Source organism: Somniosus microcephalus, unplaced genomic scaffold (assembly GCF_052327205.1).
Source record: "Somniosus microcephalus isolate GS21.2 unplaced genomic scaffold, FLI_Smic_1.0 unresolved_chr9, whole genome shotgun sequence".
Taxonomy (NCBI): Eukaryota; Metazoa; Chordata; class Chondrichthyes; order Squaliformes; family Somniosidae; genus Somniosus; species Somniosus microcephalus.
The window spans coordinates 25,098,931-25,171,019 of record NW_028225187.1 but is presented as its reverse complement, the minus strand read 5'-3'; the positions used below and the strand labels follow the sequence as shown (position 1 = coordinate 25,171,019).

The 72,089-nt window shown below is 43.7% G+C and overlaps 2 protein-coding genes across 3 annotated transcripts in view; both read left to right on the top strand.

Annotated features, from left to right (window-relative positions):
• The window catches only part of LOC147084948 (immunoglobulin superfamily member 1-like), a 9,766-nt gene extending 7,028 nt beyond the window's left edge, over positions 1-2,738 (top strand). Inside the window, exons 4-6 of one of the 2 annotated variants that reach the window (XM_085979290.1) lie at positions 876-974; positions 1,722-1,820; positions 2,332-2,738. In XM_085979290.1, the coding sequence (XP_085835416.1) occupies positions 876-974; positions 1,722-1,820; positions 2,332-2,408 (275 nt within the window). In that variant the 3' untranslated portion in view covers positions 2,409-2,738. Of the gene's footprint in view, positions 1-875; positions 975-1,721; positions 2,309-2,331 lie in introns of those variants that run through there. The other variant, XM_085979289.1, reaches the window with a different exon arrangement.
• A 26,240-nt stretch (positions 2,739-28,978) lies between these two features.
• LOC147084947 (uncharacterized) lies at positions 28,979-46,089 on the top strand. The gene is made up of 5 exons (XM_085979382.1): positions 28,979-29,009; positions 30,012-30,047; positions 34,423-34,713; positions 45,213-45,518; positions 46,025-46,089. Exons 1-5 carry the CDS (start codon positions 28,979-28,981, stop codon positions 46,087-46,089), a joined length of 729 nt encoding a protein of 242 aa, XP_085835508.1.
• Positions 46,090-72,089: the final 26,000 nt, after the last annotated feature.

The following is a 72,089-nucleotide window of genomic DNA, read 5'->3' as shown; positions in this document are numbered from 1 at the left end:
GTCCTATATGCGTGTTAATATGTTGTTACCTACATTAGTAGAAGCACAGTAAGAGGCCGTGCCACTCCTCAACGATCTGCCATCTCTCTGCAAGAGCTACCAATTAGGCCCACTCCCATTCACTTTGCCTTAGCCCTGTCATTTTTATTTCCTTTTCAATTCTCTTTGGACAGCAACTATTGTACCTGCTTCCAACGCCCTTTCAGTTAATGCATTCCAGATCACAACAACTCGCTGAGGTAAAACAAAGTCCTCATCTGCAGCTTCTTTTCCCAATCATCTTTAAGCTGCTTCTGCTGGTTACTGACCCTGCTCCCAATGGAAACAGTTCCTCCCTATCTACTCTGTCAAAACCTTGATAATTTTAACACCTTTTTGAAAGCCCTCGGTAACTTTCTTTCTTTTTTTGTATCTTGTATTTGTGTTAGCATTTGGGATCCTACTTTCCTCGCTTAACACTAGCTGCTGTGTGCTTCCACACATTTTCTACATATTTCATATTTCAAGCATCTAAAATATTTCTTCTTTTCCTATTATAGAAACATAGAAACAAAGAAGATAGGAGCAGGAATAGGCCATTCGGCCCTTCGAGCCTGCTCCGCCATTCAATTTGATCATGGCTGATCATCCAAATTCAGTACTCTGTCCCTGCTGGACTCCCCGACCTAAGCGTTTGAGGAGCCAGCACATACCTAATATCGGTTGTATGTTCTTTAACAATATTTAAAGGACTGCACTGAGACATCATTGTAAATATTAATCTTATATTAAATCTTGTTTGTAATATCTTTTCAATGGAAAGATTGCTGGAATTACAATAGCTTATTGGGGGAATTATAATCATTTTCTGTTTATTTTTGTTTCTTCTGTAACAGACCTGACAAAAACAGAATCAATTCCATTCGACGGATATTTAAAAAACTCGTCGTGGGTTAACACGACTTGTGCTGTTGCATCTCCTTGTCATTATACAGGTACCAAATGTGTGAAATACATATAAACATTGACACATAGAAGATAGGAGCAGGAGTAGGCCATTCGGCCCCTGGAGCCTGTTTTGCCATTCAATGAGATCATGGCTGCTCATCCAAACTCAGTACCCTGTCCCTGCTTTCTCCCCATGCACCTTGATCCCTTTAGCCTTAAGAAATATATCCAACTCCTTCTTGAATATATTTAATGTATTGGCCTCCACTGCCTTCTGTGGTAGAGAATTCCACAGGATCACCACTCTCTGGGTGAAGAAATTCATCCACATCTGAGTCCTAAATGGCTTACCCCTTATCTTTAGACTGTGACCCCTGGCTCTGGACACCCCCGCCATCGGGAACATCCTTCCTGCATCTAGTCTGTCCAGTCCTGTTAGAATTTTATAAGTTTCAATGAGATCCACTCTCATTCTTCTAAATTCCAGCGAGTATAAGCCAAATCGACCAAATCTCGCCTCATTTATCATTCCTGCCATCCTAGGTATCAGCCTGGTGAATCTTCGCTGCACTCCCTCCATGGCAAGAACTTCCTTCCTCAGTTAAGGCGACCAAGACTGCACACAATACTCAAGGTTTGGTCTCACCAAGGCCCTGTACAACTGCAGCGACAGCACAACGAATAAAACAAATATTTACCTTCTCTCTGCCATTTAAAAGTTGACGTTTGTTAGTGTTGCATTTTATATAAACAGGGCACTCAATGGCATAACATGCTTCCTTCTTCTGACACAGTGCAATGTTACACAGAGACCATAATCCGGCTGTGTCTTAGTGCCTTGGTGCTTATAGTATTGGTGACGTTCATTGTTGAATATTTGGTGCATTCAGAAGGTAAATCATTTAAATTGAATTTCAGCTTAACTTTTCTTTTAGATGATGTAATTGAATTATTTGACTATATAAAGAAAGTAATAATCGTTATGAATATATGCTATAAGCAGTTATATAATACCTTACATTCCCGTATAGCGTAATTTAAATTAAATGCCGGCCCGATTTTAACTACGGCGGGTTCATAGGGGGGAAAGTCACTCACTCACTGCTCCAGAAATGAGGCACAAGCTAATTAAATTTCCACCATCATTTGAATCCTGCCGGACAGTGTTTACAGCTGCCAGAAACAGGCCTAAGGAGAGGCCTAAGCTATCTGCGTGGGCCGGAAGGAGCACAAGTAAACAGGCACATTTTGACGTTAACAGCTGAGCATTGCCGCCCTGTTATTCAGCCCAGTTGGCACTATCAATGTTGCCACTGGAAGTCTGTACCTTAATCATCAAACATGCATGAATATCCATGAATTATCATTGGAAATAATGACCTCATAACTTTGTCTTTCCTGCAGGTAAAAGGGTCTTGAGTGAATCTGGTGATGCATTTCTTCACGCCAAACTTAACAGATCGGAGAGGCGCTACCAATGAATCAATGCTTCAACAGTAACATGGAAAGATTCCCAAACACAAAGTCCTGCCTCAATCATGATCTCATTGATTGGTTTAACAGGCTGGTGGGGCTGAATGGCCAATCCTACTCCACTAATGCTCTGATCCTAAGACTGAGTAGATTATCTATGTCCGAATTTGGACATAAAACAACATGCGTCTCAGTTGATGCACATAATTTTATTTGTGAGTCTCAGAAAATATGCTAAAAATATATGATACTTGACTATATACAGATGACTTGTATTTTCCATTTTGAACAGTACATCAATAGCAACTTCTTTTTACAAATAAAATATATATATTTTGAACCAATTCCAAGAGCTACTCATTATCATTATAAACAAGACAACCAGGTGAAGTGCATTTACATACGATAGATGGACAGGCGGGCAGGCGGGCGGGCGGGCGGGCGGACATCAGAGAGAGACATAGATAGATAGATGGAGGGATAGATAGACAGACGGACAGGCAGACAGACGGGCGGGCGGGCGGGCGGACGGACATCAGAGAGAGACATAGATAGATAGATGGAGGGATAGATAGACAGACGGACAGACGGACGGGCGGGCGGGCGGGCGGACATCAGAGAGAGACATAGATAGATAGATGGAGGGATAGATAGACAGACGGACAGACGGACGGGCGGGCGGGCGGGCGGACGGACATCAGAGAGAGACATAGATAGATAGATGGAGGGATAGACAGACAGACGGACAGACGGACGGGCGGGCGGGCAGACGGACATCAGAGAGAGACATAGATAGATAGATGGAGGGATAGATAGACAGACGGACAGACGGACGGACGGACGGACGGATAAATTGATTGACAGATGGATAGACAGACAGACGGATAGACAGACAGGTAGACAGATGGATAGACAGATGAATAGACAGATAGATACGTTGATTGACAGATGGATAGACAGATAGATAGATTGATTGACAGATGGATAGACAGATAGATAGATTCATTGACAGATGGATAGACAGATAGATTCATTGACAGATGGATAGACAGATAGATAGATTCATTGACAGATGGATAGACAGATAGATAGATTGATTGACAGATGGATAGAAAGATAGATACATTGATTGACAGATGGATAGATAGAGGGATAGATAGCTAGAGGGATAGATAGAGGGATAGATAGATAGAGGGATAGATATCAGAGAGACACATAGATAGCTAGATAGATAGATGGAGAGATAGATAGATGGAGAGACACATAGATAGATAGATAGATAGATAGATAGATAGATAGATAGAAAGAAAGAAACATCGATGTAAGTTCATGTGTATATATGGATCTCTGGATATATGGATAAGTGGATATCTGGATTGCAACTCCTCGGGAAGAGATTCTTGAATGTTCACAATCTCTGTGCTTAATTTGCCTCCATTGTTATACATTATCATGTCTAAACATTACGGTGTATCGAACGGTTCAATGAGCCTGTAACCTATGTACACAAGTATTAGGACATAGAATTTACCGACAAGAAACAGGCCAATTGACTCAACTGGTTTATACCGGTGTTTGTGCTCCACACGAGCCTCCTTCTGCCCTAATTCATGTAAAATATCATCATTTCCTTCTATCCCGTTCTCTCGTATGTACTTATCTAGCTTCCCTCAATGAATCGATACTACTCACCTCAACTACTTCATGTGGTAGCAAGTTCCACATTCTCACCACTCTCTGGGTAATAAAGTTTCTCCTTAATTTCTTGTTGGATTTAAGTGCATCTATCTTATGTGAAAGGACACTAGATCTCATCTCGCTCGCAAGTGGAAACATCCTCCTAGGAATTTCTAACTGAAAAGTGACCTTCAAATAGATGTAGGTACCTTGTGGTGAGGAAGGTGAGAAAGTTAAACTTGTTCATGATAAATGGTATATTTCTATAATTTATGTTATTTTATTGCAGTGGACTCATTAATCATTGGGACAATACATATTTGGGTTTTCCTAACCCTTTCAATATTAATTGTAATAGATTTAGAAAAGAGAGGATGAGAAACGTCCTTACAACAACAACAACTTGCATTTATATGACGCCTTTAAAGTAGCAAAACGCCCCAAGGCGCTTCACAGGAGTGTCATAAAACTCAATTTGCCACCGAGCCACAAACGCAGATACTAAGGCAGATGACCAAACGCTTGGTCGAAGAGGTAGGTTTTAAGGAGCATCTTAAAGGAGGAAAGAGAGGCGGAGAGCATTAGGAAAGGAATTCTAGAGCTTAGGGCCTAGGCAGCTGAAGGAACGGCTACTAACAGTGGAGCTTACACAGAGAGTTGTGATGATCCAGAATTCACTCCCAGGATTAGACTTGGAGCAGCAAGCTATGTTAGAATTTAAGTATGGATTGGACAGGCGAATTATGGAATAGGGGTTGAAGGGATACAGGAACAGATCAATGTGATTTGGACAATTTGGTCAAGTGAATGGTAAGTGCCGGGCCAGGCTGGTCGGACTGAATGTCCTGTTTCCATGCTGTACCTTTTAAGAATTTTTGTTTACTATCTACTGTCGGCTGTGGTTCAGTGGGTAGCACTCTCGCTTAATCAGAAGGTTGTCCGTTCAAGACCCAAACCCGACATTTAAGCACATGAATCTAGGCTGACACACCAGTGCAGTGCTGAGCGAGTGCTGAACTGTCGGAGGTGCCGTCTGTCGTACGATGCTTTTAAAAGAGGCCATGTCTGCCCTTTCAGGTTGAGCTAAACTATCCCATGGCACTATGTGAAGAAGGGAAGGTGAGATCTTCCAGGTATCCTGGCCAATATGTATCCCTCAACTAAATTCATCGAAAACAAAACCGACTTATCTGACATTATCACAATGCTGTTTGTGGGAGCTTGCAGTGCGAAAATTAGCTGCTGTGATTCCTACATTATTCAATGTACTTGTAAAGTACTTATGTAAAGTGTTTTGGGGAGGTCCAGAACTGGTGAAAGGCGCCAAATCATTGCAAGTTCTTTCATTGTGTCTTTCTTTCTGTCACAAACAAGCCAGTGCTTTACTTATGATTATCAGGCGTTCAGATTTTATTGCTCCAATGTTCCTGTTTGATTCTTGAATCCAGAACATATATAAAGACGATTTGTTCTGCCGGAAATGGATAAGATGTTTGAAGTTTCTTGTGAGATGTAGGTTCCTTGTAGCGAGGAAGGCGAGAAACTTAAGCTTATTTGCTACAAGTGGGATTCCCCAGCTAAATTAGGAGGGAAGTTTAAATGCCTAAAACAAGCCATCTGCTCTTGGCTAACAATTACATCTGAACGTTATTATCACAATTCCGGTTCAGGCACAATTGCCACAAACTGACTGAGTGCATTTCAGTTGCCTCCCTGCCAGACAACTCCACTAACAGCCAGAAGTAAAACATAACCCTAATCAGACTGCATCTTGAAACAGGGAAGAGGCCGCATTCCAGAGGGAGAGGAAGAGACAGAGGGAGAAACTACATAACTGTGTGCTCTTTATATTTGGAAATGTAATGCTTATATTGTCCATTCCTTTTTTTTATTTTGGCCCGGAGTTTGTGGTGGGTATGATGGCGTACTTCATCACAGCGCTGAATCCTCAACTTCCAATCTGTCAAGGTACACTTTGATAGATCATCCACACTGCCAAGGAACTCACAATTGCAGTTGCAGAATTGGGCTATTTGCCCACTAACCGCCCAGCAATTATGAACGAAACTCTCATAGTCGTTGAAAGCCTGATTCACATAAGCTTGGGATGATAAATGGCAGGTATAATTGGTGCCACACATGTGCCACGCAATGACTATCACCAACATGAAGAAGTCCAACCACCGCCCCTTGACATTCAATGGCATTACCATCGCCGAAATCCCCACCATAAACACCCTAGGGGTCATCATTGATCAGAAATCTAACTGGACAAGCTACATAAAAAACTGTGGCTACAAGAGGTAGAGGCTGGGTATTCTGTAGCCAGCCTCTCACCTCCTCATTCCCCAAAGCCTTTCCACCATCTACAAGGCACTATTCAGGAGTGTGATGGAATATTGTCCACTTGACTGGATGAGTGCAGCTCCATCAACACTGAAGAAGCTCGACAGCATCCAGGACAAAGCAGCCCGCTTGATTGGCACAACATCCGCCACCTTAAACATTCACTCCCTCCACCACCGGCATACCGTGGATGCAGTGTGTACCATCTACAAGATGCACTGCAGCAACTCATCAAGGCTTCTTCGGCAGCACCTCCAAAACACGCAACCTCTTCCACTTAGAAGGATAAGGGCAGCAGTCGCATGGGAACATCTTCACCTGCAACTTCTCCTCCAATATGCACACTATCATGACTTGGAAATATTTCGCCATTCATTTATCATGAGCTGGGACAAAATCCTGGAACTCGCTCCCGAACAGAACTGTGGGAGCACTTTCACCACACAGACTGCAGCCGTTCACGAAGGCGGCTCACCACCACCTTCTCAAGGGGCAATTAGGGATGAGCAATAAATTCTGGCGTTGCCAGCAACGCCCACATCCGAGGAAGGAATAAAAAGAAACATCCTAAAAGCAGATTTGCAGTTGAAAAATTACCACTTTGCATTTCCCTGATACCAACTCAAACACAGAATAGGACCGTATACAATATTATTAATCAATTTTGATTGGAAATGCTTTGGAAAATGATTAGTCCGCCCTTATATGTTCTCCTAACAATGACTGAGAAAATATCTGTCACTTGAAATGAAAAAGATTCAAGAATATTGGTGGAGAAAATATGGCAATCAGACTACTCGTTTAACTGGAAGTGACTGCAGAGCTGTTTGAAATGTTGTTATGTAAATGCAGAGGAAAGTATTCTCCTTCATCCTGTGAGGTTCTTGTGTGACGAATATAGCTTTTTTGTGTTGATGTTTTATGTTAGAACAATGAATGCTGGACAGAGACTATTGATCTGTTTTAGGCTGATTTATTACTGGCAGATGTATATTGTGTACGTTTTGGTGGAAAGAGATCTTTTGTCGGTCGAGTTTAATTTTAATTGCTTGTGAAGTTGAATAAGAAAGTTAAATAAAGAGTTCATCCATCAGATTTCAGTGACCAATGCTGTCCTTTCAACTCAAAAATGAACAACATAATAAGCTATCGAATGCATCTATAACAAGAAAAATAGATTTATTCATTACCAGTCTAAATGAGGTCTGAACAAAACATTTAATCCTGAAAAGTGAATATATGGCTGGTATCTCTTTCTGAAGTTCAACAGCATTGCTTGTAGGAGTAATGGAAAGTTACTTATTATCTAAAGAAAAGTTGTATACATAGGGAGTAAGAAATTGTGAGTTTGGATGAAAAAATGAAATAAAATGTTGATCTAATAAATATGTCCAAAAGTAGTTTGAATAAAAGTTTTCAGAAGATTTTTTTTAAATTTTAAACTTTTAAAAATGTAATTTCAGTGGAAGAGACTGAGTGAAGTTTCAGTGGGCTTGGCTTAGTTTTGACAGGTTTTGTCAGCGTGTCTTCCCTTACGCATGGGCTGTACGCTGCGCTCCAGTCCTTAGTGACATCATACGCTGCTCAGAACTCGGCAGCGCTGAAGAGGCAGTCTCTGTTCCAAGCCTCGCTCATGGTAAGAACATATTTTTCCATAGGTTGGTGGCGTACTCCGGAGATGCGCAGCAGACCACAACTTTTGGCCCAATAATTCTGGTGATATGGGCGTCACTGGGATTGCCTGTGATTATGTCCATCCCCAGTTACCCTTGAGGAGGTGGTGAAATGCTGCTGTCGATGGGCCGCAGATGATCCCACGGTGCTATTAGGTAGGAAGTTCCAAGATTTTGACTCAGCGACGATGAAGGAATGGCAATATATTGCCAAGTCAGGATGGTGTGTGACTTGGAGGCGGGCCTTCTGCCCTTGTCCTTATAGATGGTCGAGATCGTGGGTTTGAAAGATACTGCCAAACATATCTAGACGAGCTGCTGCAGTGCAGCCTGGAGATGGCACACACTGCAGCCACGGTGGTCTGGTTGTGGAGTGACTGGAGGTTTATGTTGGTAGATGGGGTGCTAAGCAAATGGATAGCATTGTCCTAGATGGTGACAAGCCCCTTGAATAATAGGTGTTTATAAAATTGTGCTGAACTTTATTGCTAGGACCAGAGAAACAATTTGATATTTTGAAAGTAATACTTGAAAGTGATAAGACTGCATTGGAGGCTGGAGTGTTTTCATTTTATGAAGCAGGGGCCTAGAAATTCACTTTGGGCCCGCCAGCTGGCGTGCGCCCAAAAGTTAGCGCTGAGCGCGGAGCCAGTTGCGAATGTCAGATATTCAGTTTTTGCGCCCCAAGTTGGAATCGGGCGCTATTCCAGGGTGTGCCCGACCCCGCTTGGGGCGCTGAAACTGAATTTCAGCGCCCTAGGCACCGCTGCGCCACCCGCTGCGGAGCGGCAGGCTGCGGTACTGCAGGCCTCCTCCTTCTCTTAATGGGGAGGTGCCTGCAACGGGGAGATTGTCGCTGGATAGTGCCGGCAAATGAACCCGGCACCACGGAGATGTGCCGGGTTCGTGGAAAGCAGCTGGCAAAGCCGTGGGGGGGGGGTGGAGGAGGCCGGGGAAGGAGGTGCGGGCAGGCGGCCGCCAAAAAAGCGGCTGGCCGCACCTCCACCTTAAAGCACCCCACTAATGCTACAGTACGGCCCCGTTTTCTGATCGCTGTTTGCGGTCGCTGTGGAAGAGGTGGCCGCAACTCAATATGTGGGTCGGGCCGGTAGCGGGGCGGTAGCGGGGCACTGTGCACACCGATTACATCATCGGTGCCGGTGCAGCACTAACGGCTACTGCCCCGCTACCAGCCCGACCCACATATTGAGTTGCGGCCACCTCTTCCACCGCTGCGATGAATATCAGTGCAAACTCCTCTATTGGCGCAGAAGCCCTCTTTGGGCGGTAACTGGCTGCAAAGCTGGCAGCGCCTTACTGAATTTCTAGGCCTGGATGCCTTCAGCTTCGTTATACGAAGATATTCGAATCAAACTTTCCAATGTTTCTGCATTGGTTCAATTGAACATCAGTATTAGGTCAATTCAAAATAACATCTCTTAATTGAAGCATTGCATATTTTTTTTTAAAGCTTAGCTGGGATTGAATCATTCTTGCAAATGATTGACCGTTTATGCCTATCATGTGTGGTGCTTGATGCTTGGAGTCTGCTGCAGACACTTTTTAATGCTGTTCCCTTCACTGCACATAAATGATTTATACCTGGAGAGTAAAGGGATTGACACAATCCCACCTTCGATATTTGATTAAACATACATTGGCCCGGCTTTTACGAGGCCTATGTTGGCATATGCTCAGCGCATGCTGTGGTAAGTGCACTGCAAATTCTGTGTTTCTGCATGTGATGTGCACACGCAAAAATGCAGAAGTTGCAATCTGTACAAGTTCCAGCTCGACATATCCACCGCATCCACGGGAAATGGACATTCGCTGGCACAGAGTTAGGTTGTTTGCCCAACTACTGCCCAACGAAAATTTACCAACTCTTACGACTGGAAAAAGCAGGAATACTGCAGTCTTTTTTCAGTGTAAGGGTTTAAATATATACGAAAATATATATTTTAAATGTTGTAACCATACAAAGCCCTTTCAAATTAATTCAGGTTATTTCTGGCCCCTTGAAAAATGTTTACATTTATTTTTCAAAACATTACTTTTTTGTTTTAAACGTTTAATTAATTGTATTTTAATGAACTTTGATCATGTGCTGATTTATTTTAATTGATGTGCTGTGAAAATATATTTTTCGGGGATTCCCATTAAGGGGATGAGGATTCCATACTTAAATGGAATCCCCAAAAGCATTATGTGAATCCCCCTTTGAGATTGTTTGGCCAGGCCCACGAGATCCAAGGGACACTTGCAGACCGTTTGTTTCTGGGTTCGATTGCGATTTTGCGCAAATTTTGTATGGTGTGACGTAAAGGCAGAACTTGTTGCTGGGACTTCAAACTGGGTTAACGAGCGAACGTCCATTATATAAATTGCTCCAGTTTTTATTCCATTGAACCTAATACTGATTACTACAGCTGACTAGAATGGTTGTCGTTGGGCTCAAACATAAATTCTGATTCACACCTTTTGCGCTATTTAACCTGGCTCCTCCCCGATGCAGCGCGTACTTTTGTAACTTCCAACCTGATTGGCATTTGGTCGTGTATTACTAGTTTTTGATCCACCATCTCATACAATACCAGCTCTCGAAATCTACCTGAAATCCCATTATACTGTAGAATGAATGCTGGAGAGCAACGCGAATACTGAACTCCAATTCTCCATCTCTAAACACCTTCTCCCAGCTTCTTTAGCCGACCACAGCGTCCCTGGTGAAACATCAGGTTAAGATACACTGTGAACAATTGGTCAAATACCATCGACTATATTTCAGCAATATATAAGGCGAAGCATAAGAAGGAATATTACTGAGATCGTGTGACACAATTTCAGCACTGTGTTACGTTTTAACATGCCAAAACGCCTATTTAAGAGAAACGGGAATTAAAGTACTCCGTAATCATGTCTGTTACCCATTACACTACATATGTAGACACGCATGTTTATTAACACTATCCATGCGTTGAATGGGATACTATTTTAAAAACGGCTTTCCTAGCCTGAGTACATTGCTGATATTACTATTATTTCGTCAGTCCTTATGAATGTTGATGGTCCACTGCACATGGCCCGAATGGTGCTCTATTTCTCTTGAGGTAAGCGTTTGCGTGATCCATGCAGCAGAAAAGAAGGACATTTGTCCCATCATGGCTGTGCTGGCTCTTTGAAAGAGCTCTCCACTTAGTCCCATCACTCAGCTCATTCCCGGTAGCCTTGTGACTTTTTTCCTTTTCAAGTATATATCCACTACCCTTTAGATAGTTGCTGTTGAATTCGCTTCCAGTATCCTTTCAGGCAATGCATTCCAGATCATAACATCTCACGAAGTAAAAAGAAAATCTTGTCATCGCTCACCTGGATTTTTTCCCAATTATCCTAAATCTGTGTCATTTGGTTCCTGGTCGCCTGCTAGTGGAAACAATTTCTTCCCATCTGTTCTATCAAATTCCCTCAGAATGCTGAACACGTATATTAAATCCCAGCTCATCCTTCTTTGCTCTCAGGAGGACGTTGAATGAACTGCAATAAACTTCCAAGTCAGGAGGGTGCGTGACTTGGAGGGCAACTTGGAGTTGTTGGTGTTCCCATGTGCCTGCTGCTCTTGTCATATTAGGTGGAAGAGTTCGCGGGCTTGGGTGGTGCTGCCAAAGACGCATTGGCGGGTTGCTGCCCTGCATCTTGTAGATGGTAAACACAGCAGCCACTGTGCGCCCATGTTGGAGGGAGCAAAGGTTTAAGTTAATAACAACAGAAAATGCTGGAAAAACTCAGCAGGTCAGGCAACATCCGTGGAGTGAAATTTCAGTTGACACTTTGGGTCGGAACATTTCTTCAAAACTGGAAAGAAAAAAAAATAGATCGAAGGCAGGGTTGCAAACGAACAAAAGAAGTAAAAGAGACAATAAAAGGTATTCAAAACCAGACGAGATGGTAATGGGCCGGTGGAGACAAAAGACAGCTGAGATTAGATGTGAAGTGTACTGGCAGGATAAAGGACAGCTGCCAGGTGGGAGAGAGAAACAAAAGGAGAGGATGGGGGGGAGCGTAAGGAAGACCCAAATCAAAGAGGTGGATAAAATTATAAGTAAAAAAGTGATAGAGGCCGAGGTAATGATCTGAAATTGTTGAACTCGATATTGAGTCCAGAAGACTGCAAAGTGCCTAATCAGAAGATGAGGTGCTGTTCCTCGAGTTTATGTTGAGCTTCCATGGAACAATGCAAGAGGCCAAGGACAGTGAGGTCCGAGTGGGAATTTATTATCTCTTTTACTTCTTTTGTTCGATCGCAGCCCTGCCTTCCATCTATTTTCTTTTCTTTACAGTTTTGAAGAAGGGTTTCAACCCGAATGGTCAACTCAAATTTCTCTCCACGGATGTTGCCTGACCTGTTGAGTTTTTCCAGCATTTTCTGTTCTTATTTCGGATTTCCAGGATCTGCAGTATTATGCTATCGTAAAGGTTGAAGGTGTTGCATTGGATGCCAATCAGCTGGGTTGCTTTGTCCTGGATGGTTTCGAGCTTCTTGATTGTTGTTGGAGCGGCACTCACCCAGGCAAGTTGAGAGTATTCCATCACACCCCTGACCTGTGCTTGGAGATGGACGCGTAGATATTTAGATATATATCTACCTATCTTAGTGTCTATGTATCTGTCTGTCTGTCTGTCTGTCTGTCTGTCTATCTATTTATCAGTACTGGAGAAAGAGAGCATTGTTCTGTTGCGATGGACTACAACTGAAACAGTTCTAGCGAAACGAATATCTAGGGTGGTAGAAAGGGCTTCAAACTAAATAAGGGGGGAGGGTCCCGGTGGAAAGCAATCTAGAATTCTTATAGGAGAAGACAAGGAAGCAGTGCAGGAAAATGATTGGGGTAAGGATAACCAAATTGTGTCAGGAATGGACAGAGCATATAAACAAAAGAGTACACTAAGAAAGAGGGTCCGGGTAACAGAAAATGGTATGACAAATAGGGCCATAGTACAAAAAAATGTTAAGATGTCTAAAAATGTTAATAAGACAAATCTAACTGTACTCTATCTGAATGCATGAAGCATTCATAATAATGTAGACAAGTTAACAGTTCAAATGGATGAAAACAGATACGATATAATTGTGAATACGGACACATGGCTGCAGGTTGACTAAGGCTGGGAGCTGAATATCCAAGGATATTCGGTATCTAGGAAGGATTGGCAAAAAAGAAAAGCAGGTGGGATGATGTTGTTCGTAAAGGATGAAATCAGAGCAAAAGTGAGAAAGGATGTTGGCTCAGAACATCAAATGTAGAATCAGTCTGGGTTGAGCTAAGAAGCACCAAGAGGCAGAAAACATTGGTGCGAGTTGCCTATAGGCACCCAAACAGTTGTGGTAATGTAGGGGGCGGCATCAAACAGAAAATTAGAGATGCATGTAACAAGGGTACTACGGTAATCATAGGTGACTTTAATGTACATATAGACTGGCCAAACCAAATTCGCAATAATACTGTGGAGGATGAATTCCTGGAGTGTGTTTGAGATTGTTTTTTAGACCAGTACATTGAGGAGCCAACTAGGGAACAGTGTTTTCCTACAAATTGTATCTAGGCAAATCTACCCTAGATTTGGTATTGTGCAATGTGAAGGGGTTAACTAATAATCATGTTGTGCGGTGTCCTTTAGGGAAGAGTGACCATAACATGAAGGAAATCTTCATTAAGATGGAAAGTGAAGTAGTCCAATCCGAAACTAGGGTCCTAAATCCAAACAAAGGAAACTACGAAGGTATGAGGAGGGAGTTGGCTATGATGGATTTTGGAGCTTCATTAAAAGGCATGATGGTGGATATGCATAGGCTAACTTTTAAGAAATGAATGCATGAATTGCAACAGTTATACATTCCTTTCTGCCGCTAAAGTCATGAAAAGATAAGCGGCCCAACCATGGCTAACAAACGAAATTAAGGATAGTATTATGTGCAAAGAGAAGTCATAGAAATTTGCCAAAAGAAGTACCAAGCCTGAGGTATGGGAGCAGTTCCGTAAAAAAGGACCAAGAAATTGATTATGAGGACACAAATAGAGTAGGAGAGTAAACTTGCAAGGAACATAAAAGCGGACAGTAGAAGCTTCGACAAGTATGTAAAATGAAAAATATTAGTGAAGACAAATGTAAGGCCCTTACAGTCAGAAACGGGAGAATTTATAATGGGGAACAAGGAAACGGCTGAGCCATTAAACAAATACTTTGCTTCTGTCTTCACGGAAGATTAAACAAATAATTTCCCAGAAATACTAATGAACCAACGGTCTAATGAGAAGGAGTAATTAAAGGAAATTAGTAATAGTAAATAAACAGTGCTGGAGAAATTAATGGGACTGAAAGCCGATAAACCCTAGGGCCTGATAAACTGCATACCAGAGTACGAAAAGAGGTAGCCATGGAAATAGTGGATGCATTGGTTGTCATCTTCCAAAATTCTATAGATTATGGAACAGTTCCTGCAGTTTGGAGGTTGGCAAATGTAACCCCAATATTTAAAAAAGGAGGGAGAGGGAAAACAGGGAACTACAGACCGGTTAGCCTATTATCAGTAATAGGGAAAATGCTAGAGTCTATTATAAAGGATGTGATTACATGACACTTAGAAAATATCAACAGGATTGTAATGATCAGTAACCTGTCATTCTGGAATGGTACACCAGGTGGTGCTGTATATATATAAGAGTGGGCTACCCACGATGCACTAGGCTACCCACAAGGCAGCAGTCAAGATGGAGGCCTCTACAGCTACTGTACCTACTCCACATGTGCTCAATTAAGTGTCTAGCAAAAGCTAGCTGTTCTTAATAAAAACGACTAGATATTAATGAACATAACATGGCACTAGGATTGCTAAGATCTGCTGAATATTGTGCAACGCGACATGGAGAATTTGAAGCCTCCAGAGCATTTGAAACTTACAGGAAATGTCGACTACAATTGGCAGAATTTTAAACAACATTTCAAACTCTACATTGCTGCCATCGGGTACGGTACTAAGCCAGACGGAAGGAAAATAGCGTTGCTGCTCATGGTTGCAGGCCCACAGGCAATAGAGGTATTGAAAACATTTGTATTTAATCCAGAGGAGAACAGAGAAAAATTAGACGGTGTGCTAAAGAAGTTTGATACACATCGTTCTCCAAAAAGAATGAAACCTATGAGAGGTACATCTTCCGTTCTCGGACACAGCAGCAAAATGAGACTTTTGATTGTTTTTTGACTGATCTGAAACTGAAAGGACAGACATGTAATTTCTCTGTACTGAAAGCATCCATGATTCGTACCCAGATTGTGTTTGGTATTCATGATAAAAAAAAGTCAGAGAACGTCTGTTGAGAGAAACCGAACTAACATTGGAAATTGCTGTGAAAATATGCCAAGCTAGCGAGCTAGCTCAAAAGCATGCCAAGACTTTCAGTGAAATCAATGATGATGCGATTGCAGTAAGTGCTGCTGTCGGTGCTGTGTCCTACAAGGGGAAGAAACATGGGCAGAACAGAAGAAAATAGCAATCGGAGGAAGGAATTTTTAATTGTAAACGCTGTGGTTACAAATACCAGTTAAAACAATGTCCAGTGTTTGGAAAAATGTGAACAAAATGTAATGGAAAGAATCACTTTGCCAAGCAATGCTTTTCAAAAGTAAACATTAAGAAAGGGCAACGAGTTAATGTAATTGAGGACACTGATTTAAGTGAGACATGTTTTGTAGGAATGGTGTCATGTGACAATATCAAAAAGGATACAGAAAATGTGCAGCCCTCAGGAATTAACAATGCTGAACATAAAGTTAATGCACTAAAAGAGGACAAATGGATGATCCCACTGCAGGTAAATGGAGCATTAGTTACATTGAAACTAGACACTGGGGCAAAAGCAAACTTAATCAGTATGTGTGACATTAACAATATGAAAGAAAAGCCCAAAATACTGAAAAAGTCAGCACTACTGAAGGACTAAATGGACAGAAAATAGAAAGCTTAGGTGTATGCAGACTTAAAGTGACAGTCAAAAACAAAGTGCATCATCTCATGTTTTCTGTTGTGGCTGAAGGATTTGATTCACTACTGGGTGACAAAGCTTGTGAGGACTTAGAACTGGTCAAGAGAGTCTACCGTATAAACGGTGCCATAAGCAGACCAGATGACTCGGTGGATTCTACATAAGAACATAAGAACATATGAAATAGGAGCAGGAGTAGGCCAATCGGCCCCTCGAGCCTGCTCCGCCATTCAATAAGATCATGGCTGACCTGATCCTAACTGCCAATCCACTATCACAGAACCATCTCCTGAATCTAACAGAATTAGACACAAGAAATAGGAGCAGGATCAGGCTACACGGCCCCTGGGACCGCTCCGCTACTCACAGGGCCATGACCGATCCGAACCTAGATTCATGTCCAAATTCCTGCCCGCTCCCCGTAACCCTTAATTCCCTTTACCTCTAGGAAACTGTCTATTTCTGTTTTAAATTTATGTAATGATGTAGCTTCTACAGCTTTTTGGGGCAACATATTCCATGGACCTAGCTCCCTCTGAGTGAAGTAGTTTTGAAAGAGCAGCCCCTTATTCTAAGACTGTGCCCCCTAGTTCTAGTTTCACCCATCATCGGGAACATCCCCCCCGCACCCACCCGATCCAACCCCTTCACAATCTTATATGTTTCCATAAGATCGCCTCTCATTCTTCTGAACTCCAATGAGTAGATTCGCAATCTACTCAACCTCTCCTCATATGTCCATCCCCTCATCCCCAGGATTAACCGAGTGAAACTTCTTTGTACTGACTCGAGAGTAAGTATGTCCTTTCTTTAATATGGACACCAAAACTGTACGCAGTATTCCAGGTGCGGTCTCACCATCACCTTGTACAACTGAAGCAATACCTCCCTATTTTTATATTCTATCCTCCTAGCAATGAAAGCCAACATTCCATTGGCCTTCTTAATCACCTGCTGTACCTGCACACTAACCTTTTGAGTTTCGTGCACCAGGACCCCCTGATCCCTTTGTACTTCAGTACTTTCCAGTTTCTTGCCATTAAGATAATAACTTGCTCTACGATTTTTCCTGCCAAAGTGCATAACTTCACACTTTCCAGTATTGTATTCCATCTGCCAAATCTCTGCCCACTTACTTAGCCTGTCTATGTCCCCTTGCAGGTTTTTTATGTCCTCCTCACTCACTACTTTCCCTCCCATCTTAGTATCATCTGCAAACTTTGAAATGTTACACTTGGTCCCCTCCTTCAAATCGTTAATATAGATTGTAAAGAGTTGGGGACCCAGCACGGACCCTTGCGGAACACCACTAGTTACTGATTGCCAGTCTGAGAATGAACCATTTATCCCAACTCTCTGCCTTTTGTTAGATAGCCAATCTTCTATCCATGCCAGAATATTACCCCCAATCCCGTAATATTTTATCTTAAGCAATAATCTTTTGTGTGGCACCTTGTCAAATGCCTTTTGGAAGTCTAAATACACTACGTCCACTCGTTCCCCTTTATCCACCCAATATGTTACTTCCTCAAAGAACTCCAGCAAATTTGTCAAACATGACTTCCCCTTCATAAAACCATGCTGACTCCAAAATTTTACCTGCCACAGATGCTAGGCTAACCGGTCGATAGTTTCCAGCCTTCTGTCTACTGCCATTTTTAAATAAAGGTGTTACATTAGCAGTTTTCCAGTCTGCCGGGACCATTGCCGAGTCCAGGGTGTTTTGGAAAATTATTACCAATGCATCCAGAATCACTACCACCACTTCCCTCAAGACCCTAGGATGTAAGCCATCAGGTCCAGGTGATTTATCCGCCTTGAGTCCCATTATTTTACCGAGTATCACTTCCTTAGTGATTTTGATCGTGGTTAGCTCCTCCCCCCCTTTAGCCCCCTGTTCGTCCAGTGTTGGGATATTCTTAGTGTCTTCTACTGTAAAGACTGATATAAAATATTCATTCAGTGTTTTTGCCATCTACATATTTCCCTCCATTAATTTCCCGGTCTCATCCTCTAAGGGACCAACATTTACTTTAGCCACCCTTTTTCTTTTTATATAACTATAAAAACTCTTACTATCTGTTTTTATATTTTTTGCTAATTTACTTTCATAATCTACCTTCCCTTTCTTAATCAATCTTTTTGTTATTTTTTGCTCTCTTTTAAAGTTTTCCTAATCCTCTATCCTCCCACTAGATTTGGCTACCTTATATGTCCTTGTTTTTAGTCGAATATTATCGTTAATTTCTTTACTAAGCCACGGATGGCTGCCTTTTCTTTTACACCCTTTTCTTCTCAGTGGAATATTTTTTTTTGGAAGTTGTAAAATAACTCCTTAAATGTACACCACTGATCATGTATTGTCTTACTCTTTAATCTATTTTCCAAATCCACTCTACTCAATTCCGCTCTCATACCTTCTGTAGTGAATAACTTCCAGGATGTGTTCAAAGGATTTGGAGTTCTACTATTCACTTACAAGATCCAGCTAAAGGAGAATGCTTAATCAGTGGTACATGCTCCGCGAAGAGTTCCAGCACCCCTGCGTGACCGGATCAAGAATGAACTGAACAGAATGACCACACTAGGAGTCATCAGGAAATTCGAAGAGCCAACAGACTTGGTTAACTCCATGGTATGTTAAAAAAAAAAAGAACGATGCTCTAAGAATATGCATGGATCCAAAGGACTTAAATGCAAACATAAAACGTGAACACTACCAGATTCCCAAGCGAGAAGAAATCTCCAGTGAAATGTCAGGTGCCAGATACTTTACAAAGCTCGATGCCTCACAAGGATTTTGGCAACTAAAACTGGATGAAGAGAGCACCAAATACTATACCTTCAACACACCATTTGGCAGGTATTGTTTCCTCAGAATGCCTTTCGGGATAATATCTGCATCTGAAATATTTCATAGAGCGATGGAACACATTATTGAATGTCTGGAAGGAGTTCGGGTCTATGTTGATGACATCATCATCTGGGGCTCCACACTGAAAGAACACAATGAGAGACTGACTAAAGCGCTACAGAGCATAGGCCGGAATGGACTGAAGCTCAACAAAGCCAATTGTCAGTCTGGTGTCCAGGAAGTCACTTTCCTAGGAGATAATCTATCTGGTAAAGGAATAGAGCAAGATATGGAAAAGTAAACGCCATACACAAAATGCCCCGACCCACTGACAAAAATGGAGTGCTACGCATCATGGGGATGATAAACTTCACTGGAAAGTTCATTCCTAACTTGTCAGCCAAGGCAGCCTGTCTGCGAGACCTGCTACGTAAAACAAATGAGTTCGCATGGACAGAAAGACATGAACAAGTGTGGATGAACCTTAAAACAGTGATGATAACCAAACCTGTACTCACCTTCTTTGACCCAACAAAAAGAATCAAAGTGTCAATGGATGCATCAAAAGATGGCCTAGGTGAGGTCTTGCTACAAGCAGAGGGTGAAGATTGGAAGCCTGTTGCCTATGCCTCCAGGTGTATGTCTGATACTGAGCGTTGATACGCCCAGATTGAAAAGTAATGTCTAGGCTTGGTAGTTGGACTAGAAAAGTTTCATGGCTACATATATGGACTTCCAACCTTCACAGTTCAGACAGACCACAGCCCACTGGTTGCCATCATAAAAAAGAACCTGAATGAGTTGTCTCCAAGGATTCAATGACTCATGATGAAGCTGCAAAGATATGACTTTGAACTGATCTACACACCAGGCAAGTACATAGTGTTAGCAGATGCACTATCCCGAGCACCCACAATGAGTCATGTGAGCTCTACTGAAGAAGACGAGGATGTTCATGTGAGTATGGTCACTGCTGCGCTGCCCGTGTCAGGCACAAAATCAAAGCAAATAGCAGAAGAAACAGTAAAAGATACAGTATTACAAACAGTAATAGAGAATATTCATCATGGTTGGCCAAAAGGTTCCTGTCCAAAATATTTTCACATAAGTTCAGAATTGAGTGTCTCAAGTGGACTATTACTAAAACAGAACAGAATAGTCATTCCACAGGCTCTACGTCAAGACATGCTCAAGAGGATCCATGAGGGACACCTCGGAATTGATAAATGCAAAAGGCGAGCAAGAGACACTGTTTATTGGCCTGGCATAAATAAGGACATTGACAACATGATAGGCAAATGTGAGACTTGTCAGAAACACCAAAACAAACAAGCAAAGGAACCAATGATAATAGCTGACACACCAACAGCACCATGGCAAAAGGTTGGTATGGACCTTTTTCATTTAACTGGTAAAGACTATCTAATAGTGATTGACTACTATTCTAACTATCTTGAGATGGCGCTGCTCTCAAGCACCACAGCAAGCAGTGTCATAATGCATGTGAAAGCTATCTTCGCCAGGCATGGACTTCCCAGGATTGCCATTAGCGACAATGGTCCGTGCTTCAACTGTAAGGAGTGGCAACAATTTGCAGCACATTATGACTTTCAACACATCACATCCAGTCCTTTGTATGCTCAGTCGAATGGTAAGGCAGAGAAAGGTGTTCAAGTTCTCAAGCAGCTACTGAAGAAAGTGACAAAAAGCAAGTCTGATCCGAATCTCGCCCTGCTGAGCCACCGAGCCTCACCTTTAGACTCTGGTTCTTCACCTGCTCAACTCCTGATGGGTCACAAGTTGCGTACTACGCTACCCTGCTGTGCAAAAGAAAAGCAGAGTAAGGAACCGAGACAGAGACTTCAACTGTTAAAGCTGAAACAGAAATCATACGATGACAAGTCATCCAAAATTCTGAAACCATTTACAAGGGATGATGTTGCCAGGATTGAGGATCCAGATGCATGGAACAGGAAAGCTACAGTTTTTGAGGAAGTAGGATCAAGGTCATACACTGTTAGAATTGAGGAAGGACAGATTCTCAGGAGGAACGGCCGTTCCCTCCTAAAAACACAAGAGACTATCGAAGAGCAAATCGATGACAATGCCGCAACTGAATCTTGTCACTCACCACCAGAACAATCTAACACAAGTACACATACAGGCTCTCATGAAATCACATCAGACTTACCTGTGCTGAGAAGATCCACACGTGAAGTACAAAAGCCTGATAGACTTAATCTTTGCGTACAAAGTAAACTACATTGAAAATGTATTGACGGTTGAAGATGTTTATGTTGTTATTGATTGATATTGATTGATACTAATTTAGCTTAACCTCAAAGAAAGGGGGATATAATGATCAGTAACCTGTAATTCTGGAATGGTACACTAGGTGATGCTGTATGTATATAAGAGTGGGCTACCCATGATGCACTAGGCTACCCACAAGGCAGCAGTCAAGATGGAGGCCTCTACAGATATTGTACCTAGTCCACATGTGCTCAATAAAGTGTCTAGCAAAAGCTAGCTGTCCTTAATAAAAACGACTAGTTATTAATGAACATGACAAGGATTAGACAAAGTTAACATGGATTTATGAAAGGGAAATCGTGTTTGACAAAACGACTGGAGGATTTTGAGCATGTAACTGGCAGAATAGATAATAGAGATCCAGTGGATGTGGTGTATTTGGATTTTCAGAAGACCTTTGATAAAGTCCCATGTAGATGTTACTGTGTGAAATTAAAGCACATGGGTTTGGGGTGATTTACTGGCATAGATTGAAAATTCGTTTGCAGACGGGAAACAGAGAGTAGAAAAAAATGGGTCCTTTTCGGTGGTGATTAGCGGGTTACCGCACGGATCAGTTTTTGGGCCCAAGCTTTTCACAATATATATCAATGTATTGCATGAGGGAACCAAAAACAATATTTCCATGTATGCTGACGACACGAAACTAGGTGGGATTAAGGGTTCTGAGGAGGATGCATAGAGGCTTCAAGGTGATTTAGACAAGTTGAGTGAGTGGACAAATATTTGGCAGTTGCAGCATACCGTGGATAAATGTGAAGGTCTCCACTTCGGTAGGAAAAACAGAAAGGCAGAGTATTATGTAAATTTTGATAGATTGGGAAATGTTGATGTAAAAAGGGATCTGGGTGTCCTTGTACACCAGTCACTGAAAGCAAACATGCAGGTGCAGCAAGCAGTTCGGAAAGCAAATTATCTTTTGGCCTTCCTTGCAGGAGGATTGGAGTATAGGAGTAAGGATGTTTTAATACAGATATACAGGACATTGGTGAGACCACACCGGGAGTACTGTGTGCAGTTTTGGTCTCCTTACCTAAGAAAGGATATGGTTCCCATAGAGGGAGTGCAGCATAAGTCCACCAGACTGATTCCTGGTATGGCAGGACTGTCGTATGAAGAGAGATTGGGTCAACTATGCATGTATCACTAGAGTTTAGAAGAATGAGAGGGGACCACATTGAAACATTTAAAATTCTTACAGGCTAGAAAGACTGGATGCAGGGAGGATCTTTCCCTTGGCTGGGGTGTCTAGAGTGAGGGGTCACAGTCTCAGGATACGGTGTAGGATATTTAGGACGGAGATGAGGAGAAATTTCTTCACTATGAGAGTGGTGAACCTATGGAATTCTCTATCAAAGGATGCCATCGAGGCCAAGTCACTGAATATATTTAAGAAGAAGACAGGCAGATTTCTAGAAGCAAAAGACATCAAGGAATATGGGGAGAGAGCGGGAATATGGTATTGAGATAGAGGATCAGCCATGATCATATTGAAAGGTGGAGCAGGTTTGACGAGCAGAATGGCCGACTCCTTCTCCTATTTGTCTATGTTTTTCTATCTATCTATCTATCTATCTATCTATCTATCTATCTATCTATCTATCTATCTATCTATCTATCTATCTATCTATCTATACATCTATCTATCTATCTATCTATCTATCTATCTATCTATCTATCTATCTATCTATCTATCTATCTATCTATCTATCCATCTCTCTCTCGCTCTATCGCTCTCCATCTATCTATCTATCATAAGAACATAAGAACATAAGAAATAGGAGCAGGAGTAGGCCAATCGGCCCCTCGAGCCTGCTCCACCATTCAATAAGATCATGGCTGATCTGATCCTAACCTCAAATCTCCTATCACTCTGCATCCACCCGAACCCATGTGCTCTCCCAGGAGAGGCGAAAAACCAGATAAAGACCCAATGGCCAATTTGGGAGAAAAAAATCTGGGAAATTCCTCTCCGACCCATCTAGGTGATCGAAATTCTTCCAGGAGATCACTCTGTCTCTATATTTTCTACAGTACTTACCTTCTGTAAAGGCGATCTCCACCCCAGCCAGGAACAGGAATAAAACCATCTCCTGAAATCTAACACAGAATTAGAACACAGTAGGAGCAGAACCAGGCTACACGGCCCCTGGGCCCACTCCACTACCCACAGGGCAATGACCATTCCGAACCTAGACTCATGTCCAACTTCCTACCCGCTCCCCGTAACCCTTAATTCCCTTTACTTCTAGGAAACTATCTATTTCTGTTTTAAATTTATTTAATGATGTACCTTCCACAGCTTTCTGGGGCAGCAAACTCCACAAACCTACCACCCTCTGAGTGAAGAAGTTTCTCCTCATCTCAGTTTTGAAAGAGCAGCCCCTTATTTTAAGATTATGCCCCCTAGTTCTAGTTTCACCCATCATTGGGAACATCCTCACTGCATCCACCCTATCAAGCCCCTTCACAATCTTATATGTTTCAATAAGATTGCCTCTCATTCTTCTGAACTCCAATGAGTAGAGTCCCAATCTACTCAACCTCTCCTCATATGACCAACCCTCATCCCCGGGATTAACCGAGTGAACCTTCTTTGTACTGACTCGAGAGCAAGTATGTCCTTTCTTAAGTATGGACACCAAAACTGTATGCAGTATTCCAGGTGCGGTCTCACCAATACCTTGTACAACTGCATCAATACCTCCCTGTTTTTATATTCCATCCCCCTAGCAATAAAAGCCAACATTTCATTGGCCTTCTGATCACTTGCTGCACCTGCATACTAATTTTTGAGTTTCGTGCACCAGGACCCCCAGATCCCTTTGTACTACAGTACTTTCCAGTTTCTTGCCATTAAGATAATAACTTGCTTTATGATTTTTCCTGCCAAAGTGCATAACCTCACACTTTCCAGTATTGTATTCCATCTGCCAAATCTCTTCCCACTTACTTAGCCTCTCTATGTCCCTTTGCAGGTGTTTTATGTCCTCCTCACTCACTTCTTTCCGTCCCATCTTTGTATCATCTGCAAACTTTGATATGTTACACTCGGCCCCCTCCTCCAAATCGTTAATATAGATTGTAAATAGTTGGGGACCCAGCTCTGACCCCTGCGGAACACCACTAGTTACTGGTTGCCAATCTGAGAACGAGCCATTTATCCCAACTCTCTGCTTTCTTTTAGAGAGCCAATCCTCCACCCACGCCAGAATATTACCCCCAATCCCGTGACTTTTTAACTTGAGCAATAATCTTTTGTGTGGCACCTTGTCAAATGCCTTTTGGAAGTCTAAATACACTACGTCCACTGGTTCCCCTTTATCCACCCTTTATGTTACTTCCTCATAAAACTCAAGCAAATTTGTCAAACATGACTTACCCTTCATGAAACCATGCTGAGTTTGTCCTATTAAATTATGTTTATCCAAATGTCCCGTTACTGTCTCCTTAATAATGGACATTTTACCAACCACAGATGTTAGGCTAACAGGTCTATAGTTTCCAGCCTTCTGCCTGCTACCCTTTTTAAATAAGGGTGTTACATTAGCAGTTTTCCAATCTGCCGGGACCTTTGCTGAGTCCAGTGAGTTTTGGAAAATTATTACCAATGCATCCACAATCCCTACCGCTACTTCCCTCAAGACCCTAGGATGCAAGCCATCAGGTCCAGGGGACTTATCCGCCTTGAGTCCCATTATTTTACCAAGTACCACTTCCTTAGTGATTTTAATCGTATTTAGTTCCGCCCCCCCTAGAGCCCCCTTTTTGTCCAGTGTTGGGATATTCTTAGTGTTCTCTACTGTAAAGACTGATACAAAATAATTGTTCTGTGTTTTTGACATCTCCATGTTTCCCACCATTAATGTACCGGTCTCATCCTCTAAGGGACCAACATTTACTTTAGCCACCCTTTTCCTTTTCATATAACTACAGAAACTTTTGCTGTCTGTTTTTATATTTTTTGCTAATTTACTTTCATAATCTTCCCTTTCTTAATCAAACTTTTAGTTATTTTTTGCTGTCTTTTAAAGACTTCCCAATCTTCCATCCTCCCACTAGATTTGGCTACCTTATATGCCCTTGTTTTTAGTCGGATACTATCCTTAATTACTTTACTTAGCCACGGATGGCTATATTTTCTTTTACACCCTTTTTTCCTCAGTGGAATATATTTTTTTTGGAAGTTGTAAAATAACTCCTTAAATGTACACCACTGATCATGTACCATCTTACCCTTTAATCTATTTTCCCAGTCCACTCTAATCAATTCCGCTCTCATACCTTCATAGTCTCCTTAATTCAAGCTCAGCACGCTTGCTTGAGATCCAAACTTCTCACCCTGTAATTGAATATGGAACTCAACCATGTTATGGTCACTCATTCCAAGGGAATCCTTTACTAGGACATATTTAATTAATCCTGTCTCATTACACAGGACCAGATCTAAGGTTGCTTGCCCCCTGGTCGGCTCAGTTACATACTGCTCAAGAAACCCATCCCTAATACACTCAATGAACTCATCCTCAAGGCTGCTCTGCCCAATTTGATTTGTCCAGTTAATATAATAATTAAAATCCCCCATAATTATAGCTGTTCCCTTATTACAAGCCTCAACTATTTCTTGATTAATACTCCGTCCAACAGAGTTGCAACTGTTCGGAGGCCTATAGACTACACCCACTAGTGTTTTTTTCCCCTTATTATTCCTTATCTCCACCCAAACTGTTTCACTATCCTGCTCCTTTGACCCAATATCATTTCTCTGTATTATAGTGATTCCTTCCTTTATTAACATAGCCACCCCACCTCCTCTCCCTTCCTGCCTGTCCTTCCTGATTGTTAAATAACCTGGTATGTTTAATTCCCTGTCATGGTCACCCTGCAGCCATGTTTCTGTAATGGCCACAAGATCATACCCATATGTCGTTATTTGAGCCGTTAACTCAATCATTTTGTTACGAATGCTACGTGCATTCAGATAAAGAACTTTCAAATATGTTTTGCAACACTTAGTTCCTGTTTTTTCCATTTTTAGTACTTTAATTTTTACTCCATACCTTCTGTCCCTTCCTGACACGTTCTGTTTTTTAATTCCCCCACTGCTACCTAAGTCTATGACCTTCTCTGTTGTCATTTCTATTATTTGCTCTCTAGAAACCTCCCCCCCACTAATTAGTTTAAAGCCCTCTCTGCAGCCCTAGTTATATGATTCGCCAGGACTCTAGTCCCAGCACTGGCCAAGTGGAGTCCGCCCCAACGGAGCAGCTCCCTCCTGTCCCAATACTGGTGCCAGTGTCCCAAGAAGCAAAACCCATTTCTCCCACACCAGTCTTTGAGCCACGCATTTAACTCTTTAATTTTATTTATGCTAGCCAAATTCGCTCGTGACGCAGAGATTATTACCCTTGAGGTTCTGTTTTTTAATTTGACCCCTAGCTGCTCATACTCCTTTAACAGAACCGTCTTCCTTGTCCTATCTACTTCGTTTGTACCAACATGGACCACGACAACGGGATCCTCCCCCTCCCACTCCAAGTTTCTTTCCAGCCCAGAAGAGGTGTCCTTAACCCTGGCACCGGGCAGGCAACACAGCCTTCGGGACTCCCGCTCTTGACTGCAGAGAACCCTATCTATCCCCCTAATGATACTATGCCCTACCACTACAACATTTCTTTTCACTCCCTCCTCTTGAATGGCCCCCTGTACCACGGTGCTGTGGCCAGGTTGCTCATTCTCCCTGCAGTCCCCGCTCCCGCCCTCACAGGGTGTAAGAAACTCGATCCTGCTGGACAAAGCAAGGGCTGCGTCTCCTTCAACACTGCATCCTGGATCCCTGTACCTTCCTCACTCGTAGTCACACCATCCTGTCCCTGACCACGGACTACATCTGCAGTAATTAACTTCATAGGTGTGGCCATCTCCTGAAACATAGTGTCCAGGAACTTCTCCCCCTCCCTGATGTGTCGCAGTGTCTGAAGCTAAGTCTCAAGCTCCATAACATGGAACTTCAGTTCCTCTAGCAGCAAACACTTGTCGCAGATGTAATCACCGTGAGCCTCAATGGGGACCACTGGCTCCCACATCTTGCAACAGTAACACATCACCTGCTCCATTCTATATAATTAATTGCATTTCTTATTATTAGTTATGAAGACCCTGCCTGGATATAGATATAAATGTAACACCACTATTCAATAGGACATACCAACTTAAAGGTATAAAAGAGAAGAGAAGGAAGAAAACCAACCAACCAGCTGATCACCAACCTCCTCCTTGAATACTGTCTGTGGGGCCTGTTTGGTTGACTCATCTCGCTGCTCCGCCTCCACAGTGCTGTCTAAGCCTGGGAGTGGGGAACAAAACAGAGCAAAAAACACACCCTCACCTCCCACTTCTCCGAACTCTCCCACGTAGCAAATCTCCAGCAGCACTCAATGCACAAAGCACTCCGTGCACTGCACTAGCCCCTCCCCTTTTATACCCAGATTATACTTCCGGTTTAAACTACCCAAGAGTTTAAAAAACCCTTAAAAAAGTAAACTTACTTCAAATAATTGACTTCTTAACAAACTAATATTCACAAAATACACTTAAATGATTTTTCTCCCACTTAGCAAAACTCCAGCAGCACTCAATGCACAAAGCACTCCGTGCACTGCACTAGCCCCTCCCCTTTTATACCCGGATTCTACTTCCGGTTTAAACTGCCCAAGAGTTTAAAAAACCCTTAAAAAATTAAACTTACTTCAAATAATTGACTTCTTAATACACTAAAATTCAATTATTACACTTAAATGATTTTCTCCCACTTAGCAAAACTCCAGCAGCATTCTATCGCTCTATCTATCTATCTATCTATCTATCTATCTATCTATCTATCTATCTATCTATCTATCTATCTATCTATCTATCTATCTATCTATCTATCTATCTATCTATCTATCTATCTATCTACCTACCTATCTATCTATCTATATATATATCTATCTGTCTGTCGATCTACCTGTCTGGCTGTATGTCTGTCTGTCTATCTATATATATCAATTATTCTATGGAATCATCTGTTTATCAAGTTTATTGTTTTCTCAGTCACTTAGACAGATCAACATTGCTTAATATTATTTTAATTTTGATCTGTTATTATTGGCCTATTTCCATGTGCTGAAGACAGCCTAATGCCAGTTAGAGGAACCCTTGTACAAATTGAATGTCCCTGAGTGGAGAAGCTGTCGATGACCGCTACATGAATGGATAGTTTTTCTTTTGAATCACGTGGCTCCAGGAGGGGTAGGAATCCTCCTGCTGATTTTACAGTATTCCTGATGATAGCTTCCGGCTGGAATTGCAACCCACCCCTGCTGGCTTTTATCTCTTTCGGGAGGGCTTGATTTGCTCAAACGCCGAAGATGAGTTCAATCTTGCAGTGTACATTAACTTTATATACTGATAAGTTCGAACATTTATTTCATCCTTTATAAGATTTTCAGTAATTGTAACAAACCGCTCCAATGATTTGCTGAAATTTACTTGAAATCTCTGTTGCAACTTGAGTTCATGCAGCAATAGCTGCATCATATCCGTTATGTACAAACTAATCAGCAAGGCAATTAAGAAATATAAACTGACTAAGTCCTTACCAGAATCCAAACAGAGTGTTCGAATCTGATTGGAACATGTTTACTCTCTCAGTACTGATTGTGACCGGTGAGTATGTGTCTTTGGGTCTGGAGACCTTAACTCCCAGTTTTATAGCAGTTCGGTTGGAGAAATGGATGTACAAATCTTAGTTCGGAGTTATTTGAAATGAGCATTTTCGACATATGTCTGAAATTATATGAAACCAGGAGTATCGCCTAACAAGATACAAACATAATAGGTGATTTGGTATTTTAAATCAGAAAGCACTGATCTGACTCTAAATAGCTGACTAATAATATGATGCAGTTTTAAAATGGATTAAAGGAAGCCGGAAACAATATATAGTGAAGCTAAAAAATATTTTATATGTCTATCTATCTATCTATCCATCTATCTATCTATCTATCTATCTGTCCATCTATCTGTCTATCTATCTATCTATCTATCTATCTGTATATCTATCTATGTAACTATATATCTATCTATCTAACTATCTCTCTCTCTCTATCTACCTGTCTCTCTATCTATCTATCTGTCTGTCTATATCTATCTAACTATCTATCTAACTACCTCTCTCTCCCTATCTATCTGTCTCCCTCTCTATCTATCTCGCTATCTATCTATCTATCTATCTATCTGTCTGCCTATCTATCTATATCTCTGCCTGTTCATCCATCTTTCTGTTTATGTCACATTGCCTCTGTGCCTATGTAGCTATCTATGTGTTATATCGAAGCTTACCACTATACTTTCCTGCTATAATCAGGTTGAAATTGATTAACATGTTGTCACATAGAATGTGACTTTTTAAAAAAATAATACGATCTACAGAAATAGTGCGTCAGGTAGTTATGCATTCAATTGTCTGCGAACTGCTCTTCTAGTTGCTTGTTGCGCCTTTCTGTGCTGAATTACAAAGATGCAAGAGAATATGAGATGAGGAAAGCAGCTGACAATTGGTGAAGTGGCAAAATATATGTTCTGAGAATTGAGTGATTCATCTGCAGAACAGGAAATATTTGATGAATTAAATGTTGCATTTTCTCTGTTTGTTATTTTTCCGTTTAGTTCATCTGTCGTCAATGGTTGGACATGAAATAATATGTGAGTATAAGATAAAAAATAAATTATCTAACTTAATAACCTAAGTTTGATGTTTTCCATACATGATTACTTTAAAATGGGGAAGCTTAAGAGCTCTAGGAATGTAACAAATAGTTTCGTAAAATTGCACAAGAGTTTCCCAATAGCTATTGCAGGAAGACTTGTGCAACTTTACATAAATGCTTCTTAAATTTGTATTGGTCCAAACATTTTATTTTCCAACAGCGATCACGACTTGTCCTTATTTTCTTTTAATTACTGCTACCTATCTCTGCAACCTCCTTCAGTTCTACCTCCCTCCGAGATCGCTGCACTCCTCTAATTCTGGTCTCTCGGGCATCCCTGTTCTGGACTTATTACATGCAGATAGCACACTCTAGTGGTAGTTAGTGTATAGCAGTGTTAGTGTGTAGCATTAGGTCATTTGACCTTGTTCCTGTTTTAACCCGGAAGTAGTATTCCAGAAAGAACCTATTGAGTTATGGAGAATCTCCCATGAGGGATTCTTAATCCTGTGTAATTTCATGTTATATGCTGGGCAGGACGCAATGTCTCTGAATATCTTTGTTTGTTAACATGATAGCAACTTTGTCAGGTTAGTATTTGACAATACCTTGTTTATAAGAAGTTATTAGTTGGTAGTTCCCGAAGTTTAGCTCCAGTGCTAGTTAGTTATACAATTAGTCTATTTTATTGTAATAAATACGTTTCTTCTCTTCTGTAACATTTAATGTAGAGTACTCCATTCAATGTACAAAACATATTTTGTCTTTGTTTACAGTTTCACAAATTTGTTCAAGTAAAGCTTCAAAACAGCAAACTCGATTGTCGAGGAATTATTTGAATGAATGTTTAGCTGGCTGGATAACTAGATAGGAGCACGTCTAGTGAGACCAGTATAATCCTCGATTTAAATAGTTCCACATTAGTGGCCTTGACCTTCAGCTACCAAGGCCCTAAGCGTTGAATTTCCCTCCCTAAACCACTCCACCTCTCGACCGCTCGCTCATCATTTAAGAAGCCCCTTTAAACCTAAATCTTGATGAAACTTTGGTGACTTTTCCTAATATCTCCTTAGGTGGCTCAGTGTCAAATTTGGTTTGGTATATCTCCTGCGAAGCGCTTTGGGCGTTTTACTATGTTAACGGCTCTGTATAAGTACAAAATCCTGGTGTTGCTTAATAGCACTGTCATTTGCTGTCCAAAAAACATGGACTCCCATCCCGATGGAGCAATATGTAACAGTCTGCGTTTAGAATTAATGCAGTTGTCCCTCCTTTCTGTTGCTGGTTGAAACCTGCATATTGCTGTTATATCTGTGATGGTGTTGGAGTCGCTAGAAATCAACAGGGTCTGAGACTTCTGTTGCAGCAAAGGCAAAATGCATGTTACCTTATTCACTCTCCATGAGGACTGAGAGTCTCAGCCTCGTTGCAGGGCTATGACGTCATCACGCTACCGATGCATGACGTCAACATGCTACCGACGCTCTTAAAGGGACCCTGCCCCGATAACCCAACCCAGTATGTACATATAACAACATTGGCTTTACATAGAGAATTGGGTTTAGGTACGTATAACAACATTGGCTATACATTGTGAATTGTGTTATTGTCCCTATGTGGACACCACCACAGTGGTTATTAAACACTCCATATTAATTCCAACATTGTAGAACTATTTAAATGCAGATTGCGTGCTATCTTCTGATGCTTTATGCTATTTAAGCACGCATGCGTTTTCTGATTAAGGACACATCAGAACTGGCTATTAAGAACAAAACAACATATGAAATAGGAGCAGGAGTGGGCAATTTGGCCCTTCGAGTCTGCTACACCATTCAATTAGATCATGCTGATTTGCTACCTCATCTCCACTTTCCTGCACTATCCGCATATCCCTTGATTGCTTTAATATTCAAAAAATCTACCGATCTCTGTTTTGACAATTCTCAAGGAATATACTCCATAACCCTCTGGGGTAGAAAATTCCAAAGATTCAGCACCAACTGATTGAAGACATTGCTCCTCATCTCACTCTTAAATGGCCGACCCCTTATTCTGAGAACCTGACCCCTGTTTATGGACACCCTAGCCAGATGAAACATCCTACCTGCATCTACATAAGATCATGAGACATAGGAGCAGGAGTAGGCCATTTGGCCCTCTGAGCCGACCTCACCATTCAATAAGATCATGGCTGATACTCTACCTCATCTCCACTTTCCTGTATTATCCCAATATCCCTTGATTCCCTTAATATCCAAAAACCTATCGATATCTGTCTTGAATGTACTCAACAATTGTTCATCTACAGCCCTCTGCGGAAGATAATTACAAAGATTCTCCACCCTCTGGGTGAAGAAATTTCTCCTCATCTCAGTCCTAAATGGCCAACCCCTTATTCTGAGATTCTGACCCCTGGTTCTAGACTCCCCAGCCAGGGGAATCATGCCCCCTGCATCTATCCTGTCAAGATCTATAAGAAGTTTGTATGTTTCAAGGAGACCACCTCTCATTCTTCTAAACTCAAGGGAATATAGGCCTAGTCTACTCAATTTCTCTTCAGAGGAAAGTCCCCGCAACCCAGGAACCAGCCTGCTGAACCTACGTTGTACTCCCTCCATGGCAATTATATCCTTCCTTGATCAAGGAGACCAAAATTGCACACAATGCTCCAGATGAGGTCTCAGCACGGCCCTAAATAATTGCATTAAGTCGTCTTTGCTCTTATACTCAAATGCTCTAGTAATAAAGGCCAACATACCATTGGCTTTCTTAATTGCTTGTTAAACTTGCACGTTTAGTTTCAGTGATTCGTTTACAAGGACACCCAGGTCCATGTGAACACCAGCATTTCCCAATCTCTCGCCATTTGAGTGTCAGCTGCAGCTCAGTGCGTAGCACCCTCGCCTCTGATTCAGAAGGTTGTGGTTTCACAGTCCCAATCATGGGACTTGCACATATAAGACTAGACTGACACTCCACTGCAGTGCTGAGGGAGAGCTACACTGTCGGAGGTGCCGTCTTTGGTATGTGACATTAAACCACAGCCACGTCTGCTCTCACATCTGGATGTAAAGATCCCATGGCTATAATTTGAAGAAGAGTAGAGGTGTTATCCCCGGTGTCAAAAGGACATAGACAGGCTAAGTGATTGGGCAGAGATATGGCAGATGGAATATTATATTGGAAAGTGTGAGGTTATGCACTTTGGCAGAAAAAATCAAAGAGCAATTTTTTATCTAAATGGAGAGAAACTGCAAAGTGCTACAGTACAAAGGGATCTGGGGGTCCTGGTGCTAGAAACACAAAAAGTTAGTATGCAGGTGCAGCAGGTGATCAGGAAGGCCAATGGAATCTTGGCTTTTATTGCAAGGGGGATGGAGTATAAAAACAGGGAAATCTTGCTGCAGTTATACAGGGTATTGTTGAGCCCACACCTGGAATACTGCGTACAGTTTTGGTTTCCATATTTAAGAAAAGATATACTTGCTCTCGAGGCGGTTCAGAGAAGGTTCACTCGGTTGATTCCGGAGATGAGGGGTTTGATGTATGAGGAAAGGTTGAGTAGGTTTAGCCTCTACTCATTGGAGTTCAGAAGAATGAGAGGCGATCTTATTGAAACATATATGATTGTGAGGGGGCTTGATCGGGTGGATGCAGTAAGGATGTTTCCACTGATGGGTGAGACTAGAACTAGGGGGCACAATCTTAGATTAAGGGGCTGCCCTTTCAAAACTGAGATGAGGAGAAACTTCTTCACTCAGACGTTAGTAAATCTATCGAATTTGCTACCCCAGAGAGCTGTGGAAGCTGCAACATTAAATAAATTTAAAACAGAGATTGACAGTTTCCTAGCAGATAAGGGAATTAGGGGTTACGGGGAGAGGGCAGGGAAGTTGACGTGAGTCTAGATTCGGATCAGCCATGATCCTACTGAATGGGGGTGCAGGCCCGAAGGGCCATTTGGCCTACTCCTGCTCCTACTTCTTTTGTTCTTATGTTCTTATGTCCTGGCCAATGTTTCTCCCTCAACCAACATAACAAAATCATAATGTCTCGTCATTTTCACATTGCTATTTGTGGGAGCTTGCTGTGCGCAGATGGACAGCCGCGTTTCCCGCATTACAGCAGTGGTTCATTTGTTGTAAAGCGCTGTAAGGTCCGGTGGTCGTGAAAGGTGCTATATGATTGCAACTCTTTCTTATCTTTACCTTTCAATAATGCCCTGCTTTTCTATTTTTCCTACCAAAGGGGATAACTTCACATTTCTTCGCATTATATTCAATTTGCCATGTTCTTTACTACAATGATATGACTGTAGATTCATTAAAATGAATTCAGTTCATTTGTTCTCATTGTGTCTCACTCAGATAATTTACTGAAGCCAACCTTGTCTAAGAATCCACCCTATGGAGCCTTCCTAAATGGAAAGAGCGTTAAATTGACTTGTTGCTGTCAGTATCTCATCACAAAACACTGTTATTACAGATGTCACGCTGAATTCCAAAGTGTAAATCCTCTTGAAGGACATTGTGAGACCAATGTTCTTTTCAATGCATTGCTGTACTATGATGGGAATTACACATGCCAATGTTTCCGCAAGGGTCTTGTACCCTTGGAAGCTTCACCACTAATTGACCCTGTTAGGTTACTTACCAAAGGTAGGTTATCAATAGCGATTCGGGAAATGGGATTACGTAAAATTGTCGCGCTTGCTGGTAATCAGTCCTTTGAAATGACATAGAAGTCACGGGAAGACTCTTCATAGGATCATAGCATTCACCAGTCTGCTTATGTCTACCTGCAGTCTGCTACTTTCCTCTTCACTTCAACGACCTTTCCCAGTTCCGTGTCTTCTGTAAATCTTGAAATTATGCACTCTATACCCATCTCAAGGAAATTAATGTATTTTAATCGGAACATTGGCTCCAACACCGACCCCTGGGGTACCCCCACGTGCACTTCCCTCCAGACTGATAAACAACCATTCCCCACGAATCCTTTCTTTCTCTCCCTTAGCCAAGTTGGTATCCATGCTGTCACTGTCCCTTTAGTCACAAGGGCTTCAATTTTATTAACAGGTCGATTGTGTGTTAATTTATCCAAATACTGTTGATTGTCCAGATACACAGCATCAACTGCAGAACCCTCATCAGCCCTCTCTGATACTTCATCAAAACAGTGGCCCAAAATTTGAGATCGGAGGTTTCCCGGGGGCGGATGCATCCGACCTGTAAAACATTTCCGAATTTACCTGGTGGCCCGAGAGGTATGGAGACTTGTGATCCTGGGCCTCTTTGGGTATGCTCGGGCAGAGGCCCACATATCCCAGGGATGCATGCCATTTGCAAGCGCCCATGGGATCATGTGGCCTGGCCCAACCAATAAAAGTAGGGAATCCGCTTTCATACTTATCGGAGTTCCGTATGTACTGAATTCCCATAAGTAGGAATGTGGATGACTTACAAAATAAAGAAACACATGTAATTAAAAAAACAAGTACATGTTAAAATTATTTAAAATGCCATTTAATTCAATATTATAAACTACAATTTAATGTTTTGAAAATAAGTTGTATTTTAACGGGGCCAAAATTAAAATTACCTCATTGGACAATGTTTTTTTGTATAAATGAATGATAACATTTTATCTTTCTATTTTTTTAAACTGTTATGCTGGTGAAAGCAGGACTTGTGCCAGCTTTTGCTGGGCATCAGAATTTCACAGACATTCAGCTTGTGGAAGTAGGGCTAATAACGCAAGTCTCTTCCAGCAGAGGCCCTTCTCCCGTGGATGCAGAGGATCTGTCCAGAGAAATCTTGACAGAACGCAAGTTCCGAGTTTTCGCGCATACACTTCGCACATCACACTCACCCATGGATGTCACAAAATATGGCCTCTTCAATCAAGTTATTCAAACACGATTTGCCTTCAAATAATTCGTGCTTGTGGTCATTGACTAACCCATGTATTCCAACTGAGAAGTAATTTTGTTCCAGATAATTGCATCATAATAGTTTCCCCACCAACGTTAGGCTGACTGACTTGTAGTTCCATGGTTTATCCATCTCCTCTTTTTGGAACAAGGGTGTCTCATTTGGAATCAGCTCTCTGGTACCACTACTACTTCTAAGGAGGTCAGAAGGTTGTGGTCAGATGCTCCACTGTTTCCACCTTTACTGTTTCTGTTACCTAGGATGCATCCCAAAACTTTAAGTACATCCTTTTTATCTACTTCGGTCCTATCACATTTCTCTTCTACTTCTCCGTACCTGTAACATTGGCAGCATCATCGTTTTTTGTGAAGACAGAAGCAAGATACTCATTAAGTACCTCAGCCATGCCCTCTGCCTCCAAAAGAAGATTTCCTTTTTGGCCCCTAATCGCCACTCTTCATTTGATTATCCATACGCTAATTATACATTTATAAAATACCTTAGAATTGCGTTTTATGTTACTCGCTAATCTATTCTCATATACTCACTTTGCTCCTCATATATCCATTTTAGTTCTCCTCTGTACTGCTTATATCACCTTGGTTCTCTCTAACGAAACTATCATTCATCATAAGCTTTCTTTTTCTGTTTCAGTTCAGTCTCTATATCTTTAGTTATCCGGTGAGTTTTAACTTTGGCTGCCCTCGTGTGAATGTGTCTCACCTGCACCCAAACTATCTCGTCTTTGAAGGCCTACAATTTCTCATTTGCTGTTTTATCTTCCAATCTTTGATTGCAATTCACGAAGCCCAGATCGCTTTTCAACTCACTGAAATTTGTCCTGCATCAGTAGAGTACTTTTTTTAATGTCTGATTGTTTGCCTGTTCCTTGTCCTTTTTCATAACAACACTGAAACTATTGAAATTCGCAACACTGTTTACCAAATGCTCTGCCACTGGATCGTGCTCCTGGATCAGTGTTGGGGCCTCAACTATTTACAAATTATATTAATGATATAGATGAAGGAACAGCGTATAATGTATCAAAGTTTGCTGATGACACAAAGCTAGGTGGGACAGTAAGCTGTGAGGATAACACAAAGAGTCTGCAAAGGGATATCGATCGACTCGATGAGTGGGCAGTAAGATGGCAGATGGAGTACAATGTAGGGAAATGTGAGGTTATTCACTTTGGTAGAAAGAATAGAAAAACAGAGTAATTTTTAAATGGTGAGAAACTTTCAAATATTGGCGTTCAGAGAGATTTGAGTGTCCTCGTGCAAGGAACACAGAAAGCTCGCATGCAGGTTCTGCAAGCACTAAGGAAGGCAAATTGCATTGGTAAGGGGGTTGGAGTATAAGAGTAAGGAAGCCTTGCTACAATTGTACAGGGCCTTGGTGAGACCACACCTGGAGTAGAGTGCACAGTTTTGGCCTCCTTATCAAAGGAAGGATATACTTGCATTGGAGGTGGTGCAATGAATGTTCATTTAATTGATCCCTGGGATGAGAGGGCTGTCCTATGAAGAGAGATTGTGTAGAATGGGTCTATACTCTCTGGAGTTTAGAAGAATGAGAGGTGATCTCATTGTAACATGCAAAATTCTGAAGGGGTTTAACATGATAGATGTCCTAGTGCGAACAGGCACTGAGTGCGAGTCATCAAAGAGTGCTGAGAGTTTGGGAAAGTGTGAGAGTTCTTGAATTGTTATTTCTCTTTAAATCATTCTTGATAAGATTACTTAAACAGTTTAAGTAAAGGGGGAAAGTTAAATATTTGGGATTCTGTTGGTTTAAGAAGAGTAAAACAAGGTTACACTGCAGTAGGAGTAAATTGGCACAGCAGGCAGTGGAAACCAGTTTTCTAACCAGTCAGCAGGGGTGACTAATTTGGCTGTAAACAAACAAACAGTATAAAAAGACCAGTCCGAGTGCGAGCAAGCACTGAGTGCGAGTCATCAAAGAGTGCTGTGAGTTTGGGTAAGTGTGAGTTAGGGTAAGTGGGGTGTTAGGTGCTCTTTTTAAACTTTAACACTGTGGGTTGTAGTTAATAAGGCCTTTCTGGTGTAGAGTGACTGTTGGTAAACCATTTAACTCGTGTAACTAGAGGGATTGATTTAATTTAAATCCAATTAATTAAAAGGGATACTAGCATCTAAAATCGGGCAGAGGGTGTCCATAACTAACAATAAAATATTTAATTAATTACATGGAATGGAGCAGGTGATGTGTTAAGGATGCGAGATGTGGGAGCTGGTGAACCCCATTGAGACTCACGGTGATTACGTCTGTGACAAGTGTCTGCTGCTACAGGAACTCCAGCTCCATGTTGATGAGCTGGAGTCTGAGCTTCAGACACTGCGACACATCAGGGAGGGGGAGAAGTACCTGGACTCTGTGTATCAGGAGGTCGTCACACCTATGAAGTTAATTAATTCAGATGTAGCCCATGGTCAGGGACAGGAGGGTGTGACTACGAGTGAGGCAGGTACGGGGATCCAGGAGGTAGAGCTGGAGGAGCCGCAGCCCTTGCTCTTGTCCAACAGGTTCGAGGTTCTTACTCCCTGTGGGGACAGGAGCATAGACTGCAGGGAGGATGAGCAACCTGGCCACAGCACCGTGGAACGGGGGGCCATTCAAGAGGGGGGAGTAAATAGAAATGTTGCAGTGGCAGGGGATAGTTTTATTAGGGGGATAGATAGAGTTCTCTGCAGCCGAGAGCGAGAGTCCCGAAGGCTGTGTTGCCAGGGTTAAGGACATCTCCTCTGGGCTGGAAAGTAACTTGCAGTGGGAGGGGGCGGATCCAGTTGTCGTGGTCCATGTTGGTACAAACAACGTAGATAGGACTAGGAAGCCGGTTCTCTTAAAGAAATATGAGCAGCTAGGGGTCAAGTTAAAAAACAGAACCTCAAGGGTAATAATCTCTGGATTATTCCCTGAGCCACGAGCGAATTTGGCTAGGACAATTAAAATTAGTAAGTTAAATGCGTGGCTCAAAGACTGGTGTGGGGGAAATGGGTTTTGCTTCCTGGGACACTGGCACCAGTACTGGCCAGGAGGGAGCTGTTCCATTGGGACGGGCTTCACTTGGCCAGTGCTGGGACTAGAGTCTGGCGGATCATATAACTAGGGCTGTAGAGAGGGCTTTAAACTAACTAGTGCGGGGGAGGTTCCGAGAGAGCAAATATTAAAAATGACAACAGAGAAGGTCATAGACTTAGGTAGCAGTGGGGAAATTAAAAACCAGAGCGTGTCAGGAAGGGGCAGAAGGTATGGAATAAAAGGTAAAGTAATAAAAAGGGCAAATGCAGGAACTAAGTCTCACAAAACATATTTGAAAGTTCTCTATCTGAATGCACGTAGCATTCGTAACATCATAGATGAGTTAATGGCACAAATAACAACATATGGGTATGATTTTGTGGCCATCACAGAAACATGGCTGCAGGGTGAATATGCCTGGGAATTAAACATACCAGGTTATTTAACGATCAGGAAGGACAGGCAGGACGGAAGGGGAGGTGGGGTGGCTATGTTAATAAAGGAAGTAATCACTATAATACAGAGAAATGATATTGGGTCAAAAGATCAGGATAATGAAACAGTTTGGGTGGAGGTAAGAAATAATAAGGGGGACAAAACACTAGTGGGCGTAGTCTATAGACCTCCGAATAGTGTCAACTCTGTTGGACGGAGTATCAATCAGGAAATAGTAGATGCTTGTAATAAGGGAACATCTATAATTATGGGGGATTTTAACTATCATATTAATTGGACAAATCAAATTGGGCAGGGCTGCCTTGAGGATGAGTTCATTGAGCGTATTAGGGATGGGTTTCTTGAGCAGTATGTAACTGAACCGAGCTGGAAACAAGCAACCTTAGACCTGGTCCTGTGTAACGAGACAGGATTAATTAAAAATGTCCTAGTAAAGGATCCCCTTGGAATGAGAGACCATAACATGGTTGAATTCCATATTCAATTAGAGGGTGAGAGGTTGGATCTCAAACAAGCGCGCTAAGCTTGAAAAAATGAGATTATGAAGGTATGAGAGCGGAATTGATTAGAGTGGATTGGGACAATAGATTAAAGGGTAAGACGATACATGATCAGTGGTGTACATTTAAGGAGTTATTTTACAACTTCGAAAAAATATATATTCCAGTGAGAAGAAAAGGATGTAAAAGAAAAGACAGCCATCCGTGGCTAAGTAAAGAAATTAAGGATAGTATTTGACTAAAAACAAGGGCATATAAGGTAGGCAAATCTAGTGGGAGGATAGAGGATTGGGATAACTTTAAAAGACAGCAAAAAATAACAAAAAGATTGATTAAGAAAGGGCAGATAGATTATGAAAGTAAATTAGCAAAAAATATAAAAACTGATAGCAAGAGTTTTTATAGTTATATGAAAGGAAAAAGGGTGGCTAAAGTAAATGTTTGTCCCTTAGAGGATGAGACCGGGAAACCAATGGTGGGAAATATGGTGATGGCAAAAACACTGAAAGAATATTTTGTATCAGTCATTACAGTAGAAGACACTAAGAATATCCCAACACTGGACAAACAGGGGGCTATAGGGGGGGGGGAGGAGCTAAACACGATCAAAATCACTAAGGAAGTGGTACTCGGTAACATAATGGGACTCAAGGCAAATAAATCACCTGGACCTGACGGCTTACATCCTAGGGTCTTGATGGACGTGGCGGTAGGGATTGTGGATGCATTGGTAATCATTTTCCAAAACTCCCTGAACTCAGCAAAGGTCCCGGCAGACTGGGAAACTGCTAATGTAACACCCTTATTTAAAAGGGGCAGTAGACAGGAGGCTGGAAACTATAGGCCGGTTAGCCTAACATCTGTGGTAGGTAATATTATGGAGTCCATTATTAAGGAGACAGTAACAGGACATTTAGATAATCATAATTTAATAGGACAAAGTCAGTATGGTTTTATGAAGGGAAGTCATGTTTGACAAATTTGCTGGAGTTCTTTGAGGAAGTAACATATAGGGTGGATAAAGGGGAACCAGTGGACGTAGTGTATTTAGACTTCCAAAAGGCATTTGACAAGGTGCCACACAAAAGATTATTGCTTAAGTTAAAAAATCACGGGATTGGGGGTGATATTCTGGCATGGATAGAGATTGGCTTTCTAACAGAAGGCAGAGAGTTGGGATAAATGGTTCATTCTCAGACTGGCAATCATAACTAGTGGTGTTCTGCAGGGGTCAGTGCTGGGTCCCCAACTCTTTACAATCTATATTAACGATTTGGAGGAGGGGACCGTGTGAAGCATATCATAGTTTGCAGATGATACTAATATGGGAGGGAAAGTAGTGAGTGAGGAGGACATAAAAAACCTGCAAGGGGACATAGACAGACTAATTAAGTGGGCAGAGATTTGGCAGATGGAATACAATACTGGAATGTGTGAGGTTATGCACTTTGGCAGGAAAAATCGTAGAGCAAGTTATTTTCTTAATGGCAAGAAACTGGAAAGTACTGAAGTACAATGGGATCTGGGGGTCCTGGTGCACGAAATTCAAAAGGTTAGTGTTCAGGTGCAGCAAGTGATTAAGAAGGCCAATGCAATGTTGGCTTTCATTGCTATGGGGATAGAATATAAAAATAGGGAGGTATTGCTTCAGTTGTACAAGTTATTGGTGAGACCGTACCTGGAATACTGCATACAGTTTTGGTGTCCATACTTAAGAAAAGACGTACTTGCTCTCGAGTCATTACAAAGAAGGTTCACTCGGTTTATACCGGGGATGAGGGGATGGACATATGTGGGGAGGTTGAGTACATTGGGACTCTACTCATTGGAGTTCAGAAGAATGAGAGGCGATCTTATTGAAACATATAAGCTTGTGAAGGGGTTGGATCGGGTGGATGCAGGGAGGATGTTCCTGATGATGGGTGAAACTAGAACTAGGGGGCATAGTCTTAGAATAAGGGGCTGCTCTTTCAATACTGAGATGAGGAGGAACTACTTCACTCAGAGGAAGGTAGGTTCATGTAATATGCTGCCCCAAAAAGCTGTCGAAGCTAAATCATTACAGAAATTTATAACAGAAATAGACAGTTTCCTAGAAGTAAAGGGAATTAAGGGTTACGGGGAACGGGCAGGAATTTGGACATGAGTCTAGGTTCGTATCGGACACGGCCCTGTGGGTAGCGTAGCGGGCCCAGGGGCCATGTAGCCTGATCTTGCTCCTATTTTGTGTGTCTAATTCTGTTAGATTCAGGAGATGGTTCTGTGATAGTAGATTGGCGGTTAGGATCAGATCAGCCATGATCTTATTGAATGGCGGAGCAGGCTCGAGGGTCCGATTGGCCTACTCCTGCTCCTATTTCTTATGTTCTTATATATGCTAAGAGGTTGTTTGCCCTGGCTGCAGTGTCTAGTCCAAGGGGGCATAGTCTCAGGATAAGGGGTAGGTCAGTTAAAACTGAGATGAGGAAGAATTTCTTCACAAAGCGGGTCGTGAATCCTTTGAATTCGCTGCCCCAGAGGGCTGTAAATGCTGAGCCTGTGAGTATATTAAAGGCTGAGATAGATAGATTTTTGGACTCTAGGGGAATCAAGGGATATGGAGATCCAGCTGGAAAGTGGATGATCAGCCATGATCTTATTGAATAGCAAAGCAGGCTCGAGGGGCCGTTGGGCCTACTCCTGCCCTTACTTCTTAAGTTCTTATGATTATACCCCACTTCATTCTCTAAATCCAGCATTGTTCCTTCTTTATTGCCATTGATACTTAAAGCTGTTCTCAGAGACACATCAAGATACATTTCTATTGTTGTTGATGCGTATACCAAACCACTGATCTTCGATTTGAAAGTGATGACGAAAATGAGCCTGTTAGATCATCTTAAAGTTCAGCGCAAGTAATGTCTAAATTATATAGTGTGTGGGTGAGGGGTTCATATTCATAATCATAGATGCTTCTTGTAATTATTACTTTGTCATGTGCAATGCTGCGAGAATTCAGGTCATTCCCATCTCTTGAAACCCGGAGAATAATGCAGGGCATGACAGAAAGGGGGGTGGGGTGGGGGGAGGCGACAGAAAGCAGTTCGCAGCCACGGCTCGCCTACAGTATAATTCCAATCTTTCCAGTATCTGTTTCCAATTATTGATTTGCTGGTTTGGTAGAGCAATGGCATGGTTTCCTAAATATATTCGTGTAAGCAGCAATCTTGCAGTGTCACAAAGTGTTGCGAAGTGGGGAAATTGACTGAATTTATTTATCCATTTATATCAATGAATCTGCCATTTCCTGATCTGTAGAGCCCTGTCTTCTTAAATATATTGGAGCTCAATAACATTGGCTTCAATAACAAAGTAAAAGGGCGGAGTGCCGAATGGGCGGTTATATAGAAGTCTCCTGTTTTACACTTCCACCCAATAAAATGTCTACCCACGTGATCTCCTGCAACTGTTTGCATTGCTTTGCTGAGTCCAAGTGACAATTTCACAGCAGGCCAAAAAATTGCAGTTGGAGGCTTAACTCAGGAATATGCCTACGATCCAAGAAGGAACTGCGAATCTACATGCTGGTGGCCAAGCTGCAATAACTTGCGGTCTGTGGCTGCAAGGCAGAGGGCAGCGTAATGGCTCGTGGATCCTAGCGATGCAGGCGGTGCAGAATATACCTGGGATCAGATGGGCCCAGTCCACCAATCACAAAGCAGAATTCCATTTTAATCATTCCAAAGGGAATCCCCTAATGAGATGCAATGGAGTCCGGAAATCTAATCTAATTATGATTAACAGAACTGGAATTTTAGTTGTAATTACCACTACTTCACCAACCTCACTAAAATGTTATGTTTTTGATAATAATTCTAGGCATCATGGAAACAGTAACCAGGGTCAATATTTGCAGAATCTCATTTGATAGTGTGTATGTGTATCATTAACAATCTGAAAATGTTTAAGTAATGCATTACATATCCCCTTACACGGATGCAAACAGGCCCTGCACCTGCTTGCATCAACCGTAACATTTCTATGCACAATTGCTGCCTAGTCGGTGGGAAAATATCCAAACTGTGTGCCAGGCATCACTTTTATGTGGCCCGCTCCAATGGCCTGTCAACATGAACGTGGACAGACCACAAGTTCCAGATTTTGCACATGCACAAGAGCATGCAGAAATCCCAAACTTGCGGTGGATTTCAAAGGAGATATGGCAGAGTACTCTGAGAGTGCACTGCCATGCCGACTGCACAATCCGGGCCTCATAATGTATTATCTGAAATGGGCCATATGTGGTGGCCATTTTATCTTTGGGCCAGTTTTACTTCTCTCCCGAGTTCCTAATCTATCACGGCACCGAACTCTACCTAACAGGAAAATAAAGTGAGACTCTTATAGAAATACTGGAATATGGACTGTCAGGGCAATGAAAGGTCTGGATTGTGCAGACAGGTTGCAGATGTTCAGTTGGCGGCTACTCAATGTTCATTCTTGACCGAAGAAATATAAAACATGTTCGAAATATCTTCCTGAACAGAAATACTAGGCGGAAAGTGAAGTATCCTGTGATCCGACTATTCCTTTTTAAAAAATCATTCACGGCACGTAGACGTCGCCGGCAAGGCCAGCATGTTTTGCCTTTGACTAGGTGAGCTGCCTTCTTGAGTACAACTGAGTGGCTTGCTAGTCCACTTCAGAAGCTGTGAAGAAGCAATCACGTTGCTGTGGGTCTGGAGGCTCATATAGACCAGACCGGGTATGGATGGCAGAGTTCCTGAAGGACATTAGTGAATCAGATGGGTTTATTATGACAATCCGGGAGTTTCATGGTTAACATTACTGAGGCTAGATTTTATTCCCAGTTTATTTAAATAACTGCATTTAAATTACCGTGGTGCGATTTGCAAACTCACGTCCCACGGATCATTAGCCAATGTCACAGGAATACTAGTCCAGTAACATAACCACAATGCCACCGTACCTCACAAATGTTTCCTATAAAGACTGCTGAAAGTGCTGTGTAGGCGGAACAACGTTCACATATCGGTTGTTTTAATTGGTTGTACAATTTGGGTTTGTTTGCTGGGAAACATTTCTTTGTTATTGCAAAGATTACCTAATATCCTTTATATCGCAACAAGGTCATTTTTTTATTGAATGTCTTGAAATGTTGCTGCACAATTTCGTATAAGATGCTGTAAAATCTTTCTATTACATATATCAATAACTTCGTAACAGATGAACCCCTAAAGCCGAAAATCTCAACGGCCCCAGCCTCCGGAGCTGTTTCAGTTGAAGAAAAAGTTCAAATTGTCTGTAAAGGTGACATTCGCTCCACCAGGGGTACTTTTTTCTTTTGGAAAGATCATGCAGACTTTCCTGTGCAACCCCGGAAAGTGCTTGGTATTGAGTGGACTGCCACCTTCACTATAAACAGCCTAAACAAATGTTATGCAGGAAAATACACCTGCCGATATCAAACTACCATTCTAGGGCGTTTGTTGGGTTCGTCTTCAAGTAAAGATGTGACAAATGCTGTGAAAGGTACTGACAACATATGCAAAAATGAGATTTTGTGTTCGTGTGTCTTAATGTCTGATTCACTCGCTCATTTAAACTTAACTTTGGTAATGAAATTATTCTCGAATGCAACGTCCGTGTATGTTATTCCCTGCAATTGTTCACTGGGTATTGTTTGTTAAAAAATGAATTAACATTTTCCATCCGGGCTCCATGAGCCGGTAGAGCAAACTTCGGTGCCCAATAATCCGAAGAATGCCCCTGAAGAAAAGGCAAGTCGTCGAAAGCATAGATGGCTTTATTTCTAAGCCTGTTACCAACAGAGCGGAGAAGTTCTGTGGTTGCGAACAAGCAATCGGTCTTAATTATATTTCACTGTGTTTTATTTACACGTGCATTACAAGGTATCGTCAATTCCAATTTACTTCGAATTTGAGCACCCGCCTTTCACTTTCAGGTAGGAGGGGGACATGGAGAGGGAAGGTGCCATGCTCGTTTTGCAAGTCAACCAATTGATTTTGTTGCCCAAGGTACTGACCTTTCATCTCCTCACAGTCTGATGTGCCCAAGTTTAGCAATGCCTGGAGAAGTCTAATACAAAAGCAAAATACTGCAGGTGCTTGAAATCTGAAATAACAACTGAAAATGCTGGCAAAATTCAACAGTTCAGGCAGCATCTGTAGAGAGAGAAGCAAAGTTAACGTTTCAGGTTGTTGACCCTTCGTCAGAACTGGAAAAACGTTACAGATGTAACAGGTTTTTAAGCAAGTGCACGGGCAGGGGAAGTGAGGAGGGGAGGAAAGAACAAAAGGGAAGGTCTGCCATAGGATGGAAGGCAGGAGAGAAGAAAAGGAAAAAGGGATGATGGTGCACGGGTAAATTAGATGGTAATAGGGCAAGTTAAGAAACAAAAGATGGCTGTAGATGAGCTGTAAATGGCAAGGGTAGATTAATCAACATTGCCTTGTGAAAAAATAGGGGCAGCGGTAATGGTCCGAAATTGTTGAATTCGATGTTGAGTCCAGAAATTGGTAAAGTGCCTAATCAATGAGGTGCTGTTCCTCGAGCTTACGTTGAACTTCATTGGAACAGTGTAAGAGGCCAAGGACAGAGTGGTCAGAGTTGGGAGTGGAGCGAAGAATTAAAGTGACAGGCGACCGGAAGCTCGGGGTCATGCTTGCAGACTGAATGGAGATGTTCCGCAAAGTGTTCACCCAATCTGCGTTTGGTCTCCCCAACGTAGAGGAGCAGCGAATACAGTATACTAAATTGCAAGAAGTACAAGTAAATCGCTGTTTTACCTTAAAGGAGTGTTTGGGGCTCTGAACCGTGGAAAAGTCTATCTATTTCCTTGGGAATTATTCTGTTTGCCGCATGGTCTGATGATGGTAGCAAACAACAGCACACCAACGTTCTGTGAGTCACCTTAATGCAAGCAACCTGAAAATTTGTTCATCCCCAAAACAAAGCCACCTGCATTTGCTTTGTGGCCTGCAGCTGAACAAGGTGCGAGAATGTTGTTCAGTTACAAGGATAATTTTCTTCATTATTGCAATTATTTTTGCTTTCCTAAAGTAAACTATTTAATCTGAATTACATGATTTACCGATCTGGGGCTAGTCGATAAAAATAGAGATCATGAAATCAGTAAAGAACGTTAAACCAAGCATTATCTTGGAGGACAGACTATTCATAGATCAGATAATATACATATACAAAGCTGAGATGCCGCAATTCTTACTAAAAATACACCCAATATGCTCAGATATTTAAAGAAGCCTTAATTCCAATAAAGTTACAGCAAACATTTTACTTCGCTGACATAATATGCAATAGGTTCATTTAAAGTAGGGTTAAAAGAGAGAGTCTTGATCCAGGGACATTATGGTCCTGTTCAACATTTTTATGTAATCCAACAGCAGTACGGAGCTCGGTGAGGTAATTAGGAGTGTGTAAGTTAGTTTTTGAGAGGGGTTCTTGGTGCAGTGTTAACCGACACCAAACATAGAATCAAAGACTATGTCAGCCTTTAAAAATAAATGGACTGTGTGGAGTGCATTGGAGATAGAAACTAATTTAAAACATTGCATTTTTAAAGTTATCAGTATTATCAAATTAATTTGATGCATTATAACTCCAGGAACATGAATTAATAACTTTCATTCTTTCACATGCCAAAAGATTCCTACCTACACGTATAAACAGTACAGAGAATGCCATGGGGTAATGCATCAACTGATATCCTCTACAGTGCAAAGGAAAGTAAAAGACCTCAAATTCTATTTTTTTTATCCAGCACTGTCCCTGCAACATTATCGGCTACGGTAGCATAGTGGTTATGTTACTGGACTAGTAATCCAGAAACCTGGATTACTAACGCGAGAGACATGAAATCAAATCCCACCACAAACAGCTCAGCGATTTATATTCAATTATTTAAATAAATCTGGAATTAAAAACTAGCCTCAATAATGGTGGCAAACTACCGGATTGTCGTAAAAACCCGCCAGAATCACAAATGTCCTTTATTGAAGGAAATCCACCATCCTTATCCGGTTGGACAATATGTGATTCCAGACCCACAACAATGTGATTGACTCTTAACTGCCCTGTGAAGCCAAGAAGGCAGCTCACCGCCACCTTCTCCAGTGCAATTTAGGGATGGGCAATAAATGCAGGCCTTGCCAGCGACGTCCATATCCCATGAACGAATAAAAAAACATAAATGCAATGTTAAAAGTATACTATGAATAAGTGAGAAACAAATAAAACCAATTACCTTTGATAAGGGTGTCAAATTGATCACACATTATAGCAATAATTGCTTCAATGACCATTTAAGGGCATCGTAAATCCATTGATAAAGATGAATCAATTCTAGCAAAATAATCCAAATTATTCTAAAGGAATGTGTTAAAAAGTTAGAAGGAAAACTGCTAAAATCCTACAATTATTAATCAGAACATAACTTGTTCTAATTGCTTTTGATTGTTGCAAAAGTGGAAATGTCAGCGGGTGTTTACAAAGTCTTAGCATAAAGAGTAAGGCAAGTCTTCACCTCCATTTTCGGAGGACCTTGTTTTCAGGGAACACGTTGCCGTGTTTCCGTACACATCCGCCCACGTTTGAGATAGCACTTAATAAGCTTTAAAGCGCTTTGGTACATCCTGAGGCTGCAATATATTTCTAATTGATTCTATTGAATGAACAGACCCATCAGTCCTACTGGGCTCCCAGAGGTCGACTGAGTGCAACTGAAGTGATTCCACTCAACGCTTGATTTTGAAGAGATTTATCGTTAAATATTCACTTGATTTTACGATGCTGATCCTTTTAGGATATCTTACACTTGCAACGGTAGCATGCTGGTTATGTATCTTTTTTTAATTCGCTTTTGGGATCAGGGGTTTCGCTGGCAAGTCCAGCATTTATTGCCCATCCTTAGTTCCCCTTGAAAAGGTGGTGGTGACACGCCTTCTTGAACCGCTGCAGTCCATGTGGTGAAGGTACTCCCACAGTGCTGTTCGATAGGGAGCTCCAGGATTTTTACCCGGCGACGATGAAGGAACGGCCGATATTCTTCTGAGTCAGGATGGTGTGTGACTTGGAGGGGAACTTGCGCCTGCTGCCCTTGTCCTTCTAGTTGGAAGAGGTCACGATTTTGGGAAGTGCTGCCGAAGAAGCCTTGGCGAATTGCTGCAGTGCATCTTGTAGATGGTGCACACAGTAGCCACGGTGCGCCGGTGGTGGAGGGAGTTAATATTTAAGGTGGTATATGTGGTGCCAATCAAATGGGCAGCTTTGTCCCGGATGGTGTCAAGCTTCTTGATGTTGTTGGAGCTGCTCTCATCCAGGCAAGTGGAGAGTATTCCTTCACACTCCTTATTTGTGGCTTGTTGACGGTGGAAAGGCTTTGGGGAGTCAGGATGTGAGAAACGCGCTGCAGAATACCTAGCCTCTGACCTGCTCTTGTTGCAACAGTATTTATGTGGCTGGTCCAGTTAAGTTTCTGGTCAATGGTGACCCCCAGGAGGTTGATGGCGGGGGATTCGGTGATGGGAATACCGCTGAATGTCAAGGGGAGGTGGTTTGACTCTCATTTGTTGGAGATAGTCATTGCTTGGCTCTTGTGTGGCGCGCAAGTTACCTGCCACTTATCAGTCCAAGCCTGAAAGTTATCCTGGTCTTGTTGCATATGAGCATGGACTGCTTCATTATCTGAGGAGTTCGGCTAGTAATCCAGAGGCCTGGACTAATGATCTAGAGACGTGTATTCAAATCCCACCCCATCTGGAATATAAAGCTTGTATAAGTAATGGTGAACATGAAATTATCAGATTGTTCTTAAAACCCATCTTGATCACTAATTCCCTTCAGGGAAGGAAATTTGCCACCCTTACCTGGTCTGGCCTATATGTGAATTCAGACAAACTTTGTGGCTGACTCTTATCTGCCCTCTGAAATGGCCTAGCAATTCACTCAATTGTACACAACTGCTTATATAAGAATAATTCTGGACCACCCAAGTCGATCTCCATACCGGCTTTGGATAGGACAACGGCACACCCAGCCTAGTCGACGAATCCTCCATCACCAACCCTGTCCTACTGGTAAGGCAGACCTACAAGTGCTGGCGGCACAGTGTTAAACAGTCTGTAGGGAGGGAGTGGGAGTCCTCAACATTTTCTTCGGGCACTATGTAATCTCTTGTCTTCAGGTCAAGCACAGGCTAGGAAACCTCTTGCTGATTACCACCTACCGCCCGCCCCCCCCCCTCAGCTGCTGAATTAGTACTCCTCCATGTTGAAAACCACTTGGAAGAAGCACTGAGGGTAGAAAGTACACAATATGTAATCTGCATGGGGGACAGCAATGTCCTTCAGCAAGAGTGGCTTGGCAGAACCAATACTGACCGAACTGGACGAGTCCTGAAGGATACAGCTGCCAGACTGGGATTGCAGCAGGTGGTGTGAGAACCAATACGAGGGAAAAACCTACTAGACCTCCTTCTCGCCAATCTACCTGTCGCAGATGCATCGCCCCATGAAAGCATTGGTATCAGTGAGGTCTTCATAGTGCTTGTGGAGACGAAATCTCGCTTTCACACTGAGGGCATCCTCCACCCTTCACCCTTCATGGTGTTGTGTGGCACTAACACCGTGCTAAATGGAATACAATAAGAACAGATCTATCAGCACTGAACTGTGCATGCAGGAGGCGGTGCGGGCCATCAACAGTAACAGAATTGGATTCAATCACAATCTGATCCATGCCCGAATGCAACAATTGCTGGCTGGCATTCAGCCTTGGGCTGATGAGTGGCAGGTGACATTCGTGCCACACAAGTGCCAGGCGATGACTATTTCTAACAAGCAAGATTCTAAACACTGCCCCTTGACATTCAACGGCATTAAAATCGCCAAGTCCCCCTCCATCAACATTCTGGCGGGTAACAATCGACCAGAAACTAAATTGGACCAGTCACTTAAATACAGTGGCTACAAGAGCAGGTCAGAGGCTAAGTATTCTGTGGCGAGTCTCTCACATCAAGGCTCCCCAAAGCCTTTCCATTATCTGCAAGGCACAAGTCAGGAGTTTGATGTAATACTCCCACTTGCCTGGATGTGTGCAGCTGCAACAACATTCAGGACAAAGCAGCCCATCCACCAACCTAAACATTCACTCCCTCCACCACCGGTGCAACATTTCGGCAGTGTGTAACATCTATAAGATGCACTGCAGCAATTCGCCAGGGCTTCTTCGGTAGCACATCCCAAACCCGCGACCTCTACCACGTAGAAGAGCAAGGGCAGCAGGCGCATGGGAACACCACCACCTCTAAGTTCCCCTCCAAGTCACACACCATTCTGATGTGGAAATATATCGACGTTCCTTTTTCGTTGCTGATTCAAAATCCTGGAACTCCTTCCCTGACAGCACTGTGGGAGTTGCTTCACCACAAGGACTGCAGCTGCTGAAGAATGTGGCACACCACCACCTTCTCAAGGTCAGTTAAGGATAGGCAATAAATGCTGGCCTGGCCAGCGACGCCCACATCCCAGGAACGAGTAAAGAAAAACCTGGGGCGGTACAACTTAAATTAAAAAATCTGAATCGGACTTGCTATACATAATCGCAGCTGTGTGAAATGTTTTACTTTTTCAAAATAAATTCCCTTTTTTTAGAAGTGAATTATGTGTCACATGATACATTTTGGTAGGAAGAATGAGGAGAGGCAATAAAGGGTACAATTCTAAAGGGGTTGCATGAACAGGGAGACCTGTGGGGTATGTTCACTAATCGTTGAAAGTGGCAGGACAGGTGGAAATAGATGTTGAAACAGCCTAAGGGATCCTGTGCTTCATAAATAAAGGCATAGAGTACAAAAGGAAGGAAATTATGTTGAATCTTTATGTTGTGTTCATCGATGCAGCCTCTGCTGCTAAAGGTTTCTCCTCGGCCAGTCGGAACGTCAGGGCCTTCTCCGCTAACAGCTGTCTCTGCAATGCCGAGTGCAACACTCCACACACAATCCGATCACGGAGCATATTGTCTAAAGGTCACCAAAATTACAATGTAATGAGCGTTTCCTCAACTCAGCAAGGTAACTTGAAATAGATTGTCCAGGCTGTTGTTTACAATTGTGAAAATGGAAACGCTGCACAATCTCTGAGGGTTTTGGGTTAAAATATTTCTGCAGCTTCTCAATCAAATCAGCATAATCCACCTCACTAGGCTTACGAGGAGCCACCAATGAACGCAGGACGGAGTACGTAGCAGCTCCGCATACACTTAGCAACACTGAGTGCTTCTTCTCTTTGTCAATATTATTGGCCTCAAAGAAACACCCCAGTCTTTCTGCGTTTTCCTCCCATGAACTGTCCTTATCCCCAGAGGACTCTTCAATACGTCCCAAGGTCGTCATAGTTTTAATGTGCACTGTCCCTTTAAGATCCACGGACTTTTTTCTTTTTTTAAATTATTTTTCTCCTCCGGCCAGAGTTACGGTAGCTACACTCATGGTAGTTGCCTGGCCCGCACAATACTCTGTCTGCCGTCTACCTCGCAGCTAGCCAACTATCAAAATGCCATTTGTGTTGCTAGCTGAGTGGCCCGCTCGTCGCAATTTCCAATATCATGGCTGTAGGTTCGCATGTCTATCTCCGTCCTTCTGGAGAGTTCAACAGCCGCCTCGTCGCAATTATTGCATCTTGACCGAATAGTAATGAATAGAGGAGAAGTAATGTACCTTTTACTATTTACTGAGTAAATGGGTGGACATTACAGCACAGTGGCCTAGAAATTCAGTATAGCCACTTTTGGGGTGGTAAATTCGGGCGGCCGCTAAAGTTTGCGCCCGCCGGAAAGTGGAGGCCACTTCGCCGATATTCAGTAGCTTTGGCCAAGGAGTTTGCTCGAGTGCTAAAACTGGCGATGCACGGCTATCTATAGGCGCTAAGCCGGCGGTGCAGACTGATACCGCCGAGGCCGGGCGCAGCGCAGGTGCGGTCATGTCTTGATTGACAGCAGACACCCTGGCGCCGGCCAGCTCTTAAAGGGGGAAGGGTCGACTTGGTCTGCTGCCACGCCCTGGATACTGCAGCCCTCCAGCTAGGCCTAAACACTGCTACTGGAGAGAAATAGCACCAGGAAGGATGCAGAGGGCCTGTGAGCGAGCACAGCGCTTCTCTGCCCATGATTTTAAGGTGCTGGTTAGGGCATTGGAGAGGAGACGCCATATCTTGTTCCCGGACAGTGGCAAGAAGCCTGCCACCAGGGTGTACAGGAGAGCCTGGAGGGATATCGCCCAGAGGGTCACAGCCACCTGCGATGTCCCCAGGACTGGTGTCCAATGCCGGAAAAAGTTTAACGACCTCACTCGGATTGTCAGGGTGAGTACCCTTTCCAGTGTCCTCCTCATCCTTGCATGTGCACCTCACATTATGGGCAAAGGGACCTCAAAGCCCTAATGGCCAGCCCTCATCCAGCAGCTATGGCACTGGCATGAACATCAATTGCACTTTCTGCACTTTACGCATTGGCCAAACTATTCGACCATGGGAGGCAGTGCATACAGCAACAGGGCACCACACTGGCCAAGCTATTCGACCATGGGAGGCAGTGCACACAATAACAGGGCACCACACTGTACTTAGAGGCCGTCCTTTCTCTTGCAGGCCAAGCTGGCCCAGAATCTGAGGAGCCGGACTGTCACCGGGGGAGGCCGTCCCCAGTTCCAGCAGCTCAGTGACCTGTAGGAGCCCGTGGGTCAACTCATGGGTGGCCGGCTGATTGGCCCCGTTGCATGTGGAGATGCCGACCCTGTGCTGGGCCCCAATGGTAAGGACATGACCTTTTGGACATCTCTCGTTCCCCTTGCGCTTAAGATCTTCATCCTTTGCCACTGTCCGACCAATGCGCTGAATGCCACCACTCATGCCTCCCTCGCTGACGCCCTGTCCTCACTCTAAAGCTGCTCTTGTGCCTTCCTGCTTTCGGCTGGTGAGGAGGATGTCCCTGAAACTGCCAGCGACAGTCCCTCAGAAGAGAAGGACGAAGAGGAGCAAGAGGAAGGCGGCCCATCGGGGGAACCCTCATCCACACCAGGGGATGGCAATGGAGGGGACATGTCTTCCCTGGAGGAGAGGCAGGGGGAATTGTTGCAGGGGGTGTAGCTCCTGTGCCCAGTGGCGTCGAGCCACGCGGGAAGGGCCGGGCAGCATGGCGGCCTTCTCCCCAGAGGAGGGAAGTGTTGCAGGGGAGTGTAGCTCCTGTGCCCAGTGGCGTCCAGCAACGCGGGAAGGGTCGGGCAGCTCGGCTGCCTTCTCCACAGATGGGGGAAGTGTTGCAGGGGAGTGTAGCTCCTGTGCCCAGTGGCGTCCAGCCATGCGGGAAGGGTCGGGCAGCTCGGCTGCCTTCTCCACAGAGGGGGGAAGTGTTGCAGGGGAGTGTAGTTGCTGGGCCCAGTGGCGTCCAGCCACGCGGGAAGGGTCGGGCAGCTCGGCGGCCTTCTCCCCAGAGGGAGAGTCCGTCCTCCAGTCCGGAGATCGCCCTCGCCCAGGAGGTGCGCCTCCTCGATCAAATGTCCGCGGACTCGGATCGCCGGCACACTGAGTTCATGGGGGTTGTGGCACGGTTGCCTGAGGACATCGAATCCCTGGCTCATAGTGTGTCCGATTTCGGGGCCTCACAGGCCAGGGGTTTCGAACAACTCGGGGCAGCACAGGCCAGGGGTCTCGAACAATTCGGGGCAGCACAGGACGCGAGCCGGGCCGAATTGAGGGCAGCACAGGACGCGAGTCGGGCCGAATTCAGGGCAGCACAGGACGCGAGTCGGGACGACTTCAGGGCAGCACAGGCAGCGAGTGGCCAGTTGATCAGTGGTGCCGTGCAGTCACTGGCTGGTCTGATGCGGGCACAGACCAGGGCAGTATGTGCACTCACTGCTGCCACACTCGCTGTGTCAGGCAGGCATCGCCAGGGCACCCGCCGCGCTGCAGCAGCACAGCGGTCTGGCCTTCAGCAGATTGCTGCGCTTGCTGCAGTGCCAGCCCGGCCGAGTGCCAGTGCCTCAGGCGAGCAGCGAGCGCCTGGCATCAGCCAGCTTGCCCCCATTGCTGCAGCCGCCACTGCCACTCCCCCAGAGAAGCTGCCACGAGCTGCTGGAGAGACTGATGCTGCCCAGCCACAGCTGCAGCAGTCAGCAGCCAGCCCCTCGAGGGCCAGAGCTCGTCTAGGCCGACCCCCAAGGGCATCTGCCGTCACGCAATGTGCCTCTCAGTAGCCTTCCCCCAGCCTTGCAGCACCCACAGGGCCCAGGTTGAGGTGGAGCAGCAGGTCGGCCAGGGGCCGGAAAAGGCTGGACAAGGACTCGCCCTCTCGGCACACAAAACAGAGTGTGTTGCCAAATGTTTTTTTATATGGGGGTGGTTGTGTTGTCTATGGGGGGGTTGTTTTGGTAAGGCCGAGGATGAAGGCCATTTGGATGGAAAAGTTTTGTTATTCCTCCCCAGGTTGTGGGAGTGAGCCATGTGTTTGACTGTTTTTTGGGGGTGTTGTCTGTTTTTGGGTTTCATGTGGGAAGGGCCCTGAGTTTGTTAAATAAAGCTTTTTCTTTATTCAGCTTGTCCATGTGTGATGTTTGAAGTGGTTGTTGCGTTAACCGGCTGAGGGCTTGCGGAGCGGCTGCATTCATGTCCCTTCATTGCCACAAGCCATTCCCTGACAGGGGGCCTAGAAGTGTCATTCAATAAGCCGCCGACGGACGGCCCTTGGACCTTGTGGCTCCCTCCTGGGCTGGTACTCCTCCTCCTCCTCCTCCTCCTCCTCATGGTCCTCCTGCTCCTCCTCCTGTGGTGGTGGTCCAACGTGAGGTGGCAGTGCCTGAGTCCTGCGGATAGCCAGGTTGTGCAGCATGCAGCAAACGACGACGAACTGGGAGACTCTATGCGGCGAATACTGCAGAGATCTGCCGGAGCAATCCAGGCAGCAGAACCGTTGCCTGAGGACGCCAATCGTTTGCTCTATGATGCTCCTTGTCGCTTGATGGCTTTCGTTGTATGCCTCCTCAGCAGGGGTCCTGGGCGCGCAGAGCGGGGTCATGAGCCATGTACACAAAGGATAGCCTTTGTCCCCGATAAGCCATCCTCTTGGGGGAGGCTGTGCCTGGAACATGTCAGCCACAGTAGTCTGGCGCAGGATAAATGCATCGTGGCTGCTGCCTGGAAAGCGGGCATTGACAGCTAGGATGCGCTGCCTGTTGTCACACACCAGCTGTACATTGAGGGAATGGTAGCCCTTCCGGTTGCGGTAATCCTCGGCATTGTCGCTAGGTGCCCGCAAAGCCACATGCGTGCAGTCAATGGCGCCCTGCACCATGGGGAAGTCCGTGATCCTCGCAAATCCAACTGCACGCTGCTCCTGCCTCTCCAGGGTCATGGGGAAGGAGATGAATTGGTGTCTCCTTGTGCAAAGGGCATCGGTGACCTGCCGGATGCAGCAATGCACGGTGAACTGGGATATGTTAGCTATGTCCCCAGCAGCGGCTTGGAAGGAGCCGCTTGCATAAAAGTTCAGAGCCACCGTGACCTTCACTTCCACCGACAGAGACGTCCTGCACATCAGCTGTGGATGCAGATCTCTGTGAAGCAGCTGGCAGATCTCTGCAACCACCTCCCTTCTGAAGCGCAGCCTCTTAGCACACTGCGTGGCAGTCATGGTGAGATAGGACACCTGCTGGCGGTATTCCCTGAGTGGGTAAGGCCTACGTTGCCGACGCCTGATGCCCCCTCTGCGTCTAGGCATGGCTGCCCCTCTCACACAGCGTCTGCGAGCCCTTCGCACATAATGCTGGAACTGAGGGTTGGAACCCCATGCAGCCCCCATAATATACTTGCAAACAATGAAATCACAATGAGGCAAATTTCCAAGCTCTGGCCAGAAGACAAAAATACCTCTCCTATGTTGGGCCAAATCAGTAAGGTCTCTTCCTCGGTCTCTGTCCAGAAATCCGTTGCACAAAAGTCATTGCAGCAAAATGGCTGGCCTTTATAGTTCAGTGTAAGTGCCCTTTAATTAGCGCTCCCCGAGGCCCGCAGGGCCTCTGCTGCGTTCCACTTCACAGTTCTTAGCACCGCCACGCCCACATTGGGCGGGCGCAACTGAAGTTCCAGTTTGAGGCGCACAAAGGGCGTTGCACGACAAAATGATGTCATAAGCTGCACGCGCAGCTGAGCGCGCGCAAACACTTTGCGCCGGCGCTAAATGTCTACTGAAGTTGGGCGGAGGCGCAGGTCGCCCTGCGCCCGGCCGCTAAGTGCCTAGCGCTCGAGATCTACTCCTCCTAAGGCGCTAACGGCTGGCGCACGCAACTGAATTTCTAGGCCATTGTCTTTCACTTTCACTTTCGGGTTCTGCCATGCAGACAAAGTAAAACCGAGCCCCCTAGCACCCACTTCAGGTAACACTCGGGAACTGGGACAAACTTAATTGAAGCAAAACTCAAAACACAACACTTTATAAAATAATGGTTTGGTGTCAACTGGATTTTTGTGTCCACTTCCGGGCCCCAGTCTTTAGGAAGGACCTTAATGCCATAGAGATTTTGCAGAAAATATTTACAAGTATGGTTCCAGGGATGAGAGACATGAGTTACGTTGATAGGCTGGGGAAGCGGGGGTTCTTCTCCATAGGGCAGAGATGGTTGTGACGAGATTTGATAGAGGATTTCAAAATCATGAGGATTTTATATTGAGTAGATAGAGAGAAATGTTCTTAACTGGAGGAGGCTCAAGTGGAGCATTAACGCCGCTATGGACTGGTTGGCCCGAATGTCCTATTTTTGTATCGTATATCCTGTTTAATCCTATGTAAAACTGTCCCCATTGGTGGAAGTGTTGAGAACCAGATGACACAGATTTAAGGTAATTGGCAGAAGAACCAAAGGCTATGTGCCGAAAACAATTTACGCAGCGCATGGTTAGGATCTGGAATGCACTGCGTGAAAGGCTGGTGGAGGCAGATTCAATCATGGCTTTATAAAGTGTGGCCTAGAAATTGAGTGCCCTTAGCGCCGATTTTGCGGCGCTAGAGGGCCTAGCGCTGCATTTGGCGCCGGCGCCGAAATTGCCTGGGGCCCTTACGCCGCGGTAGACCGGTAGCGCTGCGCCGGCACCGATGACGTCATCGGTGTGCGCAGCGTCCCGGTTGCCATGACGACGGGCCCCAGCGCCGAAATTCAGTTGCGGCCGCCTCGCCCGTGGCAGCCGCAACTAAGACTCTGGCAACCGAGTCTTCCCCGAGTTAGCGCCGGCGCATTAAGGTCGCGCGGCGGCCGGCCGCTTTCCCGTCGGCTGCCTGTCCGCACCTCCCTCCCCGGACTCCTCCACCCCCCCCCCCCGCGGAACAGATGCGTCTGGCCTGCAAGCCCGGCACTTGTCCGAGGTGCCGGGCTCATTTTTACAATATTTGAACGGACAGCGGGCGGGTGCAGGCAGCTCCTCCTTAACTGAAGGAGGAGGCCTGCACTTCCCCAGCCTGCCGCACCGCATCGGGTGCCGCAGCGCCGGATTAGCGCCGCAATTCGGCACTCAGCGCCCATTGGGAGGCGCTCACGCCCGCCAGTAGCGCTGGCAGCCGTCTGGGCGCGGCGCTACTGAATCTTTGGCGCGCGCAAGGGAATTAGCGCCGGCGCTAAATTTCCGGCGCTAAAGCCCTGGCGCGGCGTCAACTCAATTTCTAGGCCTAAGTATCTGACTGTAAAAAGAAATACAGGGCTATGGGGATAGCGCGTGTGAGTGGGACTAGCTGAAGTGCTCTAACAGAGAGCTGGCACAGTCACAACGGGCCGAATGGCCTCCTTCTGTGCTGTAACCATTCTAAGATTCTATGATTATACTTTCAGATTTTCGAAGGTAACGCATGGATAACGGGAAATGTTTATGGGAGCGTAATATTCAGCACCACGACCCAATTTTAATATTATCTTTTATGCAGGTGTTTCACACTACACAGCAGAAAGTAAATGCAGCATATAATGATCAAGTCATTTACCAGTGAGAGAACCATAACGAAGAAATCACCTAATTTACATTGAGATTATGATCTCACGACATGTCGGAAGCCTAACCTGTCAGCTGTACTTCATAAGGCCACCAGACACCCTGGCCTAGAAATTCACTCGCGTTTGCGCACACTTATTGGCTAAAGAGTGGTTTGCGCCAGAAGTTTTTTAGTGCCCAAAATTCAGTTGATCCCTAAAATCAGCGTTAGCCGGAAGTGCTGCGCCGGCACCGATGACGTCATTGGTGTGCGCAGCGCCCCGGTTCCAACGCGATTCCGTGCCGACGGCCAAATTCAGTTGCGGCCGCCTCACCCGTAGCGGCCGCAAACAGCGTTTGAAAAACGGGGCCTTGCAGCTCCGAGAGGCCGGCGCATACAGGTGGAGGGGCGGCCGGCCGCTTTCCCGGCGGCCGCCTGGCCGCACCTCCCTCCCCGGACTCCTGCACCACCCCCCCGCGGCATTGGTGTCTGACTCCCGTGAGCCCGGCACTTCTCCGTGGTGCCGGGCTCATTTGCCGGGGGAATCCAGCGGCGATCTCACGGCTGCAGGCAGCTCCTCCTTAAGAGAAGGAGGAGGCCTGCAGTACCCCAGCCTGCCGCACCGCATCGGGTGCCGCAGCGGCAGCTGGACGCCTGAAATTGACTTTCATCGCCCCAAGCGAGGCGGCCAAACCCTGCAATTGCGCCCGCCTCTGTCTTGGGGCGCCGCAACTGAATTTCAGGCGGGCACTACGGGAATCCGGGCGAGCGCTAAATTTCGGGCGCTAAAGACCTGGTGCGCTGATAGCGAATTTCTCGGCCTCTGTGCCTTTGCCTCACTAGATGCCTGCAGCAAAGTGACGTCCAGCATGGAAAAAGCATTAATTCATCGCTTTGGAGGGAGAGCTGGTAATTGTCAGGAATACTGCTTGGCCTTGGTAAACCAAATTCTAAATCCATGGAACATAATTCGGTCTGGAGTCAATGCTGATTTCTTGAATTGCCATGTGTTCTCACACGGATATACCCCTGGTGGAACTATCCTGGGGTAGGCACTCAACTTATGCAGGCATAATGGTAGAGGAGCCTGGAATGGTGATACAGAGATATAAAACTTTGAGTACAACTATGTCAGGCAGCCAACAAGATAGCTTTCCTAATTTGGGCACCAGTCTGAATATGGCAGCGAGGGGTGTGTGGAAGGGTTTGTACGGTGGCCTGGGTTGTGAATTTCTCTATTTTCATGTCAGGATGTTTGCGTCAATATTAAGAGGTTTTTCAGAGTGGATGACGAATTTATTTTTTGGGATTGACTGGATGGGGGTAGGAGTGGTTGGGGGAGATTCCCTTCCCTGAAATGCACAAAGGAACCCGTTGGATTTTTACAACAATTTGATTATTTTGTTTGATGCGGCTGCCGAAAAATTACCAGGTATTCGGACATGACTTCTAGGTGGCTGGTTCAGTATCATAACTAGCACACTAACCACTCCCAGCTCGACGGACGGTTGTATGCTGAAGTGAATGCAAAGCCTTCTAATGACTCCACTTGTTCGAACTGCAGTGGATAAGATAATATTTGTTTCTTACAAATTGTAAGTACTTTTTTGTAGTTGCAAAGTTAGAAGCAGTTGTGTTGATTCTGCTTAATAGGGAAGGTGTTCCGAAATAATTTGGCAGTGGAAAATTAAAATGACTGAAACATGGTTATTACGTCGGGCGCACAGATACATATCAGCAATAACAACAGAAAACGCTGCAAAAACTCAGCAGGCCAGGCAACATCGGTGGAGAGAGAAACAGTGTCAACATCTCGGGTCAAAACCCTTCAACAGAACTGAGAACAAAAGGCAGGATATAAGAGAGATTGAAAGGCAGCTTGGGGGCTGGGAAATGGGGGAGGGGATGAAAGATGAGACATTAAGAGATATTCAAGGTGGGAAGAGATAGGAATAGGACAGGTAAAGGAACAAGGTAAAGAAACAAACAACCACCTTGAATATCTCTTAATGTCTCTTCTTTCATCCTCTCCCCCATCTCCCAGCCCCCAAACTGCATTTTGATCTCTTTCATACCCTGCCTTTTTTTCTCAGTTCTCTAGAAGGGTTTCGACCCGAAACATTGAGTCTGTTTCTCTCTCCGCGCATGTTGCCTGGCCTGCTGAGTTTTTCCAGTCTTTTCTGTTACTATTTCGGATTTCCAGCATTCGCAGTATTTTGCTATCAGATACATATCAGCGTTAGGGTCATGAAACCTGCTTCATCCTCAATACCAGGCAATGTCCTCTCTGGAATGCCTGCTGTTGCTCTAACTAGATAGCTCCACTACCAGCAATAAGTTAAACAGAAACGGATTAAGTTAATTAAGGAGAACCAGCACGGATTTGTAAAAGGCAGATCGTGTTCGACTAATACAATCGACTTTTTTGATGAAGTAACAGAGAAGGTTGATGAAGAGAATGCAGTGGATCTTGTCTACATGGATTTTAAGAATGCTTTTGAAAAATTATCAAATAAAAGGCTGTTTAACAAAATTGAGTTTCACGGAATAGGAGGGCCAGTGTCAGTTTTTATAAGAAATTGGCTTAAGGACCGAAAACAGTGAGTCATGGTAAATGGTTGTTTTTCAGACTGGAGGATGGTAGACAGTGGTGTTCTCCAAGGGTCAGTGCTGGGACCACTGCTTTTTTGATATATATATATAAATGATTTGGATATTGGAATATTGAGTAAAATTTTAAAATTTGCCAATGATACCAAACTTGCAGGTGAGGCAAACAGTGAGGAGGGTACCAATCGACTGCAACAGGACACAGATGGGCTAGCAGAATGGGCAGACAAGTGGCAGGCGGAATTTAATAGAGAAGCGTGAGGCGATGTATTTTGGCAGAGGGGATAGGGAACGTCAAAATAGAATTAATGGAAGAATTCCAAGTCATGTGCAGGGACAGAGGGACCTTGGGGGTTCATGTGCATAGATTTGAAGGTGGCAGGACATATTGAGAGTGTAGTTAGCAACGCATATAGGATCTTATGTTTCGTAAATAGAGGTACTGAGTACAAAAGCAGGGAGGTTATGCTGAATCTTTCTAAGGCTCTGGTTAGGTTTCAACTAGAGTATGGCATCCATTTATGGTCACCACACTTTAAGAAGGATATGAAGGCCCTTGAGAGGGTGCAGTGCAGATTTACCCGAATGGCTCCAGGGTTGACGGATTTTAACTACAAAGTTAGATTGTAGAAGCTGAGGTTGTTCACCTTGGCGCAAAGGAGGTTAAGGGGAGATTTAATAGAGGTATACAAAATTATGACGGATTTGGATAAGGGAGGCAGGGAAAGGATGTTCCCATTAGTTGATGGTACAAGGACGAGTGGACACAGATTTAATGTTATGGGCAAGAGATACAGGGGGGATGGGAGGAAGACCTTTGTTACACAGCGAATGGTAATGACCTGGAACTCGCTGCTGAGGAGGGTGGTGGAAGCGGACACTGTCATGGATTTTAAAAGGAAATTGGATAGGAATTTGAAGGAAATTAACCTGCAGGCCTACGGAGATAGAGCGGAGGAATGGGCTGACTGAATTGCTTTACAGAGAGCCGGCATGGACTCGAAGGGCCGAATGGCCTCCTTCTGTGCTGTAATGACTCTATGAGAACCGTTATCAGCGTGGTTGTTGCAAATAAGGAACTGTTGAAAGGCCATTTAACCAGGTTTTAATTTATACTACTTAATCCTTGACATTCATTTGAGCGACTTGGGTTTGGAGATTTCACCCGTCCAATTTCAATATTGTTGACATTGTAAATATTAATCTCCAGTATTTTCGAGACTAGAGGTGAAGTTTACAGCGTTGTCGGCTAAGGAGTTGGTATTACACAACTGCTCTTTTTGATATATAATGATCTGAACTTAAGATTGAAGGGCATAATATCAAAGTTTTCAGATGACATGAAATTCGGAAATGTAGGAAACAGTGAGAAGGACGGTAGAGACTCGGGGAGGACGTAAACAGATTCGTAAAATGGTCAGATACTTGGCAGTTGAAATTTAAAACAGAGACGTGTGATGTGATGCATTTTAGAAGGAAGGATGAGGACAGGCAAGAGAAACTAAATGGGGTAAATTTAAAGGGATTGCAGGAATATAGAGACCTGGGTTTCACATACATATATAATTAAAAGTGGCAAGACAGGCTGTTCAGAAGATTGAAAAAGCAAACGGGATCCTGGGCTTTAGTTAATGAGGGATGGAGTACAATAGCAAGGCAATTATGCGAATCCTTGATAAATCACTGATACATTGTGGCAAATTCTGGCAACACACTTGAGGGAGACTGTGAATGTTTTGGAAAGGGGAAGCTGAGATTTAATGGTATGGTATCAGGGATGAGGGACTTCAGTGATGTGGAGATGCTGGAGAAACTGGGGTTGTTCTCCTTAGAGCAGAGAAGTTTAAGGGGAGATTGACCGGAATGGTACCAGGGATGAGGGACTTCAATGATGTGGAGAGTCTGGAGAAGCTGGGGTTTTTCTCCATAGAGCAGAGAATGTTAAGGGGAGATTGACCAGAATGGTACCAGGGATGAGGGACTTCAGAGGTGTGGAGAGGCTGGAGAAGCTGGGGTTGTTTTCCATAGAGCAGAGAAGGTTCAGGGGAGGTTGACCAGAATGGTATCAGGGATGAGGGACTTCAGTGATGTGGAGAGACTGGAGAAGCTGGGATTGATCTCCTTAGAGCAGAGAAGGTTAAGGGGAGATTGACCAGAATGGTATCAGGGATGAGGGACTTCAGTGATGTGGAGAGACTGGAGAAGCTGGGGTTGTTCTACTTAGAGCAGGGAAGGTTAAGAGGAGATTGACCAGAATGGTACCAGGGATGAGGGACGTCAGTGCAGTGGAGACACTGGGGAAGCTGGGGTTGTTCTCCTCAGAGTAGAGTAGGTTAAGGGAATGATGTTACAGAGGTGTTCACAGACTTGTAGGGTTTTGATAGAATAAATGAGTATAAACTCTTTCCAGTGGCAGAAGGCTTGGTAACCAGAGGACGCAGATTTAAGATATTTCTCAACAGGACCAGAGGAGAGACGAGAATACAACGAGGGAAAGGTGGCATACTGGTTTCATTACTGGACTAGCTAATCCAGTTAGAGCTGGACTAATGATCTGATGTTCATGAATTCAAATCTCACCACCGCAGCTGGGGAACTTAAATTCAGTTAAACAAATCATAAATAATTACTATTAGTGTTGGTGACCATGAAACTACCGCATTGTTGTAAAAACCCAACTGGTTCACTAATGTCCATTAGGGGAAGAAATCTGACGTCCGTACCTGGTTGGCCTATATGTGACTCCCGACCCACAGTAATGCAGTAGACTCTTAATTGTCCTCTGAAATGGGCCAGCAAGCCACTCAAGGACGATTATTGGATGGCCAATAAATGCCAGCATAGCCAACGATGCCCACATCCCGTGAATGAGTACAATAAAATAAGCAGATAGTTTGTTTGTAATCTGGAATGCAAAAGTTTTCTGGAAACAGCTTAAACAGTATTTTTCGTTGGGGAATTGGATATATACTTGGAAAGGGAAAAATACAGGGCTATGGTGAAAGAGCTGAGCAGTGGGAATTGTTGTTTTACCCCTTTCAAAGACCAGGCAAAGATCCGATTGGCTGAAAGGTCTCCTTCTGTGCTGTATAATTCTATAATTCTACGATTCTATGATTGACGGTTATTTCGCACTGCATCCACAAGTGGGCGATAGAGTGGAACTATTGCCACCTTGTGAGATGATTCGTGATGTAAATGCTCAATATCTGTGAGCTCATCAGTGGTTTTCTCAGGTGGATTTCGGTCTACTTGTTAAATTTCGGTGCCGCCCTGTTGTGTTTCAAGTTTCTCCAGTTTCTCACCGATCTCCACTCATGACCTGGCTGCGCTGACCTTGTCCATGAGACCCACTTCCTGCTTCCTCGACCCTATTTCCATCAAACTGCTGACCACCCAACTTCGTTTTCTGGCTCCCATGTTAGCTGACATTGTTAACGGTTCTCTCTCCTCAGGTACTGTCCCCCTGTGCTTCCAATCCGCCGTTATCACTCCTCTTCTAATTAAAAACAACCCTTGATCCCTCAATCCTTGCAAAGTACCGCCCCATCTCCAACCTCCTTTTCCTGTCCAAAGTGCTGGAAAGTGTTGTCGCCTCCCATATCCGTGGCCATCTTTCCTGCAATTGCACGTTTGAATCCCTCCCAAGGCTTCAGCCCTTACGCTGCACCGAAATGACTCTCATCAAAGTCACACATGACATCCTTTGTGACTGTGACAAAGTTAAGCAATCCCTCCTCATCCTTCTTGATTTGTCTGCTGCCTTTGACACGCTTGAACACTCCATCACCCACCAAGGACTCCATCTTCCAGCTGGATGGGACTGCACTCGCCTGGTTCCATTCTTATCAATCTAATCATAGCCAGAGAATCACCTGCAATGGCTTCTCTCTTCCCGCTCCCAGATCGTTACTTTTGGTTACACCCTAGGATCTAAGAGCATAAGAAATAAGAGCAATTGTAGCCGATTTGGCCATTCGAGCCTGCTCCGCCATTCAATAACATCATGGCTGATCTTGTACCTCGTTTTCATCTCCCCGTATCCCTTGATTCCCTTAATATCAAAAAGTCTATCGATCTCTGTCTTAAATATAGGTCGTTGGATTGTTCTCTCTACAAAGATGCGGCCGGACCTGCAGTGATTTCCAGCATTTTTTGTTTTTCATGCAGACCCCAGCATCTGCAACATTTGACCCCTTGTGACCCCACCTCATTGTTCTTTGATGTAATGTTTTCCTGACTGACCTGTTTGGACACCATCCACACCTTTGATTGCTGTGATTATCTCTCTGTCGAGGTGTGATAAAGGGCAGTTAGAAAGATTACCTGTAATCACATGGCAGTATTCTCTGACTATATATGCTGTGCCTATATGCATCTCTTCACTTCACCTGACGAAGGAGCAGCGCTCCAAATGCCTGTGATTTCAAGTAAAGCTGTTGGACTATAACCTGGTGTTGTGTGACTTCTCACATTTGTCCACCCCAGTCCAAAACCGGCATCTCCACAACTTAAATATACTCAAAGACTGAGCCTTCACAGTCATCTGGGGTAGAGAATTCCAAAGATTCACCACGCTCTGAGTGACGAAAGTTCTCCTCATCCCAGTCCTAAATGGCCGACCCCATAGTCTGAGACTGTGACCCTTGGTTCTAGACTTCCCATCCAGCTAAAAAGTCTTCTCTGCATCTACCTTGTCAAGCCCTTTAGAAATGTTATATGTTTCAATGAGATCCCCTCTCATTCTTCTAAACTCTAGGAAATATAAGCCTAGACTACTCAATCTCTCCTCATAGGACATTCCCCCCTTCCCAGGAACCAGTCTGCTGAACATTCGTTGCACTCCCTCTATAGCAGTATATCCTTCCTTAGGTAAGGAAACCAAAGCTGTACGCAATACTCTCACCATGGCACTATATAACTGCAGTAAGTTGTATATAATCTTATACTCAAATCCTCTTGTAATAAAGGTCATCATACTTTTTTCTTTCCTAATTGCTTGCTGTATCTGCCTGTTGACTTTCAGTGATTCGTGTACAAGGACACCCATGTCCCTCTCAACACCATTTCCCAATCTCTCACTATCTATCCTTGGCCCCATCCTGTTTCTGGTCTACATGTTGCCACTTGGGGGCATTATCCGAAAACACAGTGGCAGTTTCCACATGTACGCTGACAACACACAACTCTACCTCACCAGCAGCTCTCTCGACCTCTCCATGGTCTAAAAATTGTCAGGATACTTTTCCGACATACATTCCTGGATGAGAACATTTTTTTTTCCAATTAAATAATGGGAATACCAAAACCATTTATTTTGGTCCCTGCCACAATAACCGTTCCCTAGCCACTGACTCCACCCCTCTCCCTAACATCTGTCTGAGGCTGAATATTACACCAAAGTTGCAAGCAGTGTGGTTCATTCTCACTGGTGCAACACGAAGATAACTTTCAAAATTTAAGGCGGTTAAGAAGGCAAATGGTATGTTGGCCATCACAGCGAGAGGGTTTGAGTACAGGAACAAGGGTGTCTTGCTGCAGTTGTACAGGGCCTTGGAGAGACCACATCTTGAGTATTGTGGGCAGCTTTGGTCGCCTTATCTGAGGAAGGATATTCTTGCCATGGAAGGAGTTCAGAGAAGATTCACCAGGCTGATACCTGGGATGGTAGGAATGACGTATGAGGAGAGATTGGGTCGATTGAGCTTCTACTCGCTGGAGTTTAGAAGAATGAGAGGGGATCTCATTGAAACTTATAAAATACTGGCAGGACTGGACAGACTAGATGCAGGAAGGATGTTCCCGATGGCCCGGGAGTCCAGAACCAGGGGTCACAGTCTAAGGATAAGGGGTAGGCCTTTTAGGACAGAAATGAGGAGGAATTTCTTCACCCAGAGATTGGTGAACCTGTGGAATTATCTACCACAGAAGGCAGTAGAGGCCAATTCATTAAATATATTCAAGAAGCAGTTGGATATATTTCTTAAGGCTAAAGGGATCAAGAGTTATGGGGAGAAAGCAGTGACCGGGTACTGAACTTGGATGATCAGCCATGATCGCATTGAATGGCGGAGCAGGCTCGAGGGGCCGAATGGCCGACTCCTGCTCCTATCTTCTAAGTTTCTATGTTTCTATGTAAACGCCTTGTAATGCTTTTAATTCCTGTTGCCGCACTACCCCGGATTGCAAATGCAATGGCTTGACTTCAAGAAGGAACAAGCATGCTCGTGCTAAGTGAACGCTGTGGCTGTACAATTTCACACTCCTGAGTGCCCTTATCACAAGCTGGCCACTTCAGAAATGCTGCTGGTTTTCTCCTATAGTCAGATGCCACGTTCCTTGCTGCTTGTGTTAACATGTGTTAACATGGTCAAACAGTATTTTACTGCTACGGGTGGGGAACGAGATGTCTGTCATGTGTGCTTTCATTCAATGCTGTAATATCTATGGTGTAAACATTTTATATTTATCTTCTGTACTGTGCCAAATGCAGCTAAAGAGAAATATCCCAGATTTTCTGTCAGCGGCGAATGAACAGAGCCGGCCATTCATTACACTTAGACTTGCTCATAAAGCTCGTATGGGCTTTTGTACTGGGACTCTCGGCAATTAGAGCACCAAAAGCGTGTGTCGCCCTCTTCAGGGTAGCTGTGTGAACAGGGCAAGGAACCAATCAGTTTGAGGAACATATACAGGAACACGCAGAATCTAAACCAGGAAATGTAAGTTATAATATTTATTTCAATGCCAAATGATGCATAGAAAGGGAAATAAAAAGAGGGCAAGAATCATGGGATTAAGAGATAAATAAAAAGAGACAGAAAGAAAAAGTTTTTAAAAAATGAGCGAATGAGTCTCCACATTTGCGAAAGCTAATGTTCAGGGCTGGGTGGATAATTGACAGCAAATACCGCTGATAAGAATCCATTTATGCTGCACATGAGCCGCCTCCTGGCTCTCTTCATCCAACACAATCAGCATATCTTCTATTCCTTCATCTCATGTTTTTATCTAGCTTTCACCTAAATGCACCTATGATATTCGGCTCAACTAATCCTTGTAGTAGAGATTTTCACATTTTAAACACTCTTCGGATAAAAATGGTTTCCCTAAGTTCCCTATTGGATTTATTAGTGACTATCCTATATTAATGTCCCTTAGTTAGGTTCTCGCTCGCAAGTGGAAACATCTTCCTATATCTACCCAAACAAGCCCCTTCATAATTTTAAAATCTTCTATTAGGTCACCCATCAGTCTGCACTGTTCTAGAGAAAATTAAAAAAACCAGGCTGTTCAATTTTCCTGATAGGTATAACATTTCAGTTCTGGCATCATTCTAGTAAATCGTTTTTTGCACCTTCACCCGTGCCTCTATATCATTTTAAAAATATGGGAACCAGAGCTGTTTGAAGTCCTCCAAGTGTGGTCAAACCACATTTGTTTTTATACAAGTTTATCATAACATCTATGCTTTTCAATTCTATCACTCTATAAAAGAAACTCTATGTTATGTTTTCTTTTTATGCCCTTATTAGACTGCATCACTACTTTTGGTGATTTATGTATCTATATCCATAGATCACACTGCTCCGCCACCCTTTTTAAATACTTATTTTCGAAGGAGCATTGTTTACTATATTTCAGATTTTCATAAGTTCTGCAATTTTATGAAGTATGTCCCATATAACCAAGTGCAGGTTATTAAAATATATCAAAAGGAGCAGTGGTCCCAATAACGATCGCTGGGGAACACCACTGTATAATTCCCCTCAATCTGAAAAACAGCCTTTCACCACTACTCTCTGCATTCTATGCCTTAGCGAAAATTGTACTCATGATTTCACAGTCCCTTTAATCGGTGGGCTTTAATTTTGCTAACAAATCTATTGTCTAACACTTTGGCAAACGCCGTTTGAAAGTCCATATCCACAACTTCAACCGTTTTGCCCTCATCAACCCTCTTATTCATTCAAATAACTCGATCAAGTTAGTCAAACACGATTTGCCTTTAACAGCTCCATACTCAGTTTTATTTATTAGCCCGTACGTTTTCAAATGCCAATTAATTATGTCCCGGAATACTGCCTCTAAAAGTTTCCGCACCACCGGCGCTAGGCTAATGGACCTGTAGTACCCAGATTTATCCCACTACCCTTTTTGAACAAGGGTGTAACATTTGCAATCCTCCAGTTGGCTGGCACCACTCCCATATCCATTGAAACATTGTGGCCAGAGGATCCGCAATGTCCAACCCTACTTCCCTCAGTAACGTAGAATCTATCGCACCCGGTTTGGGCGACTTTTCTAAGGTGAGGACTAACAACCTTTCAAGTGCATTCTCTTTATCATTTGTGATCCTATCCAGTATCGCTACTGCCTCCTTCTTTATTGCTACGTTGGCATCATCCTATGCTCCAGTGAAGAAAGATGCAAAATGCTAATTTAGTACCTCAGCCATGTCCTCTGCTCAACAAATATATCTAATTTTTGGTCCGTAATCGTCCAAAACCTTAATTTGACTACCCTTTTACTATTTATGCATTTATAAAAGACTTTGAGATTACCTTTTATATTAGCATCTAATCTATTCTGATACTCTCTCTTTGACCCTCATTCTTTTTTCCAGACCTCTTCTGAACTTTCTATATTGAGTTCGTTTCTCTTCTGTATTATGAAACTGCTGATACACCTCATTTTTCTTTTAATTTTTACCTCTTTACCCTTAGTCATCCAGGAGCTCTAGCTTTAGATGCCCTTCCTTTTCCCCTGTATAAGAATGTGTCTACTTTGTAGACGAACCAGCTGCTCTTTGAAACCTCTCATTGTATAATTACTCTCTTGCCTACCACTAAAATTCCAATCCATCTGACTAAATTTAGCCCTCCTCCAGGTAATTATTTTGATGTTTGATTGTAGCTTGTCCTTTTTCCAGAACCGTTCTAAACCTCATAATATTATGATGAATGTTCTCAAAATGCTCCCCCATGGAAACCTGCTTCATTTGCCCCGCTTCATCCATCGGTTAGAACCCATGTGGTCGATTGCTTTCTGTTCAGAGCACTATTACTCTGGAAGGAGATATTGGTTCTGGAAGGCATGCAGCATACTTTCAGCAGGGCAGCATTATGAGGACAAGTTTCATAAACGTGTCATACATTCCCTTCGGCATTGAAGGATGAGGGCGATTTGAACTTAGTGTTTGAAAAAAGTTAAAAGGGTTTGATTGTGTATATGTGGTGCAGAAATCTGCTGCGACAATCAATAATATGGGGATATGATTCTAAAGTTAGCGGCAGGCCAATCAGGAGCATAATCAGGAAACACTTTTGCGCAGAAAGGGTCGTCGAAATGTCCCCCAAAAGGCTGTGGAGGCCAGGTCAAGCTGACCCTTCAGGAGTGAGGTAGATTTTTGGTAGGTAAGTTTATCAAAGTTAAAGAAAGATTAATGGCCCGGATTTGTGTGCACGCCATTCAAAATGCCCCACAAGTTACGTGTTTCCATGTGTGATGCGCACGTGTGATAACCGCGAACTTGTGATCTGTCAAATTTCAGCTCGACAGATCTTATGAATCGGCTGGAAATGGACATTTGCTGGTGCAGAGTTGGGCTATTTGACCAACTACTGCCCAGCGAATACCCAGCAAAACCCCTACACCTGATAAAAGCCGCCATAAGGCATTCGTTTACCAGCGTATGGGTTTAAATAAATGTTAAAATAAAATTTTTAAAATCATTCAAACATTCACTTACATTTAAAATGAGTTTAGGTTATTTTTCTCCTTTTTACAAATGTTTAGTTGTTTTTCAAAAAGTAAAAAATGTATTTTAAATGTTTCATTAAATGGTATGTTAATTAATTTTGAACCGAATAACATGTTTTCTTTACAAGTACTTCTAAAATTCCCTATTGAAAATTAGTAGTAAAGTTGCTTTTGCCATCCTTTCTTGCAATGCATTCCAGATAGTAGTAATACATTTGATAAAATCCTGCTCATTGTCCGCTCCTTTTTTTTTTCGAAATATATTAAATGGTAAATTAATAAATGGTAAGTAATACAAATTCAAGAGCAAATGAATAAAAGATAAAATACATTGTACGATACATTATTAATCTTGGCAACAGGGCTTACATTAAATAAACTGAGTAACTGAGTATTACTGGCAATTACACTTATTGAAACAGGCAACAATAGTAAATGTCCTCACTGGGCTGACACATCAGATTCCTGTCATAGGCACTTAGAAGATGCTGATTCCGGCATTGTTAATTTTAACCTGTTTCCTGTGGAGAATAACTGAAAGATTCCGCAACATCCTCAATTGAAGGAGGGGCAGTTTTATGGCAACTGCACAGTGCAGAGTGGTCCCGATAAATTAGGGAAGTGAAGCTTCTGGTCTCGGATCTTCTGCAAGGCCGCATGAAAGATTTTTGAATCGTCTTTCTA

Coding starts and splice junctions, on each gene's coding strand:
- LOC147084947 (XM_085979382.1), top strand. CDS start 28,979: ATGTTTACTCTCTCAGTACTGATTGTGACCG. Junction 29,010..30,011: donor CTCAGTACTGATTGTGACCG/GTGAGTATGTGT, acceptor TTTTCCGTTTAG/TTCATCTGTCGTCAATGGTT. Junction 45,519..46,024: donor TGTGACAAATGCTGTGAAAG/GTACTGACAACA, acceptor TTGTTGCCCAAG/GTACTGACCTTTCATCTCCT.